The sequence below is a fragment of the Chlorocebus sabaeus genome, chromosome 25 (assembly GCF_047675955.1).
Source record: "Chlorocebus sabaeus isolate Y175 chromosome 25, mChlSab1.0.hap1, whole genome shotgun sequence".
Taxonomy (NCBI): Eukaryota; Metazoa; Chordata; class Mammalia; order Primates; family Cercopithecidae; genus Chlorocebus; species Chlorocebus sabaeus.
This window is the reverse complement of record NC_132928.1, coordinates 86,309,661-86,381,749: the sequence shown is the minus strand read 5'-3', so window position 1 is coordinate 86,381,749 and position 72,089 is coordinate 86,309,661. Positions and strand designations below refer to the sequence as shown.

The 72,089-nt window shown below is 37.7% G+C and overlaps 4 protein-coding genes across 4 annotated transcripts; 1 reads left to right on the top strand and 3 right to left on the bottom strand.

Moving 5' to 3' along the window:
* Window positions 1-14,245: 14,245 nt before the first annotated feature.
* On the bottom strand, window positions 14,246-15,650 carry OR2T6 (olfactory receptor family 2 subfamily T member 6). Its single transcript, XM_007990110.3, has one exon. It carries the CDS (start codon window positions 15,641-15,643, stop codon window positions 14,717-14,719), a length of 927 nt encoding a protein of 308 aa, XP_007988301.3. The 5' UTR covers window positions 15,644-15,650; the 3' UTR covers window positions 14,246-14,716.
* Window positions 15,651-44,108: 28,458 nt separating this feature from the next.
* On the bottom strand, window positions 44,109-45,193 carry LOC140710220 (olfactory receptor 2T5-like). The gene has a single exon (XM_073011442.1). It carries the CDS (start codon window positions 45,191-45,193, stop codon window positions 44,231-44,233), a length of 963 nt encoding a protein of 320 aa, XP_072867543.1. The 3' UTR covers window positions 44,109-44,230.
* An 8,637-nt stretch (window positions 45,194-53,830) lies between these two features.
* LOC103230971 (olfactory receptor 2M3-like) lies at window positions 53,831-54,769 on the bottom strand. The gene has a single exon (XM_007990112.3). The coding sequence runs from the start codon at window positions 54,767-54,769 to the stop codon at window positions 53,831-53,833; it is 939 nt and encodes a 312-aa protein (XP_007988303.3).
* A 16,097-nt stretch (window positions 54,770-70,866) lies between these two features.
* Window positions 70,867-71,885, top strand: LOC103230968 (olfactory receptor 2M3-like). Its single transcript, XM_007990109.3, has one exon. The coding sequence runs from the start codon at window positions 70,935-70,937 to the stop codon at window positions 71,883-71,885; it is 951 nt and encodes a 316-aa protein (XP_007988300.1). The 5' UTR covers window positions 70,867-70,934.
* The last annotated feature ends 204 nt before the right edge of the window (window positions 71,886-72,089 follow it).

The window sequence follows — 72,089 nt, the reverse complement described above, 5'->3', positions numbered from 1 at the left end:
CAGTGTATTACAATGATATACATTACAATGCCTAAGGGTGCATACCATGCTACACAGCAGTTAAACATACCATGGTCTGGTGTGTGTGTGTCTGTGTGTGTGTGTGTGTGTGTGTGTGTGTATGTTACCTTAGATGCATTTAAATTTGTATTATTATTTAATGCGTCTTTGTGTGGTCGGCATCACCACCATTTTAAAAACATTTTTGCTGGCTGTGAGTAGCTCATGTCTTCCATTTAGCTACAAGTATGGGTTATCTGCCGTTTGGATCACAAGTCACTGTCTACGTCAGGAGAGTATACTTGGTGTTAGTCTATCCATGTCCCAGACAAATTATAAGGGATGAAATAAAAAGGGCAACAGAAACTCAGTGGAAACTACTCTTGCAAATTTAGACATAAGAATTATTCTCAATACAAGAGGCATTCAGTGTTACTGAATTTTATTTATTTTCAATTTTAAAATGATGAGGAATTAACATTAGGATTATGAATAGCATGACCATTAGAAGCTAGTATTAGCAATTAATTTTCAGAGGAAATACCACAGGGACATAAACCTTGAGCTATAACTCACTGATTATTTTTAGAAATTATAATTTTTCATAGTTCTTCATAATTGAGAAAAACTGAGTATGTATTCTATAATTTCAGGTTACAATAAAGAAACAAATATCCACAACAAACTTCATGAAAGTAAAGGATAATTTTTCACGTGTTTTAAGGCTAAACGTGTTCCAAGACAGATATTTTACCAACATATTTGGGAGTAAAATTGATCAAACTAGTCTCATGCTCCTCTAAATATTCTAAAAGTATTAGCGTTTGAGTCCATTGCCCATAAAATGAAGTTACTATTGAGAATAATGATGATGACATCGTGGAGTTTACTTTTGCCAAGTGTCAGGCTAAGAAGTGCTTTGTTTCTATTGACTCCCTGATATTCACGATAGAACTAGGAAGTGAGGAGCTGTAAAACCCCGTTCACCAGCGACAGCATCGAGAGTGATGCGTTGTGGTCACGGGGTCTGTTCGTGCGAGGAGTGTCTGGACCAGAGAGTCTCAATTCGTTATATGTTCATACACATCCATTGTGTATATGGGAGGCTTTATATGGGAACAGCAGCTGGACAGTTCCTGTAATTAGCAAATAAAATGTACCAACCATGGGAACCTGCTAAATTGTTAACACTGTGTAATGATTAATGTGACTACTGAAAATCAGTCATACTTGAGAGTAGATCACATAAATTATTAGAATCAGGATTGCTGTTTTATGGGTGTAAACTATGTACACAGATATACACACATATATAAAAATGTACACACATCATATGTATATTATATATATTATGTATAGGTATATTTTGCCAATTCAGAATCTTTGGTGTCAGGTTTTATACATTTTTCTGATACTATGTACAATGTCAGCATTATTTACAACCTCCCTCATTTTACTTTTGCTTTTTTTAGGTTTCATTAATGGAGCCTATTAAAATATATTTCTAAAGGGAAACTGCCCTCCAGTTTATGTTGTAGCCTAAATATTAGCAGTATTTCAGCTACTTCCACACTTCCTGCATTTTGGGTTTGACTTCTATTATGTGATAAGACGGCAGAAATAGAGGGAAAATCGTGCTGCTTTGCGAAGTCAAATAGCAGCCTCTGCTCTCTGTTCATGCTCACTCCCATGTTACACACACACACGTATATGTAATAGTGGTTTCTGCTCTCTGTTCACGCTCACTCTCATTTTACACACACACACATATAATAGCACAGGGACATACATATTGAGCTGTAACTCACTGATTATTTTTGGAAATTGGAATTTTTCCATAGTTCTGGTAATTAAGAAAAACTGAGTGACTGTTTTATACAATTTCAGGTTACCATAAAATCCACAACAAACTTCAAGAACATAAAGGATGATCTTTTATCCATTTTATATATATATGTATATATATTCATAATCTCCTCCCATAGATTTATATATGTATATATGTAATTCTTCAGTGATTCTAGCTTTTTCTATGGCCAGCTAGCCCTGTAGACCTAGCAATACAAAGGGAAATTCTAAAGTCGACTCCATTTTGCAGCCAACTGGCCTGCCTTTTCCAATCTGCCAACAAAGGTCTAATTTGTCAGAGAACAAGCCCTCCTCAAAGTAAATTATGATTTTAAGTAAATGTTTTGTTAAATTTATTATCTGCTCTCTCACTAGAGCGAGCACAGTAAGGAATTATACTTGTTGAATTTCTCCTGCGCATAGATCACACAGCTTTGCTATGGTTTAGTACACGTAAAAATAATCAGAAAATGTTTGGAATGATTCTGTGACTTTATATAGGCATTTGTTTCTGAAATGATGAAGGCAACATACAGTAAAACAAAATCTAGAATTAAATGAATTGAGTTCTTCCTCTGGTCATGACATTAATTAATTCTGTTACCTTGGATTCTCTTCCTAAACACCCTGAGCCTCGGTATCTGCTTACATTAATTGAGATAATGAAACATTCAGGGTTACTTTAAGAATCAAATAAGAAATTTATAGTTACAGGTAAAGATATTTTATACAATACAAAGTATAACATAAGATATCTGCAAATTATTTCAAAATTATTGGTAAATGGGTGCAAATTCTCAATCTCTCATTTAAGCAATATACATATTCAACTAAAATCTATGAATTTAAATTGCAAATACCTCCTGATCTTCACAAAAGGTCTGTAAACCCAGGCGCTCCCAGTGAAGTTACATCAGCAGTTAAAGTCTATCTTTTCCCCCAGATATCCTTTGACTTGAAAGAAATGTTACTTAGTAGAAATTCTCAGAAAAAGGTGTGCATCGTAATTAAGCTTGCAGAAACTCTAAACTCCTTTGAAGAGCAGGAGTATGCTTGGCCTGCAAATTTTGAGAAAATTAGAAAAAAAATGTTAATGGATAAAATAGACATAATTTTATTGGATAAAATTTTATTTTAGGCTTACTTACACTATTTTTTATTGCATAATACCATACACCAAGAGATAAATCAACACATTTATGTTATCCTGACATTTGTAAATATTCTCTACTATTTTATAAGGGGTACATGGTGGTGGTAGGGATGGCTGCAAATATTTTCCTCCCACATCACTACAATTGGAGCATAGGACACAATGCTTGCCCAGGACTGTAATGATCACCCAGCCCATCCTTTAAATCAAGTGACAAGATAATCCCTAAGTTGTAAGTTGCAGCCTTTGCCTGCTTCCATGTGACCACTGGTGAAGATTTTGTCAAAGAAAAGAGCATGCTCCATGCTCCTTCAATGCAGCAGCCTGTTGTTAGGAAGCTCTGCGATAGCTTAGATTAAAGCTGCTTCATGCAGTTTCCTTCCTTGCCCTCTGAATCTGCTTGGAACTAGTTTTATCTCTTGGCAACATTCAACATTTCATAATGTGAATATGACTACAAGGTTATCTTTCCTCTTTCTCTATACCAGTCACACTTCTCCGGTTATTTTACACATTCATGTATTAATTTTCCAAAGTGCTCAACTTCCAGGTATTTACCTGGGGTAGCTTTTGCAAGGTCTATTTTAGAATATAATACCTCAATTTCAACAGATTACTCTAGGTGCAGTTTTTCCTGTACAGAATACACTGGCAACATTACTTTTCTGTTGTTATCCCAGACACTTTGACTCATATACACATTCAAACTTACAGTTATCTTTTCACATGAGAAGTTCTCAAGACAGGTCAATACAGTGCTGTGCAATTTTGAGACTAAATACAAAAATATATGTTCCTAATTTTTCTCTGTGTTCCTAAATTCTGTTTAGTATCTCAAAAAGTTGGAATCATTAAGAATGAACTCATATTGAAAGAATAATCATACAATTCTTAGATAATAAAGCACTAATGTACTCTGACAATTTTAGAGTAACTTAAAACCACATTCCTCAACTCACACGTACCTCCTGACAAGACCTGGAAAGAGACTACACACTAGAAACCCCTCAACTAGAGAGACCTGTTATTTCTGATGAGAGTTTATTTTATGCCTTGGTGTGGTGGACACTGAATAATTGCTTGTGAATCACTGGCAAAGTGGATCTGAGAAATCCAGGTGTCTGCAAATTCTTTGAAATCATTGTGGAAGAAAGGATTTTTAAGATGCTTGCACGTTTGACAGTCAGGCAGCGAGTCTATATTTGAGATTAGAATGCCTGTAGGAGTCTGCCTTATGTCAGCTCTGTGTCTTTAATGCAAGCATCTTCAACTCTCCAGTCATCAGTGTTCTCGTCTGTAAAATGAAGGCACGAAGACAAAGAAAATGCACCATTCAGAGATTCAGGGAGCCTGGTTCATAGTCTGTACTTTAGAAACTAAAAGTAAGTACAGGTTTTTCCTTTAGGACTTCGTGCCTTTCAAACAGTATTGTCCTTATCCTATCTAATTCATAAGACTAAGGTTTGCTTAAATTATCTTTTAAAAAACAAGCAGCAAACATTTAAGAAAAGATTCTTTGCACTGTTACACTCAATAGCATCCTCACACCTGAAATTTACAATACTCACTCCATGTAATTCCCACAGAAAATCAAACAGGCAATCTTCTTCTCAATACACTTGCATTTGGCATGGAGGGAATGGGACAGTCATTCCTTATTATACTTGTACCTGAGATTTCCAGTCCAGGAGTTGCAGACAACACTGCCTCAACTTTCTTAGATTCAGTTTACGTAAATCTTGTTTATATCATATAAAGAACATAAATTCAGTCAGACCACAATGAAATGTTCTGGAAACCCAGTCATTTGCATATGCACCAAATATTTAAAGTTCTACTATGAGGAGGAGTCAGTCTAGGTGCCCATCAGCATTTGGTTTCTCACTTGTGAAATTCCTGCATAATTCCAAAAGACCTGGATTTTCATTAAGGGAATAGGAAGAGTGGAACAAACAGTGAGTATAATTAGAGTAGAAACTCCTAGATGATCCATATTAATTGCCTAATTTTACTCAAGGATTTTGCATCGTTTAGACAAAACCTTAACTATTAAATCCAATTATTTAATTTTCAAAGAGCTTCATAAAATAATATATTCATGTGTTCTACATGATCTCACATTTCTCATATCTCCTCTCATCCATGTAATCTGAATGCCACCCACTCAAAACAGCACGTCACACACATCACTAAGTAGGAATCAAGGAATAGAATACACATAATTTTCATAAAAATTGTCCAAATATCTAATTTTATCCCAAACTATATTCCATCAAAAGACGATTATCTGTCACTCACAGAGAGCTGAATCTCTCAGGATAGCCAGAAGGTTCTGTATAATTTAGTAAATCAAAAACTTAGTGGTAAACTACAAGAACTTTATGTAACTAAACAAGCATGAAGAACTAAGACTTTTTAGAAGGTTGAAGGTGGTATTTTGCTAGAAGGAGAAATGATTAGATTTAGTAGACTTAAATTATCATCTAGCTTATACCAAGAAGAAAACACACAAAGCAATTCACAGGCATTGGTATCTACAACAGGAAAACCTTCAACACCTGGGCCATCTGGATGCCAAAGTGCTGTCAGCGTGTTACCCCTGAAGATCCAGTATGCGCAGATCTCTAACCTGGATTTATGAACTTGGCATGACTGAAGGTATCCTTAGCAACTGATGATAGAGTTAGGACAACGAGAGACATGCAACAAGTTTATTAGGGGCTATTTTTGTAATATAACTCTGCAGAAGGAAGTATTACTAAGCCAAACAAATAAATGCCATCTTAGAAATCCTTGAAACAATTTGCATTGCCAGGACAAATTGCATAAATTCTCCAGCCTTCTAGAAACATGTAGTACTGTCTGTTTTTTATTTTTACAGGGAAATATTTAGCAACTAAAGAGGGATAACAGGTCTGAAAAACTGAACATACAGGAAGAAAGCAGCAGACCAGTAAAGAATGCCGAATTATTCTGGGTGTTCCGCTTCTGAGATCCCTGGCGTCACGAGGGAGCGCCCAGATTGAGAAGAGGTATGAGTTTAAATAGTTTTCTTTGAGGGGAGGTGGAATGAAGTGCTCTGGGAAAGAGCAAGTTCCTTCCTTTTGGATCTCAGGAGACTTTAATGAGACTGACTTATTACAGCTAATGAGAAGTGTATTGATGGGGTGGAAAAGAGTGAACATTTAAGTGACAAGGGCTTTGAGAACGTGTTTCTACTCCTGTGCTTCAAAGTGTAAAACTGATTTCCTGAGTGTTTCATCAGAAAGTTCCGCCAGCAGCTCTTCCTCACAGAGAAATGTGGCAACAAATGTGGAAAGCCATTAAAAAGACTAAAAGTAGCTTTATTTCTATTATATTTTAGTAACAAAACATCTGTTATGTTTATTGGTAGCTTAATAATTATTTTATTTGAGCATGAAGGCAATGCATACACATCGGGAAAAACATAATACCAGAGAGGGTTATCGAAAACATACCATATAGACGATCATCCTTACAAAATTGCACTTATACTGTGTTGGTGTGTATGTATGTTCGTGGGTGTGTACGTACCAGCACACTACAAGAGCTTTATGTAACTAAACAAGAGGTAGAGAACCAACAGACATGCAGAAACTTAAACACTATAAATATATATGACATTTACACAACATGTGTGTGATGAGTGTCTGTGGGTTTACATGTAATTTCACAATTTGCATTGTTCACAAAATACACCATAAAAAGTGTCCCTGATGTGAAATATTCTCCCAAATGTAGCATGCAATAACCCCAAAGTATTACACCTTATGGACATGCTCATTATTATTTAATTAATGCTCCATTTTTATGACATGCATACAGTTTTAATTTGGGGGACTAAAAATAATGTGCTGATTAAATCCTTACATCTAATTTGAGTATAGATTTTGGACGGTTTCCTCCTTAACTTTTCCTCAGCCAATATTATTTAATTCATTTGTGTGAATATTTTTCAAGTTTTGATTTCATTAAGTTGCACCTCAAAAATATTATTGTGTCTGCAGTTGGCGGGTTCTTGGTCTCGCTGACTTTGAGAAAGAAGTAGCGGACCCTGGCGGTTACAGTTCCTAAAGACGGTGCATCTGGAGTAGTTCTTTCCCCGCAGGCGTTCGCGGTCTCGCTGGCCTCGCAGTGAAGCCCAGACCTTCAGGGCCAGGGCTACAGCTCTCAGGCCGGGCACGTCTGGAGTTGTTTAGTCCCCTCGGTGGGTTCACGGTCTCACCGGCTTCAGGAGCGAAGCCGCACACCTTCCCCGTGAGTGCTGCAGCTCTTAAAGGTAGCGTGGACCCAAAGTGAGCAGCAGCAAGATTCACTGCAAACGCCAAAGCAGAAGCTTCCACACTGGGACCACATGGGTTGCCGCTGCAGGAGGGCAGGCTGCTTTTATTCCCTTATCTGGCCCCACCCACATCCTGCTGATTGGTCCATTTTACAGAGAGCTGATTGGTCCGTTTTGACAGGGTGCTGATTGGTGTGTTTATAATCCTCTAGCTAGATATAAACGTTCTCCAAGTCGCCACCCCACTCAGGAGCCCAGTTGACTTAGACTAGTGGATCCCGAGCCAGGGATCCTAGAAAGGTTGATTAATTTTTTTAACTTCAAAATTATTATTATTATTATTATATTATTATTATTGAGACAAGAGTCTAGCTCTGTCTTGTCCAGGCTGGGGTGCAGTGGTACGAGCTTGGCTCACTGCAGCCTCCACTTCCCGGGTTCAAGTGATTCTCCTGTCACAGCCTCCTGAGTAGCTGGGACTACAGACATGTGCCACCAAACCCAGCTAATTTTGTATTTTTAGTAGTGATGGGGTTTCACCATGTTGGATAGGCTGGTTTCAAGCTCCTGACCTCGGGTGATCCATATGCCTTGGCCTCCCAAAGTGCGGGAATTACAGGCGTGCACCACTGCCCCCGGCCAACTTTTATTTTTACTATTCATTTATTTAACTTCTTTTTAAAAATTATTTTATTTATTCATTCCACTTTATTTGAAATTCATGGCATACATGTGCCTGAGTATATTGTGTGATGCTGAGGTTTGGATTATAAATGATCCCATCACCCAAGTATTGAGCATGGTACCCAGTAGTTTTTCAACACCTACCCCCCTCCCTTCTTCCCACCTCTGGGATCTAATAGTTGCCATCTTTGTGGCCAGCTCCCATTGATGAGTAAGAACATCCTGTATTTGGCTTTCTGTTCCTGTGTTAATTCACTTAAGATTATGGCCTCTGGCTCTATCGATATTGCAGCAAGGGACAGGATTTCATACTTTTTTAATGGCTTCATAGTATTTCATGGTGTATATGTGCTACATTTTCTTTTTTCTTTTTTGTGTTTGCCACATTTTCTTTATCCAGTCTACCACTGATGGACAACTAGGTTGATTCCATATCTTGCTATTGTGAATAACATGGTGTTTAACATATGAGTGCATGTGTCTTTTTGGTATAATGATCTACTTTCCTTTGGGTATATACCCAGTAATGGGATTACTGGGTCAAATGGTAGCTCTGTTTTAAGTTCTTTGAAAAACCTACAAACTGTTTTCTACATTGGCTGAACTAATTTACATTCCCCCCAACACTGTAAAGGTCTTCCTATTTCTCCACATCCTCTCCAGCATCTGTTGTTTCCTGACTTTTTGATGATTACCATTCTAACTGGTGTGAGATGGTATCTCATAGTGGTTTTGATTTGCATTTCTCTAATGACTAGTGATGATGAGCATTATATTATATGTTTGTTGGCCATATAAATGTCTTCTTTTGAAAAGTGTCTGTTCATATCGTTCACTCACTTTCTGATGGAGTTGTTTGTTTTTCTCTTGTAAATTTGTTTAAGTTCCTTATAGATTCTGGATATTAGCCCTTTTTCAGATGGATAGATTGCAAAAATTTTCTCCCATTTTATAGGTTGCCTGTTCACTCTGAGGATAGTTTCTTTTGCTGTGCAGAAGCTCTTTAATTTAATTAGATCCCATTTGTCAATTTTGGCTTTTGTTGCAATTGGTTTTGGTGGTTCAGTCATGAAGTGTTTGCCCATGACTATGTCCTAAATTGTATTGCCTAGGTTTTCTTCTAGGATTTTTATGGTTTTAGATCTTAAATTTAAATTGTAATTCATTTTGAGTTAATTTTTGTATAAGGTGTAAGGAAGGGATCCAGTTTCAATTTTCTTCATAAGGCTATCCAGTTTTCCTAACACCATTTATTAAATAGGAAATCCTTTCTCCGTTGTTTGTTTTTGTCAGATTTGTCAAAGATTAGATGGTTGAGCAACCCCAAGACACGTAATTGTCAGATTCTCTAAGGTGGAAATGAAGGAAAAAATGTTAAGGGAAGCTGGAGAGAAAGATTGGGTCACCCACAAAGGGAAGTCCTTAGACTAGGAGTGGCTCTCTCTGCAGAAACCCTACAAGCCAGAAGAGAGTGGGGGCCAATGTTCAACATTCTTAAAAAATAATTCAACCCAGAATTTCATATCCAGCCAAACTAAGCTTCATATGTGAAGGTGAAATAAAATCTTTTACAGACAAGCAAATGCTTGATTTTGTCACCACCAGGCCTGCCTTACAAGAGCTCCTGAAGGAAGCACTAAATATGAAAAGGAAAAACCGGTACCAGCCACTGCCAAAACAAACCAAATGTAAAGGCCATTGACACTATGAAGAAATGGCATCAACTAATGGGCAAAATAACCAGCTAGCATCATAATGACAGGATCAAATTCACACATAACAATATTAACCTTAGATGTAAATGGGCTAAATGCCCCCAATTAAAAGGCACAGACTGGCAAATTGGATAAAGAGTCAAGACCCATCAGTGTGCTATATTCAGGAGACCCATCTCACATGCAAAGACACACATATACTCAAAATAAAAGGATGGAGGAAGATTTACCAAGCAAGTGGAAAGCAAAAAAAAAAAAAAAAAAAAAAAAAAAAAAAAAAAAAAAAATGCAGGGGTTATAATCCTAGTCTCTGATAAAATAGATTTCAAACCAACAAAGATCAAAAAAGACAAAGACGGGCATTACACAATGGTAAAGGTATCAATGCAATAAGCAGAGCTAACTATCCTAAATATATATGCACCCAATACAGGAGCATTCCAATTCATAAAGCAAGTTCTTAGAGACCTACAAAGAGACTTAGACTCCCACACAATAATAGTGGGAGACTTTAACACCCCACTGTCAATATTAGACAGATCAATGAGATAGAAAATTAACAAGGATATTCAGGACTTGAACTTAGCTCTGGACCAAATGGACCTAATAGACATTTACAGAAATCTCCAACCCAAATCAACAAAATATACATTCTTCTCAGCACCACATAATGCTTATTCTAAAATCAACCACATAATTGGAAGTAAAACACTCCTCAGCAAATGCAAAAGAACGAAAATCATAACAAACAGTCTCTCAGACAACAGGGCAATCAAATTAGAACTCAGGATCAAGAAACTCACTAAAAACTGCACAGCTACATGGGAACTGAACAATCTGTGCCTGAATGACCACTGGGTAAATAATGAAATTAAGACAGAAGTAAATTATTTGAAACCAATGAGAACAAAGACACAATATACCAGAATCTCTGGGTCACAGCTAAAGCAGTGTTTAGAGGTAAATTTATAGCACTAAATTCCCACAGGATAAAGCAGGAAAGATGTAAAATTGACACCCTGCAAGAGCAAACAAATTCAAAAGCTAGCAAAAAACAAGAAATAACTAAGATCACGGCAGAATTGAAGGAGATAGAGACATCAAAAAACCCTTCAAAAATTCAATGAATCCAGAAGCTGGTTTTTTGAAAAGATAAACAAAATAGATAGAATGCTAGGCAGACTAATAAAGAAGAAAAGGGAGAAGAATCAAATAGACACAGTAAAATATGATAGAGGGGATATCACCACTGATCTCACAGAAGTACAGACTACCATCAGAGAATACTATAAACACCTCTATGCAAATAAACTAGAAAATCTATTTTATCCCTTTCTATAGGTTGTTTGCTTACCCAGTTGATAGTTTCTTTTGCTGTGCAAAAGCTCTTTAGTTTAATTAGGTTCCTCTTGTCAATTTTTGTTTTGGTTGCAATTGCCTTGGAGGATTTAGTCAGAAATTATTTCCCACAGCCAATGTTCAGAATGGGGTTTTGTAGGCTTCCTTCTAGGCTTCTTAGTTTGAGTTTTTTTACTTAATCAAATTCTTTATTTAAAAAATTCACTCACTCTAAAAAGGCCTTCTCCTGCAGCAGCATCCCTCTTTTAATAGGTTTTGGTTTTCTGGTGTGAGGTAATATAGACATTTTCCCCCCTCTTCCATATACAGATGATGCATTTCCAGTGTTTTCTTATATATGCAGAATGGGGAAGGAATGCTAACTTGGAATGAGGGGCTCCTACCATATGCCCCAAGCATAAAACTAATTAATATTTGGCCCATGTTCTTCTAACTTTCTAGGAAATATTAGCCTCACTGCTCCCATGTCTTCAAAACAACATATAACCAAACTCCCAAAACAAGACCAATTAGATTAACAAACTTTTATTATTTCATCCCCAACCCCCATCCTAACTTCTACAAACACCACAATTCTTTGATGGGAACCCCTAATGATTTATTGACTGAAATCCAGTCAAGAAATATAGTGTCAGAGAGTTATATAATTGTTAGAAAACTTTTAAAATGAAATTTTATGTTTTAGAACAATGAGGTTTACCAAAAAATTGACCTGATTGTTCAGAGAGTTTTTAATCCCCTCTCTTTTCCCTATTGTTAACATCTGGCATTAGTGTAGTACATTTGTTACAATGAATGAATCAATTTTGATACATTATTATTAGCAGTTCATATTTTACATAAGGATGAGTCTTTCTGTTCCAGAGTTGTATTTTTTCCACAAAAGCATAGTACTATGTAACATAATATTATGTAACATTAATTACTGTGTCATATAGAATAGTTTCACTACTCTAAACGTCCTCTGTGCTCTGTCTATCCATCTATCCCTCCCCTGACCCCTTGCAACACTTATCTTTTTCCTGTCTCCACAGTTTTGTTTTTTCCAAGATGTTATGCAGCTGGAATCACACAGTATGTAGCCTTTTCAGATTAGCTTCTTTCACTTCACAGTATGCATTTAAGTTTCCTCCATGTCTTCCAATGGCTTGATAAATCATTTATTTTTTATCACTAAATAATATTCCACTGTATGAATGTGCCACACTTTATCCTTTTAACTTCTGAAGGACATTCTGATTAACTCTATGTTTTGGAATGTATAAAAAATCTACTATGAACATAAGTTTCCAAATCAGCAGAGTTAATACCGAGAAACCCAATTGCCAGATCATATGGTAAGATTATGGTCAATATTGTAAGAAACTGTCAAACTGTATTGCAAAGTGGCTGTACAATAGAGTGTTTTTTTGTGTGTAATGGTGATAGAAATGAAAGAAATTGTAAAAACAATACAAAAGTCAATTACCTTTTCAAAGAATAGCTGAAATAATGACTAGCTATATATAAGGTTTTATTGCATTCATCATTTTACTTGATTTTAAAATCTTACAAGAAAAAAATGTAAGTATTAAATCAAATTTTATAAAAAGGAAAGTTGGTCCTCAGAAGCATTGAATGATTGGCAGAAATTCCCATGGTGTTTATGTGGAGCTGAAACTGATGACCAGTTCTTATGGGCTAGTCCCCTGCTTCTCTCTGACTTGTGGGTTTTGTACCTCAACATCTTTTTGGTTGGAAATGCTCCCTCATACTATCTGGCACATAGTGTTCTCCAAGACAGTCTGACAAGATTGAGGAGATGTCGAGCCTCCAGCTGAAGAGCCTCGGAAAAGCTGTTCCTGGATTTCAACTGAAAACCCTGCCCAGTCGGCAAGACCAGGTCTATTTTCTTGATTAAGTGCTCAGCCCAATGCCTAGCTGAGCTGTTCTATTTGGCTAAATATTTTGTCAAATACCCAGCAGCTTTTTTCAGTACAAAAGAAGGTGAGACGTTTCCTTCACCCACCATCTCCAGTGCCTGCAGAACATGCCTGAACCCAGCTTGGATTTTGTTAAACCAATGACAGTACAAAGCCTGGCACAGCAGCTGGTAGAGGTGGCCTGAGGTGTTTGGGGTGTGGTCCTGGTTTTACTACTGTGTCTACAGTTTAGGCCAAACATTTTCTCTCCAGTTCTTAGCCACTTAAATGAAATCATACTACATGTATAGAACACCCTTGACATAGCCAACTCCATCTTAGAAAAAGACTCTATTTTATATTTCATAGAGCACTTTTCCAACAAGGATAAGATGTGTTGTCTACCAAACAAATTAAAAAAGAAAGACTGTATCCAACCAGATAAGGACTCAAACAAGCACACTCTTCCATGATCAGTTCTCAGGGGAGGACTCTGTAACTGTCAGAGAGCAGGTCTTTAGCAGCTCAAAGTAGGATCAGTTCTCACCAGAGGACTCATTATGTATGATGTGCAATATTGACTGACTTGTGGAGTGGCTTGAGTCTGTGCCCGCGGCTCTGACTACCAAGTGAATGAGAAGTACTAAGGGGAGTTGCCCTCTTGGGAACTCCATGTAGCTCATGCTGGCTTTTGTGATTGAAATAGCATCAAGAAAATCCTGACATTGAGAAAGACACGAGCATTTGTGGTCCTGGTTATTTCTAACCTTGCACCGCTCATGACACTAAGTCATTTACAAGGGGTTTCCAGTTCTAATTTTCAGTTGAAGAGCTGGGTATTTCCTTCCCGCTTTGCAATGTTATCAAATGCAAAAGCCAGTGCTACAGAGAAGGAAAAATATGCGGTCCACTACTTTTTTAAAAGAGAAAAGTTGATAGAAACAGCTCCAACAACACTAACATCTACACAGGGATCCCCAGAGTCTAAAATTGCTAGTGAATTAAAGAAGCTGAAAAGTGATTACAGAAACTGCTAGTTAATAGGACTTTTTTTCTCAAGTACCTTTTGCTGTGTCTTCCAATGTAACAGTTAGTTGCCATATTAAAAAAATAACATCACAGACTCCCTCCCTCATAAAGGTTTAGTCTTGGCATTTCTACAAAACACAAGATTCATTTTTTTTAGTTCCAAATGTAGATAAAGGAGGAGTGTTTTCAGTTGTTACTCAAAGAAGAGATATTTGGATTTTCTAAATCTTGGTGTAAGTATGTAGATTTTTCTTTTACAGTTTTATGACAGTTTAATCTCTTTCGTATGTCTTTCGAACCTTGACATCGAACCTTATCTTTGATAAGCCAACTGATGGATTGTTTAAACAATATAATCAAAATCACCAGTTCTTATGGAGCCATTGAAGATGGGCAGAATATGTCATGTTAACTCAACATTTGGGGGCATTCATATACATGAACTGCAATCGGAGAACTGATATGAGAGAAGACTTGGAATCGGTAGAAACAAAAGAATAAACACGAGCAGTGTTTCTAGAACTCTGGCATTATTTGTGTGTGACTGTTACAGCATCTTCACATTTTGGATGGAAGTACTGTTGATACACCATTTAGCACAGCTGGTATTGGCAGTTCCTGTCAGCATTATCCATGGTATCCTTGATGCAAGCCCATATATGCTTAAACAGGATGAGGAGGTTTTAGACGATCAGAATTCTTTCCTCATCACACCACAGGTCCCTTAACCTCTTGCCACGACTCTCTTCAAGGCACCCATCACATCCCTGTTCCTCAGACTGTAGATGAGAGGGTTTAATAAGGGGGTGAGGATGGTGTAAAAGGCAGAGAAGACCTTATCTTTGATTGGGGTGTGGTAGGATTGGGGAAGCATATACGTATACAAGGCAGCCCCATAGAATAATGTCACCACAGTCATGTGTGAGGAGCAGGTGGCAAAGGCCTTCTTCCTCCCTTCAGCCGATGTCATCTGGTGCACTGTGATGAGAATCCTGGTGTAGGATGCAGTCACCACCGAGAAGGGGATCAGCAGCATTGCAACACAGCACACGTACATCACTGTTTCATAGGCGGTTTTGTCCCCACAGGCCAGCCTCAGCATGGTGGGTGCCTCACAGAAAAAGTGATTGATTTGGTGAGAGGCACAGAACGGGAGACTCATGGTGATGGGGGTGAGGAGAAAAGTGTCCAAAGCCCCGCCGAACCAAGAGCTGGCCAGGATCACGCAGCAGACCCGCTGGCTGATGAGGACAGGATAGCGCAGTGGGTTGCAGATGGCCACGTAGCGGTCATAGGCCATGAGCCCCAGCAGGAAGAATTCAGCCCCCATAAAGCCCATGTAGAGAAAGCACTGAGCAGTGCAGGCGATGAAAGAGATGGTCCCCTGGCCCACGAGGTAATCCACCAGCATCTTGGGCACAATGGTGGAGATGTATAATGTGTCAATGAGGGAGAGGTGGCTGAGCAGGAAGTACATGGGGGTGTGGAGATGAGGGTCTACGTTAATCAGGAAGACCATGACCCCATTAGCTATCACGGCCATGAAGAAGATGGCACAAATGACACTGAAAAAGAATCCTGAGCCTTTATCGTGAGTGAAGAGCCCCATGAGGGTAAAGCCACTGGACAAGGTTTCATTGTTTTCATTCATGGTAGTGAGTTTGACCTGGAGGCATAAGAAGAGAAGCAGGGTCAATGAAAATGACAAAAGATAAAATAAATCACTTAAATATGTCTGTGTAAACATTATTAGATGAAAATTTTTTATGTAGCTAATATAAAACTTTTTTTTTTTTTTTTGGTGTGGTAGATTTGTAGCTTCTTTTTTCTTGGCTATTTCTTTTTGATGAAGAATAATTTCTACATTAGGATCCCATGGGATGAAGATGAATGAATGTTTGCCCATTGATATTTGGCTTAAGGGAGTTTCATTATGATTGAAGAAAATCTGGGCCCTAGAAAGGATCCTTCATTTGGAGTTGGCTCCATTTATTTAAAATGTGGATACAACTGCAAGACAATTGATCCAATCTATTCAAACAACCCAAGAAAATAATTCAATAGGCTATTGGATCAAATTGGGAATTTCTGTGATAATTTTAAAACCTATTAGTCTCATCCAGAAATAACCATAAATTGTAGACATAGCTGAAAACTAAGTTGAACTGTAATAAATATGATTACATTATCTACCTGATCATTGGTCATTCTTATGTGTTCCTTCATCATTTGTCAATTTCTCATTCATTTGCACACCAAATCTTTATGGAGAGAGTCCTGTGCAGTGTTCTATGCTCTGGGGATACTGTAGTAAATGAAAAGAATATGAATCATGTGACTTACATTCTAGTTATGAAATAGGCACAGTAAATCACATGTGGGAACCATGGTTCCAGGTAATGCAAGTAAGTGCTTTGCGGAAAACTTCAACACAGACAATGAAAGATGAAAGAAAATTCATGTGAAGATTTAGGGTTAGGGTGTTCCTACAAAATAAACAGCAAATGTGATGTCCCTAAAGCAAAAAGGAGTTTGGGATAGTCAGGAAACAAAAGTCAGTTCAGGAAGAGAATTGCCAGTGATGAAGACAGTGAGATATTAGGGATCAGTTCTTCAAGGTACGCAGGCCGTGGTAAAGAGGACAGAATTATTTTCTAAGTATTATCAGTATAATTGAGTTGCAGTTTGTAACATATAACAGTTTAACATGTTCATTATGATCTTTTTGTTGTTTTCTTTTTGTCTCTTTGGTACATTCAAGCCATTTTTTTGTTTGTTTTTGCTTAGTGTTGTATTTTTGTGGGTCTTGAAGGCATCACAAGAGGGGAAACTCATCTGGTTTAGACTGGGATAGACTTTGTGCTTTCTGTCCTAATATCCCTCTCATTTCACTCAAAAGCTTCCTGATTTGGTCGGTCAGTTGTAAGCCTTGGAGATGGTGACTGAGTGAAATGCATAAAAGATCTTGTAGGCCAGAGGCAGGACACCATACACAATCTGAGAGAGCTGTGGGTGGTGCAGTCACATCTTGAATATACAATGAATATAAGAACATCTTTGAAAAGTTTCCTCATCATTTTAACACTCTTTAAAATCTGACTTGGTTTTTGAATTCTTGAGCACTTCTGTGTGCACTCAGGTGTTATACGAGACAGAGGCAGATGACGCAGCCGTAAGTGCACAGAGGTGGCAGCCAGTTTCTAGGACACCGTCGTGGAGTAGGGGGTTGCTCGATTCTGAAATACTTGCACTGAGAATGCTTGTTTGGGGTCCTGGCTTCATTATTTGCAATGTGCCCTAACGCATGTTACTTAAAATCTTAGAGCCCGTTTCCTGGTCTATAATTAGGATATCACACGAAACTTAAGGGATGTTGTGATGATCAAACATCATGTAACATATGCAAAGGAGCACGGCTGAGTAAATTCAAATGCTAATCTACGATAAGCTGTTGCGCTTGTGAGATGATGCTGATACTGAGGACACAATTTCTTGCTGAAGGCAATATTGCATTTCGTAGCTACTGTGTGTATACCATAGGCACAAACAATAGGAGACACACTATAAAAAACACGTGTTGCCTGTGAACACTAGGGGACACACTCCGAAAAGCACATGTCACCTGTGAACACTAGAGGACATACTCCGAAAAGCACGTGTCGCCTGTTGAACACTAGGGGGCGCACTTTAAAAAGCACATGTCGCCTGTGAACACTAGGGACACACTCTGAAAAGCACATGTCGCCTGTGAACACTAGGGGACACACTCCGAAAAGCACATGTCACCTGTGAACACTAGAGGACATACTCCGAAAAGCACGTGTCGCCTGTTGAACACTAGGGGGCGCACTTTAAAAAGCACATGTCGCCTGTGAACACTAGGGACACACTCTGAAAAGCACATGTCGCCTGTGAACACTAGGGGACACACTCCGAAAAGCACATGTCACCTGTGAACACTAGAGGACATACTCCGAAAAGCACGTGTCGCCTGTTGAACACTAGGGGGCGCACTTTAAAAAGCACATGTCGCCTGTGAACACTAGGGACACACTCTGAAAAGCACATGTCGCCTGTGAACACTAGGGGACATACTCCGAAAAGCACGTGTCGCCTGTTGAACACTAGGGGACACACTCCGAAAAGCACATGTCACCTGTGAACACTAGGGGACACACTCTGAAAAGCACATGTCACCTGTGAACACTAGGGGACACGCTCTGAAAAGCACGTGTCGCCTGTTGAACACTAGGGGACATACTCTGAAAAGCACATGTCACCTGTGAACACTAGGGGACACACTCCGAAAAGTACGTGTCGCCTGTTGAACACTAGGGGACATGTTCTGAAAAGCACATGTCACCTGTGAACACTAGGGGACACACTCCGAAAAGCACATGTCACCTGTGAACACTAGGGGACACACTCCGAAAAGCACGTGTCGCCTGTTGAACACTAGGGGACACACTCCGAAAAGCACATGTCACCTGTGAACACTAGGGGACACACTCTGAAAAGCACATGTCACCTGTGAACACTAGGGGACACACTCTGAAAAGCACGTGTTGCCTGTGAACACTAGGGGACATACTCCGAAAAGCACGTGTTGCCTGTGAACACTAGGGGACACACTCTGAAAAGCATGTGTTGCCTGTGAACACTAGAGGACATACTCCGAAAAGCACATGTCGCCTGTGAACACTAGGGGACACACTCCGAAAAGCACGTGTTGCCTGTGAACACTAGGGGACATACTCCGAAAAGCACGTGTTGCCTGTGAACACTAGGGGACATACTCCGAAAAGCACGTGTCGCCTGTTGAACACTAGGGGACATACTCCGAAAAGCACATGTCGCCTGTGAACACTAGGGGACATACTCTGAAAAGCACATGTCGCCTGTGAACACTAGGGGACACACTCTGAAAAGCACGTGTTGCCTGTGAACACTAGAGGACATACTCCGAAAAGCACATGTCACCTGTGAACACTAGGGGACATACTCTGAAAAGCACATGTCACCTGTGAACACTAGGGGGCGCACTCTGAAAAGCACATGTTGCCTGTGAACACTAGAGGAAATACTCCGAAAAGCACATGTCGCCTGTTGAACACTAGGGGACATACTCCGAAAAGCACGTGTCGCCTGTTGAACACTAGGGGACATACTCCGAAAAGCACGTGTCGCCTGTTGAACACTAGGGGACATACTCCGAAAAGCACATGTCGCCTGTGAACACTAGGGGACACACTCTGAAAAGCACGTGTCACCTGTGAACACTAGGGACACACTCTGAAAAGCACATGTCGCCTGTGAACACTAGGGGACATACTCTGAAAAGCACATGTCACCTGTGAACACTAGGGGACACACTCCGAAAAGCACGTGTTGCCTGTGAACACTAGGGGACACACTCCGAAAAGCACATGTCGCCTGTTGAACACTAGGGGACATACTCCGAAAAGCACGTGTCGCCTGTTGAACACTAGGGGACATACTCCGAAAAGCACATGTCGCCTGTGAACACTAGGGGACACACTCCGAAAAGCACATGTCACCTGTGAACACTAGGGGACACACTCTGAAAAGCATGTGTTGCCTGTGAACACTAGGGGACATACTCCGAAAAGCACATGTCACCTGTGAACACTAGAGGACACACTCCGAAAAGCACGTGTCACCTGTTGAACACTAGGGGACACACTCTGAAAAGAACGTGTCACCTGTGAACACTAGGGGACACACTCCGAAAAGCACATGTCACCTGTGAACACTAGAGGACACACTCCGAAAAGCACGTGTCACCTGTTGAACACTAGGGGACACACTCTGAAAAGAACGTGTCACCTGTGAACACTAGGGGACACACTCCGAAAAGCACATGTCACCTGTGAACACTAGGGGACACACTCTGAAAAGCATGTGTTGCCTGTGAACACTAGGGGACATACTCCGAAAAGCACATGTCGCCTGTGAACACTAGAGGACATACTCCGAAAAGCACATGTCACCTGTGAACACTAGGGGACATACTCCGAAAAGCACGTGTCACCTGTGAACACTAGGGGACACACTCTGAAAAGCACGTGTTACTAGGCAGGGTTCCAGGCTTGTGCACTGTCTTCTGAATTACTTAAAATAATAAAATCTCAGAACATTCTTCCTGATCATGCAAATAATTGCCATTAGCGGAATCTTTTAGCAAGAGATATGGACTTGTAAAAGACTAGTTTCTGGGAAAACTCCTTCCAGGAAGAAGACTGTCATTTCCCAAGTTCACTCTCAGCTTAAACAGTGAGGAACAATATGTTAGGTAACAGCATTACATGAATAACTAGGGCCTAAAAAATAATTTGCAAGTGTCTACACATTCTCCAGGGAGGCCTGTTTCAACTTCTGAGTACATGCTCACAAAACCACAGAAACGACTCAACTTTTTATCTACAATGAAAATTAAAAATCTTGGGTAACAGGAAAAGATGAACCCGGGTGACTCCTCAGTAGAGAAAAGCGTCTTCAGTTTTGGCCAGCACATGTACAGGGTCTCTCAGGGTGTGAACCACTCAGAGAAAGGATTGACTGTGCATCTCTGTGCCAGATTTTCTCTGCAGCAGGGTCTGTTTCTCTGCTTTCCTCATTCTTACCCTCCCCTAGCCAAGAAGTTGTGAAGAGCAAGGGTAGAGTTTTGCAAGTAGACCAACAAAGGAGGTTCTTGAAGGAGTGTTCTCAGCACAGTGAACAGGAAACTTCATTTAGGAAAGTGAGAAATACACAGACAGAAGGAAATATGCAAGCTAACAAGAAATTGAAACTTTTCCTTTCTAAGTTTTTCCTTCTCTTTCAACAAACCTTCAAACATAACTGCACAGTTTTGTTTACCAGTTTAGAAGAGGCTGAGTGGATTAGGTGGTGAGGGGAAAAGGGGTTGAAGATTTATTCTGCCCACTATCCATCCAAAATGCAGATCCTCCATCTAGTGGGTAGAATATCATCTAATGAGCTCCTTGTGACGACCTGATGAATTAGAAGGAGCTTCCTGCAATGTCAATGGGAGCAGAAACAGACGATAACATTAGGGAACACTTCAGGAGAGGGTGAACACACTCAGGCGAGTACAGTGCTTTACCCATAACGATAACACTAGGAAACACTTCAGGAGAGGATGAACACACTCAGGCTAGTGCAGTGCTTTACCCATGACAATTAAAAACAGTTCAAGGATGAGAAGTTACAAGAAAGGCTGCAAATAAGAGCACTGAAGACATAAAATTGTATTAGGGTTGTGGAGGATAAAACTTGAGTAGCTCTCCGGGGATGCAGAAAGGCAGATATTAAATTATAAGAAAGATAGACATGGGCTGGGCACAGCGGCTCACACCTGTAATCCCAGCACTTTGGGAGGCTGAAGCGGGTGGGTCACCTGAGGTCAGGAGTTCAAAACCAGCCTGGCCAACATGGTGAAACCCTGTCTCTACAAAAATTAGCCAGGCATGATGGTGGGTGCCTGTAATCCCAGCTACTCGGGAGGCTGAGGTGGGAGAATCGCTTGTACCAGGGAGGCAGAGGTTGCAGTGAGCTGAGATCGCGCCATTGCACTCCAACTTGTGCAACAAAGCAAGACTCCATCAAGAAAGAGAGAGAGAGAGAGAGAAAGAAAAAGAAAGAGAAAGAAAGAAAGAAAGAAAGAAAGAAAGAAAGAAAGAAAGAAAGAAAGAAAGAAAGACAGGCATGGAGTATTGGAACTACAAAAGCAAAATATAAATAATCAATGTTTTAAAAAGAGCGATTTCACAAATAGGAGAGAATTACTAATAAAAATTGAAAAGGAAACTTAGGAAAGGAACAAACAGACTCTGTATATGGATGTTTCATTTCATTAATACATACACTTGTGTGTGTCTGGGAAAGTGATTTGAAGTAAAAGCATCTGGCAGCATCTAATAAAAACACAGTACCATGCAAACAAAACACAAGAAAAGGAAAACACAGTCACCTACACAGGCTAAAATTCACACTGACCACAGGTGTCTTCCTGATTAATTCCAAATAAAAGTGAAAAAACATCTAAACTGAAGATACACAACGTTGCAGTAAAAGGAGAGCTCTGGAGCCAGAATTTCCTTGAGTTTGATCCTTTCACCACCACCAAATCCTGTGACCACAGGCACTTAAATTATTTTTGTATCCGTTTCCCCCATTTGCTCTGTAATAATACAAAGGGAACAAGTTTTAAAGATTACATCATTCACACACCTCAGTTTCTTAGACTAGTGTCTAGAATGTGCTGTCGGTTCAGTAAAACTTATTATCGATATCATTAGATACATTTTAGTTGAGAGTAATGTGTAGCTCAAACAGGAAGACATTCTGAGATAAATTGGGGGAATAAACACTAAGATACAGCTGAATATTTGTGTAGATGAAACAAAATTAAGAAAAAGGAAGAAACTGTAATACTACTAATAGTAAATGTTGAATCAGGTTAAATATATATATTTAAAAATAATATAAATATGATTTCCTCATTGCATAGAACTCAAAAGATTCTTATCAACAAAGATATATATATGTAGGAATAAATAGATACATATACATCTATGACATATAATATGTAGACACAGATAGATATTCCTATCTCTATCTCTACGGAAAACAGGGTCTGAAAATGGAATGCTAATACTATACATGCAAAACAAATTCTACTTAAATAGAATGTAAAATTAAGAAGTACCAGAAAGCAGCTTTCATTCATTCATGTATTTATTCATTCAACTATTTATTGTGATCCAGCTATTCACCAGACATTTTTCTAGGAGCAGAAGATACCATTAACAATATTCCCTCTTTCTTGAAACATACAGAGCAAAGGACTGATGATAAATAAAAACACATACAATTATGAAGAATCTAACATTTTTTCTCAGTAAATGAGCCAGAGAAAAATACATTTTTGCCTATGACTCCAACACAGAGGCAACTGTAAGAATAAGAACGACCTTGAAAAAGATTAACAAAATCAGTTACTAGTATTAAAATGAGTTAAAAGAATGTTTGTATGTGTGTACATGTGTGTTTGGGTATGTATTAAAATGGCTTAAAATAATGAAAGAAAAAAGGTATAACAGCGCAGGAAATTAAAACAAAGCATACAGTGAAATGAGATAGAAAACAACTATGTTAATCATGGCTACACCATCATTCAGAGTAAACATCCACTTTTAAAGTGTAGATTTACTCTTCAAAGAAAACAAAACAAAATGTACAAATGGAAACGAGAACTAAAAGATGCAAGAAGGAATGGCATAAGTATATATAAACTATGATATAAGGTGATATTATCAATGGAACAAAGAGAACAATCCTGTAATTTGAATTTTAAATGGAAATGCATTATGTGCTTAATATATTCAGTTAGCTTCCATAGGACAATCTCTTGTGTGTGTTTTTTTTTTTACTAAAATGTATTAGAATTCTAAAATCATAATATCAGGTTCACATCTAAATCAGAGAATTTGAAATACTTTAACATATGCCTAAAACACTACATAGGCCAAAGGAAGTTCAAACTTTCATTAAATTAACTATATTATATATGGAAGCCTACAGGATATAGCTCAAGATGTATCCAGACAAAATTTTATAACCTCTAATAATGTAATTCTTATAAAAAATATGGATGTTAATAAAGATTCAACCCAATACATTAGAAAAAATATCCACAGAGTACATTTAAATAAGAGAAAGAGCATTAAATACTTAAATAGATATTAATGGATTTTAAAATAAGCAGACTGAACATTTAAAGTTGATTCTTTAAAACTGAAATGAAATAGGCCTATTCTGGCCATGCTAATGACACTTGAGGGCAGAAAGGATGGCACAAAGCATCATTAAAAGTAAGAAAAATGATCCAACTGCAGATATGAGAAGAGTGATAAAATATTTATAGTATGGGAAGTTATTTTAACATTGTATTGATATAGTTTGAAATTTTAGTGAAGAAGATGATTTTAAAGTATGGTTTTGTATGAGTGTGTGCATACATATAATATGCATATATAGTTATAAGTAGATATAATGCATACACACATAGTCAAAATTCTTAATATGCATATATCATTATAAGTGGATATAATGCATACATACGGTCAAAATTCTTAATATGCATATATCATTATAAGTAGATATAATGCATACACACACTTATAGTCAAAATTCTAAGAGAATGCCAAAGAAGATCTCTAAATTTGGAACAATTTAAAAGTTTTAATGGAACTCTGCTTTCCCAAAATTCCTAGTTCAGAAAGCATCCCATAAAAATCTTCTAAGGACAGAAAATTTAAAAATCTTTGTATACAGAAAAATATGGAATTAATCATTTATTTTAGAAATATATAAAGCCTTCAAAAGACAGAAAACTCTCATAATTATAAACCAAGTTCACATATATATTTCCCAAATGAATATTAATTATTAAATTCAGAAGTACATTAATAATAACACATCTTCAAACCCGTTCATATAAACTCCCTCTTTTGCCATTCTAACACCCTTCAAAGATTTTTGGTTGTTTGTGAGCTGAAGATCAAGTTTTGATTGTGGTTCATATGTCCCTGAGTGACCTGGACACTCAGCTCTCTGCAGTGCTCTGTCAATTCCTGGCACCTCTCTCCCAGAACATAGCCTGACTCAGGAGCTCTCTCCGCCTAGAGCACAATTCTCTCTTCATCTGGTTACTGTAGCCCCAGGTCTCAGGTCACTTACACTTCTTGCAGGAATCCACTCTGGTTTTAATAAGAATGTCAAATGCCCCAGCATATATGAACGAGTAGTTACTCATAATATCAACAACATATCAACAAAATATTTCTTATTCTTTTCTTTTATGAGACAGGATCTTGCTCTGTTCCTCAGGCTGGAGCACAGTGGCATGACCACAGCTCATTGCAGCCTCAACCTTCTGGGTTCAAGCAATTCTCCTACCTCAGCCTCCTGTATAACTGGGGCTATAGGCACAGACCACCATATCCAGCTTATGTTTTTGTATTTTCTTTAGAGACAGGATCTTGCCATGTTGTCCAGGCTGGTCTTGAACTTCTGGCCTGAAGAAATCTTCCTGTCTTGGTGTCCCAAAGTGTTGGGATTACAGACATGTGCTAAATTATTCTAGAGGAATTTGTCAAAATGATTATAAATTTGATCTGAAAGGACAAGCACATATTAATTGTCCAGCACATTTAATGTTAAAAATTGACTTTGACCTCTGTAGGACCAATGTGAAATGTAAAGGATGAGTAACTGAACAGAAAAAAACAAGGCTCAACAACTAAGGGATATTAAACGGAAGAGTATCTAGAAATAAACACTGCCATCTCCCCCCAAAATACAAAAAACCCACATACATGCCAGTGTTTCATATAAGTAAGATGAGAATTCAGATAACTGGGAAAGGTAGTGTTTATATATATGAAGACAACAACATTGTAACTTAGAGGTAAAGAGTTAGACTTTAAAATGCACACTCCAGATCAAGTGGCTCAAAAAACTTAAGAAATAAATACATTTCTTTATGAAAACTTTTGTATGATGTTTGAGTCTCTTTAATGAAGAGGTATGTTATTTGTAGTCTGAAAAAAATGCTGAAGTAACGACAATAAATTAGGATTTTTATTGTGAAAAAGCGGGCAACATCACACACTGCTAGTGTGAGTACAAATTGAAACTATTTTTTTTCTGGAGGTGCCTGGCATTTAGCAAACTTAAAAAATCCATGTGTTAGCCATTTTCATCAGTTTATTCTGAGGAAATAAATAGTGTGAAGTAGGAGTCATATGTGAAGACCTTAAATAAATTATTGCTATTGATTGTGAAAATAAACTGGAAACAATCTTAATGATCAACATAAATAGGTTGAGTAAATCAAACATTGCTCAATTTACAGTATACACATTGATAATGATGTAGGTTAGCTGTCTTTTCATGTAAAGATATGCATAACATATTTTTAAGTAGGAAACATAGCACTGCTTGTTTACAAACATACATGTGCATAGATAAATTACAATCACTTGTAGTCGACCTGGAAAGTTTTGGATTGGGCTAGGAAAAAAATATGCCCAAAGACAGAAATAAAGCTCAAGGTAGAGCAATCAGGAGATTTTGCTGAATTCAATGGAGACTGAAGAATCAGGAATACACTTGACCAGAGCATCCTAGAACCTGATGATTTATTCCACTCATCACATACTATGAACTTTGTATTTTGTGCCTTTCCGAATAACATGGACCACACTTGGAGGGTTACCAGAGTTTAATGAAGACTTCTTGAGTCTTTCTGTGATGCGCTCTGACAGGGGCGAGCCCCATGCTGCCCTTGCCCTCATGACACCTCTTCAACTTGTTTCTACAACTCTCTTTGTTGTTTTTATTTGCTGCACACTTCTGCCTCCTCAAACATAATATGAGCTGTTTGAGGGTAGAGTCATTCTCTAAATAGTCCTTAAATCCACAGCCGTTGGCACAGCCTTGTATATATTCGGTGGTCTATACGTCAATTGATTACTCCTAGAACACTTTATCTTTTCCCATTCCAAACTCGTACTATTAATTTGAGAGCACAAATGGTACAAAGGTTTGCTTTGATATCTTCTATGATATTGCATTGTGACAAGTGGCTAACTTTGAAGACCACTCAAATGTGAATAAAACTGATCTTTGGAAAAGAAAGCCAGCTAATGACGCAGTCTGGAAGGCAATGGGAATACGTAGGCCACTTGGTCCCTTCTAACCTCACAGGAAGTGTTATGCCCGTGCCTTCAACAGAGCCTGACTGACGACATCTGACCCACCAACCACCACACGATAGCCAGAAAGTTCCTGTCAGAGACTGTCTCTTAGTGTGTCCAAAATGGATCATAAAAAGCAATCAATAAAATAAGTTCACAAAAGAGTGACTGAATCTATCAAAATGCGAGCAGGGTAGTTGACCACTGATAAGCATTTTTTCAAGAAAGTGATGTTTGTTTTAAGTGAGTGAGTGGCACTTACGAATGGGAGCTCAACATTTATATACTCATGGAATAAAGATGGCAGCAATAGAAAACAGAGACGGCTAGAAGAAGGAAGATAGAGGGGCAAGGATCAAAACTAACTACTGGGTATATGCTAGGTGCCTGGGTGACCGGACCATTCACACCCCAAACCTCGCCATCAAAAAATATTACCAGGTAACAAACCTGCACATGTACCACCAGAATCTAAAATAAACGTAGAAAAAAAAATTTTTTTTTAAATTAAATACATACATAAGTGGGTATTTTATAGATGAAACAACAGAAAATGGACAGCCTTCCTCAAGTGTTTCCATGGTTATTTATGCCAAACTGGTGACTCCATTTAATTGTAAAGGTTCCACTTTTCCCTGAAAAATGAATCTTTAAGTGTGCTAAATGAAGAGTTTGATGGTACTCAGGAATAGTTCAACAGTAACCTATGTTTTTAGGTTTGACAACTAGGTTTTTGTCTAGTTTTTCCTCCGTTAGTTCAGTTAAAAGTATTTGCCTCTGTACTCCTGGATTATGCTTAATTCATTTTCTTCAATCCAATCCTTTTAAAGCAAACATGCCAGTTACTCACACCTCTACCAAAATTTCTACTTTCCAATCCCATTCGATTTAATTATTTTGATCATCTTACCTAATTCCCTGTCACTTAGAAGATATCATGTTTGTGCGAACTGAACATGCACAAAATATCTGAATTATCTCACATGAGTGAATTTCCATGTTTTTCTCCTACTCACACACATTAAGAGAGCCAAATGGCTTTCTTCCCCTGAGAATGGAGATAGCAGTTAGTGATAGTGGATCACTTACAGGTATAATATATCCAGAGAGAGGAATATTAGGTAAAGACAAAATGGGTTACAAACAACTTCACAAGAGGTGAGACCTTAGAAACAAGAGATAAAATGGAACCTTCTTGATCTTCTTGTTTTCTGTCTTCATATTAGTGTCTTTCCTTGAAAACATGAGAGGAGATCCAGGTTAAACGGCACAAGCTTCCAAAAAAGAGAGTGCCAGTTAGAGGTATTTGAAGATGACCATTTAACTGAAGGCATGGATTTCACACTTCAGCACCATGCACACAGCTCCAGGAACCAAAGAGAGAAGAGTTTAAGTAATCTAGCATATGACATCATAAACATCCTGAGATTTCTCACGGAGAAAACTCCTTCTAATAATCCAGAAGGAATATCAATTAAACTGGTTCTGGTTGGTACTGAAAACTTTACTCAAAACATGTAAATGGCAAGCAGGGAATGTGTTCCAAAACCAAGGCTTGGGCTGCCTCCTCTGCAGTTTGTTTGTTTGTTTTGTTTTTAATTAACAGCTTCAGAACAGCTGTTTAATGCATGTTTCATCACCAAACTCTGTTGTTTCCCTAGAGGGCAAATGAGTAAAAAATACCCAAGGAAGAGAAGTTTTTCATGTGGTCATTTAATTTCTCACTTTTCCTAACAATAGTCATGATCTAATCCTTTCATTTTTCTCTTCCATTAAGCAGCTTCCCAATAAACATCACTCATTTACTAAATGTCACTAAGAAAAACTTTTTAATTGCCAATTCAGTAAAGGTACTAAACAATCTGTTAAGAACATTGTCAGGCAGGCTCTTGCAGAACAGTTTGGTGTAAAAGTCCAACTTACGGAAACTGTTGCTACAAAACCCTTTTGAACACATGATAGGAGATGAAGTTGATGAAAATCACTTTATACTTGATGGGTGGCTCTCATTCTCCTGAACTCAGGCGACTTGCCGGCCTCGGCCCCCGAAACTGCTGGCGTTACAGGCATCGGCCTCTGTGCCCGGCCTGGCTGCATTCTCTTGATCCATAAGGTGTACTGTTATGAATCATTTTTGTTTAGTCTTCTCATAGAAATATATATGAATGCAAATTATGTTGTATTACCTGATGTATCAACTTTAAATGGTAAATCTATACCTGGCTTAAAAGATGAAATTAACATGTGCAGATGTGTAGTTTTCCAACATTCTATTTCTTCGCCTGCTAAGTTTTGTCGGTTATATTTTGCTACTTACATTGTGACACAGCATAACATACATATTCAATTTTTAACTGTAAAGACATCAACTGGGCTCTAAATGCATTTAATCGTAATAACTAAAGAAAGCTACACAGTGTGTAAAATAGCTTGTGTAAATGTTAGTTCCAAGAAAAGGAAACAATGTGATTAAAGGTTTAATGGATTCTTGACTCTTTTCTATTTCATATTGCTTCTCTCTGCCCCTTTCACCACCCACCTCAGGTTTCTTTATTCATATACATGCCAACTTCTATCAGTTTTTTAATGGGATACTACTCATGCGAATCTTTTTTATGGGATACTACTCATGCCTACATCTTAGTTTTAGCACACATACACGTATATATGTAACACATTTTTATATGTACATCAGTGTATATTTGTGTGTGTGTATAGAGAGAAAGAGAGAATATGAGTTGTAAAGTAAAAATAAATACAAACATAGACAATGACAATTTTAGGTAGCCACGAACTGGAAATACTTTATATGTACAAAAGACAATCATTACAGGCATAATAAGCCCAGTTATGTTATTTTAGAGCAATCAAAATTTGGAAGGAGGAGGAAGAAGATGGTAGAATAGAAGGCTCCACCAATTGTTCCCACGGCAAGGACACCAATTTATTAACTACCCGCACACAACAAGCACCTTTATGCATACAAAAATCAGACGAGCACTCACTGTACCTGGCCTTAGCTTTATATTGCTGAGAGAAGCACTGACGAGATAGAAAAACAATTGTGAGTTGCAAATGCACCCTTGCCTCATCCCCAGCCACATCAGCATGGTGCAGAGAGCAGTTCTGTGCTCTAGGGAGAGGGAGAGCGCAGCAATTGTGAGGCATTGAACTCAGCGCTGCCTGCTAGAGCGGAAAACAAAGCTGGACCAAACTCAGCCGATGCCCATCCGTGGAGGGAGCAATTAGACTAGCCCTAGCCCAAGGGCAGTTGCCAATCCCAGCAGTTTGAACTTGACTTCCTGCCAACCTTTCCACCATGGACTAAAGTGCTCTGGGGCCTTAAAAGAAAACCGAGAAAAAGAAACCAGGCCACGGTGACCACAACTCCTGAGTGAGTCTGAGTGCTGACCTGGCCCAGAGCCTGTGGACTATGGGGGGACACGACCTACTGAGACACCAGCCAGGACAACTAAGTGACTGCTGGAACAACTGCCCTAGCCCCAGGCTGCACCGTTTGTGGCTCCAAAAAAACCCCTTCCCTCTGCTGGGAAGATAAGAAAGAGTGAGGACTTTTTCTTGCATCTTGGAATCAGCCCAGCCACAGCAGGAGAGGGCACCAATCAGAGTCATCAGAAATCGCTACAAGTAATCAGTACCGCTGTGCCAAGGCTTTGAGACTTTCATCATTGATCTAATCATTGCCCCAACCCCCAGTTCCAGGCCCTAGATTGTGGACATTTCTAGACACTCCTTGGGCCAGAAGGGAACCTGCTGTCATGAAGGGAAGGACCCAATCCTGGCAGCATTCATCACCTGCTAACTGAAAGGCCCTTGAGCCCTGAATAACCAGCAGTGATACCCAGGTACCACGCTGAGGACCTTAGGTGAGCCTGAGATTACTGGCTCACAGACGAGACTCAACACATTCCCAGATGTGGTAGCTATGGGGGTGAAACTCCTGCTTTAAAAAAAAAAAGGTGGAGAAAAGAGTAAAGGGGACTTTGTGGTGTGTGGTGTGTTAGTGTGGTGGTTGCCATGGGGGTGCTTGTGTAACTCCACTCTTAGCTCCAAGTGGCTGAGAACACAGACAAAGATTTTGTTTGTTTGGGAGAAAGTAAGGGAAGAAACCAAGAGTCTTTGTCTGGTAATCTGTATAATTCATCCAGATCTTGTTCAAGAGGAGGCTGAGGCAGGAGAATGGCATAAACCCGGGAGGCGGAGCTTGCAGTCAGCTGAGATCCGGCCACTGCAGTCCAGCCCGGGCTACAGAGCAAGACTCCGTCTCAAAAAAAAAAAAAAAAAAAAAAAGAATATCAAGGTGATACCTCAATGAGTCTACAAGAACTACAGCATTACTGGGCTTGGTGTGCCCCCTAAAGTAGACACAGCTTAGATCACAACACACATGTACTTTTGAATATCTTGAATGCTTTCCCAAGTAGGACATGTACAAAAAGCCCAGATAGTGAAGACTACGATAAATACGTAACTCTTCAATGCCCAGACACTAAACATCTACTAGCATCAATACCATTCAACAAAACACGACCTCACCAAATAAACTAAATAGCCAACAGGTAACAATCCTGGAGATACAGAGATATGTGACCTTTCAGACAGGGAATTCAAAGTAGCTGTTTTAGGAAACTCAGAGAAATCCAAGATAACACAGAGAGGGCATTCAGAATTAGATAAATTTAACAAAGAGACTGAAATCATTAAAAAGATTCAAGCAGAAATTCTAGAGCTGGAGAATACAATTGGCATGCAATACATTAGAAAGATCACTCATCATAATCAAGTGGGATTTATCCCTAAGATGCAAGAATGGTTCAACATATGCAAATTTATCAATGTGATGAATCATATTAACAGATGAAGGATAAAAGCCATATGATCGTTTAAATTGATGCTAAACAAAGCACTTGATAAAATTCAACATCCTTTCATGATAAAAACCACTAAAAAACTGAAGATAGAAGGAACATAACTCAACATAATAAAAACTATATATGACAGACACACAGCTAGTATACTGAATGGGGGAAAACTAAAGCCCTTTCCTCTAAGATATAGATCATGACAAAGATGCCCACTTTCTCTACTGTTATTCAATATAGCACTGGAAGTCCTAGCTGGAGCAATTAGACAAGAGAATGAAATAAAGGGCATCCAAATTGGAATGGAAGAAATAAAATTATTCTTGTTTGCCAATGATATCACCTTATATTTGGAAAAATCTAAAGACATCACCAAAACCTCTTGGAACTGATGAACAAATTCAGTAAAGTTGCAGGATGCAAAATTAACAATTAAAAATCAGAAGCATTTCTATATGTCAACAGTGAACAATATGAAAAAAAAATGTAGTCTCATTTATAGTAGCCATGAATAACATTAAATACCCAGGAATTAACGTCAGAAGAGAAAGATCTCTGTGATAAAAACTATAAAACACTGATAAAACCAATTGAAGAGGGAACAAAAAAATGGAAAGAAATTCCACGTTCATGAATGGGAGAAATGAATATTCTTAAAATGTCCATACTATCGAAAGCAGTATACAGAGTCAATGCAGTCCCTATCAATATCCCAATGCCTTTCTTTACAGGAATAGAAAAAACAACCCTAAATTTTATAAGGAACCATAAAATACCTTGAATAGACAAAGCTATCCTTAGTAAAAACCAGAACTGGAGGAATCACATTAATTGACTTCAAATTATACTACAGAGCTATGCAACCAAAATAGCAAGATACTGACACAAAAACAGACACATAGACCAATGGAACAGCATAAAGAACCCCAAAACTAATCCACACACCTACAGTGAGCTCATTTGCAACCAAAGGTGCCAAATCACACACTGGAGAAAAGAAGTCTCTATAAATTTTCTGGGAAAACTGGATATTCACATGCAGGAGAATGAAACCACACCCCTATCTCTTGCCATATACAAAAATCAAATCAAAATGGATTAAAGACTTAAATCTAACACCTTAAATTATGAAACTACTACAGAAAACATTGGGAAAAGTCTCCAGGACATTGGTCTGGGCAAAGATGTCTTAAGGAACACCCCACAAGCACAGACAACAGAGCAAAAACGAACAAATGGGATCACATCAAGTTGAAAAGCTGCACAGCAAAGGAAACAATCAATCAACGAAATGAATAGACAGTCCACAGAATGGGAGAAAATATTTGCAAACTACCCATCTGACAAGGATTAATAGCCAGAATATATAAGGAGCTCAAACAACTGTCTAGAAAAAAATTTAATAATATAATTATAAAATGGGCAAAAAATCTGAATATACATTTCTCCAAAGAAGACATACAAATTGCAAACACGCATAAAAAAGGGTGCTCGACATCATTGATTATAAAATAAATACAAATCAAAATTACAATGAGATATAATCTCACCCCAGTTAAAATGCCTTATATCCAAAAGACAACAACAAATGCTGGCAAGGATGTGGAGAAAAGAAAACCATGGTGCACTCTTGATGAAAATGTAAATTAGTACAACCACTATGAAGAATGGTTTGGAGGTTCCTTAAGAAACTAAAAACAGCCATCATATGATCCATCAGTCCCCCTGGATATACCCAAAATAAAGGAAAACAGTATCAAAGAGATATCTGCACTCCTATGTTTGTTGTGGACCCTTTCACAATGGCTGAGATTTTGAAGCAACCTAAGTGTCCATCAACAGATAAATGGATAAAGAAAATGTGGTGCTTATACACAATGGAGCACTATTCAGCTCTAAAAAGTAATGAGATCCTTTAATTTGCAGCAACATGGATGGAACTGGAGGTCACTACGTTAAGTGAAGTAAGTCAGGCACAGAAAGATAAACATTGCATGCTCTCACTTATTTGTGAGATCTAAAAGGAGAATTAATTTGTTTCGGAATGGAAGAGCAATTTCTTCTTCCGTTTAATAAACCTTGACATTGAGATGCACTCAAGGGCCTGGGGTAGAAGTGGAGAAATGACCCTCATGACTTCTGCCCCCACAAAGCCTGGAGCAGGCAGAGCAGGTCACTCTAGGTGCAAAGAACACTCAGGAGTGGATGGAGCAGGCAATGTGCCCTTTAAGAGGAGCATGACAGAAGGCTTCAAGGAATGATAAAATGATTGATCAAAAGTTATGAATTTCCTATACAATATAAAATGTTCTTAGCCACATAAGAAAACTCAAGAGAATTCTACAGAGTTTGAAATATGCAGCCCATATCCCTAAGCCATATTGAATTAAACCAAGAAAACAATTTAACAAAAATATATACATTAATGACCACAGTGATGATCAATAATTACAGCAATAGGCCAGACGCAGCGGCTCATGCCTGTAATCCTAACACTTTTGGAAGCCAAGGTGGGTGGATCATTTGAGACCAGGAATTCAAGACCAGACTGGCCAACACAGAAAAACCCTGTCTCTACTAAAAATACAAAAATTAGCTGGGTGCAGTGGCCCATGCCTGTAATCCCAGCTACTCTGAAAACTGATGGATGAGAATCCCTTGAAGCCAGGAGGTGGAGGTTACAGTGAGCTGAGACGCATCACTGCACTCCAGCCTAGGCAACAGAGCAAGACCCTGTTAAAAAAAAATTACAGCAATGTCCAGATGCACAGGTTCCTTGTACAGTCTCTCTAGTTCAAGAAAATTGTATTAGCATTCATGTATTCTGATTTGAAACTTTTATTTAAATTCATTTCACTTATGTTTTACAAATGATTTTCTTTTTTTTTTTTTCCTGAGACAGAGTCTTACTCTGTTGCCCAGGCTGGAATGTAGTGGTGTGATCATGGCTCACTACACCCTCAACCTTCTGGGCTCAACTGATCCTCCCATATCAGCCTCCCAAGTAGCTTGGACTATAGATACATGCTACTATGTGAGGATAATTTTTTTATTTTTTATAGAGATGGGGGTCTCAGTATGTTGCCCAGGTTAGTCTTGAACTCCTGGACTTAAGCAATACTTCCACCTCCGCCTCCCAGAGTGTTGGGATTACAGGTGAGATCCACCATGCCTGGCCCCAAATGATTCCGATTTCCCTTTTCTTCTATGTTAGTTTACCTCACTGTCTTATTCTTCCATGTAATTTTTATTCCACTAGCCATTCCCTAAATTTTTCTTTTCAATATTAAATAGTGTTTTCAAAATGTAAATTTCACTGTTAAGTATTTTGGACAAATCTTATCTGTATGACTTTATGGTAGACATTTACTTAATATAATTTTTCCTATTTCCCTCCCACCCCCATAAGGCAGGGAGTGATCCTTCACTTGGTGAGGACCCTACAAGACCAATTCTCATTTGTTTTAAAAGTACATTGTGGGGATTGGGTTCCAGTACACCTTGTAGGTACCAAAATCTGAGGATCCTTAAATGCCTTATATATAATGCTGTAGTATGTGCATGTAAGCTATGCACATCCTCTCACATACTTTAAATCATCTTTAGATTACTTATTATGCCTCATGCAAGGTCTATATATCACTTCATTGGAATTGATTCAACATAGTGCTCAGAACACGGCAAGTGTTGCTTTTTGGAACTTCGCAACATTTTTTTCTGAATATTTTTCATCTGCAGTTGATTGAATCCACAGATGCAGAACTTAGATAAAGAGGGCTGACTGTATTTACTAAAAGCTTTTGTAATTCATCTCTGCTTACTTTACCACTGAAGTAATCCATTCTCAACATATCTTATTGTGAAATTTGTTGATCAGTATCTGTGGAATGGGAATAGCCATAGCTATTAGAACGTGTACCTTCCACACCCAGGTAGCTCTGTTACCATCAGAGGAGTCATTTGTTTACTGGAGTTACATGTCTCCTGTAGCACTCGAATGATCATTGTTCTTTTTCCTTCCTTTACCGAAATATAATTGCAAAATTAAATAAATATGTTTTGAAGCAATTAAGCCTAAATTGAACAAGTATTCTGAAAAACAAAATAAGAGGTAAGTTTTACAAAAATTGAGTAAAATGCAGATGGTAACAACATTCTTAAAAATTATCATACAAGCTGGGCATGGTGGCTCATGCCTGTAATCCCAGCACTTTGGGAGGTCAAGGTGGGTGGATCACCTGAGGTCAGGTGTTCGAGACCAGCCTGGCCAACATGGTGAAGCCCCATCTCTACTAAAACTGCAAAAAATTATCCGGGCGTTGTGGTAGGCACCTAAAATCCCAGCTACTGAGGAGGCTGAGACAGGAGAATCGCTTGAACCCGGGAGGCGGAGGTTGCAATGAGCCGAGATTGTGCCATTGCACTCGAGCCTGGGCAACAAGAGTAAAACTCTCAAAAAATATATATATTTTTAAAAATTATCATGCAATTTTATTATAATAGGAACTCTAAATGATTTTTAAACATTTTTGAATTTACAGGTCACATTTTAAAACTGTAAATCCTTTGACTATTTATTTTAGTACATAAGAGAGCTAATGAAAATCTTCTATGAAAGGAAACCAACTCTAAATAAAATGTATGATTCTTTTTAACATACACACACACACACACACTGCCCTGTGGAAATATTTTGAAGCACATTTAAAATGTTATTTCATAAAAATAAAATTTAGAAATAAAGAGGACTTATAACTAATAAAATAAATTATACACTTACCCTATGAAAAATGAGCTAAAATTATTCTCAAATGAACATGCATGCTATTCAAAGCTTTTTTAAATCAACAATGCAAATATGTTGGAAACAGACAACTAAAATTTTTTTTAAGTCAAACAAAGACAATTTCATAAATTAGAAAGCAAGAGGCTGAAATACAGCTTTAGACAGGACATTTTCTCCCAGCCAAAAATGAAACTTAAATCATGTTTTAAAACAAGAAACACTGAAAGAGTCAAAGCATCAACCAAGAACTGACCAGGCTCATTATGTTACATGTTTTTAGAGAAGTTGTCTTCTTGGAATAAGTTGAAAAGTTACTGTGAATTATTTGGAAATACTATTTCTCAAGATTTTGCCTAGTTCCATGGGATAACCCTATGTTAAAATAAATGTATCTCATAGTCTGCCAGACAAAAAGTGCCGCTTAAAAATAATTTATTCAAGTGAACTTCATGAAACATAAAAGTAACCATTTTAAAGTGAACAATTCAATGGAATCTGATAAGTTCACAATATTGGGAAACAACAACCTCTAGTTACAAAACATTTCCATGATCCCAAGTTGTAAAACCTCTTACTCATTAAGCAGTAATAAGTGTTGGTAAGAAGATGGAGAAATTAAGCCTCATGCATTGCTGGTGGAAATGCAAAATGGTTCAGCCATAGTTGAAAACAGTTTGACAGCTTTTCAAAAAACAAAGTATAGAATTATTATATTACCCTGCTATTCCACTCCTAGTTATATATATAAAAAGTACCACTTTTAAATTAATACTCCAATATTCAACCCAATAGATATACATTTATAGAAATTTTCTTAATCCAGTCTGTCACTGATGGACATTTGGGTTGATTCCAAGTCTTTGCTATTTACAAGTTGATGGGTGCAGCACACCAACATGGCACAAGTATACATATGTAACAAACCTGCATGTTATGCACATGTACCCTAGAACTTAAAGTATAATAATAATTAAAAATAATAAGTAAATAAAAAAGTAAAAAAAATAAAAATAAAAAATAAAAAATTAAGAAATTATACATTCACAGCAGTTAGCAATTGTAACAGTAAGTTAAAATATGTACATGAATTATTTTCAGAGTAAATGCAAGTTAACATTTTGAAGTCCCCAGATAGAAAGAACCAGTTATATAAAACCAATTTTTTAAAAATCTGAGCAGTAACTGACTCATCAGCAAATTTATTGGAAGCTGAAAGACAAACATTTTTCAACTATTGACAAAGGAGTGTAACTCAAGAAGTTGATATGCAGCAAGGTGTCAAGAGAAATACAATTATAAGTGTGCAGGAAAGAATAAATCAATCAAATAAAGAAGAAAAGAAACTATAGAGAGCACACACCTTTGTCATGTCTGTTTACCATAGAGATGGTCTGTATATGTGTATGCTATTTCCAAAGAGCAAATGTCTTCAAGTTACAAGCAGAAAAGAACTTTGAGGTTTCATTCAAATACCTATTCAATTCTGTTCCATTGGTCTATATTTCTGTTTTGGTACCAGTACCATGCTGTTTTGGTTACTGTAGCTTTGTAGTATAGTTTGAAGTCAGGTAGCGTGATGCCTCCAGCTTTGTTCTTTTGACTTAGGATTGTCTTGGAGATGCGGGCTCTTTTTTGGTTCCATATGAACTTTAAAGCAGTTTTTTCCAATTCTGTGAAGAAACTCGTTGGTAGCTTGATGGGGATGGCATTGAATCTATAAATAACCTTGGGCAGTATGGCCATTTTCACGATATTGATTCTTCCTATCCATGAGCATGGTATGTTCTTCCATTTGTTTGTGTCCTCTTTGATTTCACCGAGCAGTGGTTTGTAGTTCTCCTTGAAGAGGTCCTTTACATCCCTTGTAAGTTGGATTCCTAGGTATTTTATTCTCTTTGAAGCAATTGTGAATGGAAGTTCATTCATGATTTGGCTCTCCGTTTGTCTGCTACTCGTGTATACGAATGCTTGTGATTTTTGCACATTAATTTTGTATCCTGAGAATTTGCTGAAGTTTCTTATCAGCTTAAGGAGATTTTGGGCTGAGACAATGGGATTTTCTAAATATACAATCATGTCATGTGCAAACAGGGACAATTTGACTTCTTCTTTTCCTAACTGAATACCCTTGATTTCTTTCTCTTGCCTGATTGCCCTAGCCAGAACTTCCAACACTATGTTGAATAGGAGTGGTGAGAGAGGGCATCCCTGTCTTGTGCCAGTTTTCAAAGGGAATTTTTCCAGTTTTTGTCCATTCAGTATGATATTGGCTGTGGGTTTGTCATAAATAGCTCTTATGATTTTGAGGTACGTTCCATCAATACCGAATTTATTGAGCGTTTTTAGCATGAAGGGCTGTTGAATTTTGTCAAAAGCCTTTTCTGCATCTATTGAGATAATCATGTGGTTCTTATCTTTGGTTCTGTTTATATGCTGGATTATGTTTATTGATTTGCAAATGTTGAACCAGCCTTGCATCCCAGGGATGAAGCCCACTTGATCATGGTGGATAAGCTTTTTGATGTGCTGCTGAATCTGGTTTGCCAGTATTTTATTGAGGATTTTTGCATCAATGTTCATCAGGGATATTGGTCTAAAATTCTTTTTTTGTTGTGTCTCTGCCAGGCTTTGGTATCAGGATGATGTTGGCCTCATAAAATGAGTTAGGGAGGATTCCCTCTTTTTCTATTGATTGGAATAGTTTCAGAAGGAATGGTACCAGCTCCTCCTTGTACCTCTGGTAGAATTCAGCTGTGAATCCATCTGGTCCTGGACTTTTTTTGGTTGGTAGGCTATTAATTATTGCCTCAATTTCACAGCCTGCTATTGGTCTATTCAGGGATTCAACTTCTTTCTGGTTTAGTCTTGGAAGAGTGTAAGTGTCCAGGAAATTATCCATTTCTTCTAGATTTTCTAGTTTATTTGTGTAGAGGTGTTTATAGTATCCTCTGATGGTACTTTGTATTTCTGTGGGGTCGGTGGTGATATCCCCTTTATCATTTTTTATTGCATCTATTTGATTCTTCTCTCTTTTCTTCTTTATTAGTCTTGCTAGCGGTCTGTCAATTTTGTTGATCTTTTCAAAAAACCAGCTCCTGGATTCATTGATTTTTTGGAGGGTTTTTTGTGTCTCTATCTCCTTCAGTTCTGCTCTGATCTTAGTTATTTCTTGCCTTCTGCTAGCTTTTGAATGTATTTGCTCTTGCTTCTCTAGTTCTTTTAATTGTGATGTCAGAGTCCTCAGAAATAATACCACACATCTACAGCCATCTGATCTTTGACAAACCTGAGAGAAACAAGAAATGGGGAAAGGATTCCCTATTTAATAAATGGTGCTGGGAAAATTGGCTAGCCATAAGTAGAAAGCTGAAACTGGATCCTTTCCTTACTCCTTATACGAAAATTAATTCAAGATGGATTAGAGACTTAAATGTTAGACCTAATACCATAAAAACCCTAGAGGAAAACCTAGGTAGTACCATTCAGGACATAGGCATGGGCAAAGACTTCATGTCTAAAACACCAAAAGCAACGGGAGCAAAAGCCAAAATTGACAAATGGGATCTCATTAAACTAAAGAGCTTCTGCACAGCAAAAGAAACTACCATCAGAGTGAACAGGCAACCTACAGAATGGGAGAAAATTTTTGCAATGTACTCATCTGACAAAGGGCTAATATCCAGAACCTACAAAGAACTCAAACAAATTTACAAGAAAAAAACAAACAACCCCATCAAAAAGTGGGCAAAGGATATGAACAGACATTTCTTAAAAGAAGACATTCATACAGCCAACAGACACATGAAAAAATGCTCATCATCACTGGCCATCAGAGAAATGCAAATCAAAACCACAATGAGATACCATCTCACACCAGTTAGAATGGCGATCATTCAAAAGTCAGGAAACAACAGGTGCTGGAGAGGATGTGGAGAAATAGGAACACTTTTATACTGTTGGTGGGATTGTAAACTAGTTCAACCATTATGGAAAACAGTATGGCGATTCCTCAAGGATCTAGAACTAGATGTACCATATGACCCAGCCATCGCATTACTGGGTATATACCCAAAGGATTCTAAATCATGCTGCTATAAAGACACATGCACACGTATGTTTATTGCAGCACTATTCACAATAGCAAAGACTTGGAATCAACCCAAATGTCCATCAGTGACAGACTGGATTAAGAAAATGTGGCACATATACACCATGGAATACTATGCAGCCATAAAAAAGGATGAGTTTGTGTCCTTTGTAGGGACATGGATGCAGCTGGAAACCATCATTCTTAGCAAACTATCACAAGAACAGAAAACCAAACACCGCATGTTCTCACTCATAGGTGGGAACTGAACAATGAGATCACTTGGACTCGGGAAGGGGAACATCACACACCGGGGCCTATCATGGGGAGGGGGCAGGGGGGAGGGATTGCATTGGGAGTTATACCTGATGTAAATGACGAGTTGATGGGTGCAGCACAGCAACATGGCACAAGTATACATATGTAACAAACCTGCACGTTGTGCACGTTATGCACATGTACCCTAGAACTTAAGGTATAATAATAATAATAAATTAATTAAAAAAATGGTTCAAATGGTAAAAAAACAACAACAACAACAACAACAACAAAAACAAATACCTATTCAAGCCATGAGGTTTTTTCAACCTTCCTAGACTTTCAAATGACCTCCCCGCACATTCAGTCCAGAATCAGTCATTACTAGCATGCCTAGATCCCACTCACAGCTAAAGCTCTCAATCAAGGTAAAGCTTCGTGGCCTCATCTGCTCTGCCTGTGTCAGGTCAAGGAGTCTGCCTGGAGAATGGGGAGTCAGGACCCAGTGTCCTCTGCCTCCACCAGCTCATGCATTCTTCAGTTCAGCCCATTGTACCCTCAAAGTTGGAGGTGGGAGGGAGGGAAGTTGTCTCCATGTCCTCATCAACACTTGTTATCTTTTGTGTCTTTGATAATAGCCATTCTAACAAGAGTAAAGTGATATCTCATTGTGGTTTTGTTTTGTGTTTCCCTGATGATTAGTGATAATAAGCATTATTTTTCATATACCTGTTGGCCATCTGTCTGTCTTCTTTCCAGAAATGTCTATTCAGGTCTTATGCCCATTTTTAAATTGTGTTATTTATTTTCTTACTATTGAGTTTTTTGAAGTCCTGATATATTTTTTCTATTAATCCCTTATCAGATATATATTTTGCAAATACTTTATCTGATTCTGTGGGTTGTCTCTTCACTCTATTGATTGTTTCCTTTACTGTGCAGAACCTTTTCAGTTTTGCATAATCTCATTTGTTTATTTGTGCTTTTGTTCCATGGGAGTTTGAGTTTATATCCAGAAAAACATTGCCCAAACCAATGTCATGGAGCTTTTCCCTATATTTTCTTCTAGTAGCTTTACAGTTTCAGGTCTTATATCCAAGTTTAATTCATTTTGAATTGATTTTTGTATATGGTGTGAGAAAAGGGTTCAATTTTGTTCTTTTGCATGTGAATATCCAATTTTTCCAATATCATTTATTGAAGGGACAGTCCTTTTCTCAGGTGTCTTTTTGGCACATTTGTCAAAAATCAATTGACTGTAAATGTGTGGGTTTATTTCTGGGCTCTAAATCCTATTCCACAGGTCAATGTGGCTTGTATAATGCCTGTACCATGCTGTTTTGAGTGTCAGAGCTTTGTAATATATTTAGAAAAAGGTAGTGTAAAGCTCCCCTTTTATTCTTACTGTTCATATAAATCATTTTATCTCTAGTTCTGTGAAAAATGACATTGAAATTTGACAGGAATGCATTAAATGTGTAAACCCCTTTGGCTAATATGAAAATTTTAACAATGTTAATTCTTCCAATCCATGAATATGGGATAGCTTTTCATTTATTGGTGTCTTCTTTAGTTTCCTACATCAATATTTTATGTTTTTCAGTGTAGATATTTAACCCTTTTGGTCAAATTTATTCCAAAGATTTGTTTGTTTGATTTGACACTGTTATAAATAAAATTATTTTTAAATTTCTTATTCAGGTAGTTAGTTGTTAGTGCATATAGAAATTACTGATGTATGTTGATTTTGATTTCTGTGACTTCACGTGAAGTCTTTCATTTGTTCTAACACAGTTTTTGTGGAGATTTTAGGTTTTACATGTTTAGGATCATATTGTCAACAGGAAAGCAGAATCTGTAAATTTGAAGCCACTTGATTCTTCACAAGTTGGACACAACCAATTGGAAAATGATACACCTGCAACCAGGTCTGCAATTATAATCCAACTGGTTTGACAAAGCCTCACATCCCTGCATACCCCAAACATTTCCTCTCCCTAAGTCTCTCCTGGTGGTAAGGTACACGTCATTCCACTTAGATCAACACCATGCCGTTCACCATCCTCACTTGTCTGGTCTCCTTGCCACCAGGTTTGCACTTCTCCAATCTATTTTCACCAAAGTAATATTTCTAAAATGCAAGACTGATCATTTTCTACTGTTTGTGAAAATCTGGGTCACAGAAAGCAAGGAATTATTCTACAAAATAAAACAGGAAACAAGACATGATTAGAATATTTACCACTCCTGCTTGGTCAATTGTCTGACCTTTGCTCTTACTGTGCTATTTCCCTGGCATCATCGCATCCCTGACAAAGTCTCTCTCCCTTTGCTAGCCACATGTAGTTATCTGAGGGTAACAGCTAGTCACCATTTAACACTGAGCTCCCGGGGCTGCTCTCAGCATCTTCTGCTTGATTCAATGTGCACAGTACAGGAAGAAGTGAGGTATCAAAATGAGCTATATCCTTTCCACATGTGCATCAAAGCATATCATACACTTTATAGCACCTATTTGCACATATAATTACTAGTTCAAATTCCTTGGGGAAAGCAGTGTGTAGTATTCATATTTGAATTTTATTTAGTGAATATTTTAGATGTAATATAGCATAACAAATATTCACTGGATAAATGAACAATTGAATATTTGATACTCTACCTCTTCTTATTTGTCTAATAAATTACATACTTCAAAACTCAGCTCAGATGTCACTTTGTGCTGGAAATTTTCCCTAAAACTTCTTTTCATCCCAGGCTAATATGTTTTCCACAGTCTATTATGGAATTCTGGATTCAAAACCTACCACTTGGTGGAGACTGTTAATCCTCAATAACAGACCTTAGTCTTTCAGGAACCAAACCATGTGGGCCAAGACAGCCTCCAATAAGTGTGGACAAATGGCTGGACTGTCTCAGCAGTGAATAGCTATGTTGAAATCAGCAAGTTTTCTAAGATATTATATCGTGTACTGCTCAAAAAAGGTGGGAGAGAGGGGACATATTTAATTATTTATTTAAAATTAATTTCAATTTTACAGAAAACTAGCATAAATAAAAGTAGTACGAAGAACGTCTATATCACTATCAACCTTTTTCTTACTCATTTCTCCGTCTCTCTCAATTTTATATCTTATACTATTTATCCTCTAAGTGGTATCATTATTTATTTCCAGAATATGAAAATCTCCTATAGAATTAGAAAGTAGTTATGAACTTCAGTAACTGTAACATCAATATAATATGACTGAATAATGCATTTTGAAGCGAGATGGAGTGTAAATTGAAAAACTTTCTAATACAGGGAAGCGGTTTCTAAAAGAGGTGTGAAAATGAGATCAAACACCATGGCAGTCTTGGAGTCTGGGAAAGAACACTGGTATAACATTCTCACATCTGATGAGCTAGGGAAGGAGGAGTAAATTACTCTCAAAATGGTCTACTCCATAGTTTTTTGAAAGGCAGGTCCCACTGTTAACATTTTCTTCAGAGCCCCCATGACATCCTTATTCCTAAGACTATAGATTAAAGGGTTCAGCACCGGAGTGAGGATGGTATAGAAGACAGATACCATCATGTCCTTCTCAGGGGTGTGGTAGGAGCTGGGGAGCATGTAGGTGTAGATGGCAGCCCCGTAGAAGAGGATGACCACAGTCAGGTGGGAGGAGCAGGTGGCAAAGGCCTTTTTCCGGCCCTCTGCTGAGTTCATCCTGTGGATGGTGAGGAGGATGAGTAAATAGGAGCTTGAAATGATCATCACAGGGATGAGGAGCATGAGGATACAGCATAGGTACATGAGGGTCTCATAGAGGGTGGTGTCTGAGCAGGAGAGTTTCAATACAGCAGGGACATCACAGAAGAAATGATGTATCTCCCGGGATCCGCAGAACGGGAAGCTCATGGTGATGGGAGTGAATATGAAACCATCCACCGAGCCCAGGAGCCAGCAGCCCGATGCCAGGAAGAGACACGCCCTACGGGTCATGAGGACAGGGTAACGGAGAGGATGGCAGATGGCCACGTAGCGGTCATAGGCCATGGAGGCTAGAAGGAAACATTCTGAACCTGCTAGTGTCAGATAGAGGAACATCTGCATCCCACACTCAGCGGCTGAGATCTGATTCACACCCATGACCTGGTCCAGGAGCATCTTGGGCACAGTGACAGAAATGTACACCACGTCCATGAGAGACAATTGATTGATGAAAAAGTACATGGGGGTGTGGAGGTGGGCATCGGAGTGTATCAGAAGGATCAGGACAGCATTTTCAGACAATGCCATCAGGAAAACCACAAAAATGACCACACACAGTACAGCTGGATGTTTGGATCGTCTGAAGAGTCCCATCAGGATGAAATCCGACCATCCAGTGTGGTTGGCCATCCAGGTGGTGTTGGCCATGAGGTTTCACCTAGGTCACCAAGGAAAGTTTGGGGTTAAAGTAATTTGACGTTTGAAACAAATTTGTGTGTGTGTGTGTGTGTGTGTGTATGTGTGTGTTCTAACCAAAGAAAGGCCCATGGGCCTGTAGATTTGAGGGTTATAAATTATCTGTAATTCAACAAATTTACCAGGAATTAAGAATTCACAACTGTGGATCAAAATGATGATTTGTACTGAAGTTGCCACAGTTCTGAGTCATGAGATTTCCTGATGACAGTGTCTGTTGTAAACAAGTCCTGGAAATTGGCAGTGCCACTGCCCAAGCAGACACGAATAGTGAATTATTGAAAACAAAGGAGAAGTTGGTCCCCCTGTTTTAGACTTTTTAAGAGAAGTCTAAAGTGAATTACATTCTCTGGTTTAAGGATCCATCTGGAATCTCAAAAACTCTCAGAGGTGTATTCTGTACAGGAATGATTTAGAAAGTGACTAAAATATCATTTGTGGAAAATCCATACCAAGAATTTGCACCCTTCTACCCACAGTATTGGACAAGGCTGTGAGGCTCCATGGCTTCGTGGAGCAAAACTCCACACATCCCCATGAGCAGGGCAGGGTCCTCCTGCTCACCAGACCCCTCAGAAACCAGAGACGCATGGGGCAAGGGGCCCAAGGTCAGTGGCTGGACTGCGGGGTGGTCCTGGCTCCCCTCCACCAGCTATTCCTCTGTTCACCGCATATAAAAATAGACAGTAAGAAAATGTTTGACCTCAGGGTTGATGAAGATTAAACGCAGAAAAGCAATGAAAGTGCTTAGAATATTACTAGTTACAGATGAATAAATACACATACTGTCAAATAGTTAATATCTACAGAAATTATTCTGCAGACTCTGTTACTATAATCATCTTACGATATGGGCTTCATTACTTCAGTTTGCTGATGTTATCATCTATTCAGACATGTGATAATTTGGATTTGATAATTTCTGCAGTCCTAGACAACTTGTATGTATACAGTTTACACTTATTTTATATAAATTTATAGATATGCATTTATATATGTATATATATGCAGATTTACAAATATAAGAATACATTTTATATGCATATTTACAAATAGAAATGAATATATTAATATAAGATATGTTTCTTATTTTCATCTTTGTTAAGCAGAGATTTATGGAGAATCCACCTTCTTTGTGACTAGTGCATACTTCTCCAAGCTTAACTCCTTAAAGCTCCTGTCATTCACATTAAATCTCAGGGGGGCATAACTAGGTTTCAGAAATTCCCTGCCATTTACCAGGCAAGGCTTTTGGTGTTTTTGCAAATATCTGCTTGATTGCCTGCTACAGTGAATTTTTTCATGGAAAGTGAGAGGCAGAGAAGAAAATAAAACACTAAGATGTCTCTCACTTCAATTCAATTCCCTCCACTATCGCTACTCACAGCCTGACTCTGTTAGCTAGTGCAGGAATCAAAGACAAATTAAATTTGCTTAAGCTTGAGGAGGTCACAGTCAGTCTATTCAGGAAAAACAAAACATATAAACATGACTTAAAGTACAACTTCAGATTAAAATGGCTATGAACTACATCAACAAGGCTAATTGAAGCAAAATACATTTAACCTTTCTGAAGAGAATCATTGATAACTCCTACATTTTCTCTTAAGAAGATTAAAACTTCGCAACTTTCCAATTTCTGACATATGTTAAATTTTAGCATTTATCAGTAAGAAGAAAACATAGGCAACTTTTTCTGGGAAGACTTTAGCAGTGGTTATCATACAGTCATATTTCAGGAAGAATTTCCAAGTTTCAAATACATTTTAAATTCTTTTAATAATTCTAATTAACTTATCAACATTTTCAAGTTTTGGGTGCTGATGCAGTAGACAACACTGCAAACAAATTTGATGTCTTAATTTAAATACTCGTGAAACCTGGGACATATTGCATTTAAAATTAGAACATTCCCTTATAATCCTACCCTCACTGGCAAATGGAAGTTAAGACCTGTGCAAAATTTATAAACAATCTGATAAACCATGTACCTGCTGACCTAGTCCGTGTTTGTGGTCAGAGTGAAGTAAGGAGCGGCGCAGTGACTGGGACACAAGGAGACTGGGCAGCTGTTTGCTGAGTGAATGGAGGGAGCACAAGAGGGCAGTGTGGGAGGGGAGGTGGATGCTGGGCAAATCTCTGCGGCACTTTCGTAAATGGGAGTCCCTGTCATGAAGCCATGCTGAACAGCTGACCCGGGACACCAGACAGATGAGGGAACACTGTGGCGGCAACATGCAGCACAACTGGACTTTTTCTTTCTTTTATTTTTCTTGATCACTTTGCTGGAGTTTCCATACAGCACAATGCATGTTTAACGCGGGGAATAATTAATAGAGGTGGTAGAGCAATATTGAGCATATATCTGAAGCTTACAGTATCCTAGCAATTGTTCTAAATGCCAGTTTACCACATTTAATTTTCCTCAAGAGCCTATGAGGTATGTAATCTTATCTCGCCATTTACAGATTTAAAAATTCAAGTTTTGGGGTATCTATCTAACATCACACAGCTAACCTGATGCGGTAAGCCCGTCGGTCCAGGTGTGGGACCCAGAGCATGTCACTTAACCTCAGTTCTCTTGGGGACACAGTCCTGCTTCCATAGTCTAAAATTTGGGTTTTAGATAACTCACTATCGGTTTCACCAGGGAAACATAAATATGATAGAAACATTTGTTGCTAGTGTTCTCTGAGACATAATTTCCATTCAAAGAAAAATTAGTTATTTTTCATCTGCAAAATTTTCATCTCACTAAAACAAACATTCAATAACAGGAAGAATATATGTTACTTTTTTCCGTAAATACTTGGAAATCAAAAACCCATTTACACAATATGTTGCAGTAAACAAGTGATATATAAAATGAGACTCAAAAGAAAAAGAAAACAGATCGGCTTTTCTCCATAAAAATAGATGATAGAGGAAAATGAGGAAATACAGTCAAGAACTAATAGAAGTGTTTCAAAAGCAGAACAAGTCAAGAACCGCGACCACCTTTTGCTCCTGCAATACTGTCTACCTGTCTGGTGTAACTCACCGTCAGATGATGTCTTGACCCTCATTTAGACAGTCTCATGGTGTGTGGCTGGCTTAAGTGTGCAAAGAAAAATAGAAGAGTGACATCATCCTCAGTTTCCCTGTGTCCATTAGGGGCGTAGACAAAAGTTTTCTGTGAATAAATCTTCTCTGGGGTTTTGAAGAAGAATGCAAATAAAGGAGCTAAAGAAGCTAACAAATATCTCTGTTGCCCTTTTCTGATTTTCTTCTCATTTTTTTTTTTTTTTTTTTTTTTTTTAGTGACAGAATCTTACTATGTTGCCCAGGCTGTAGTGCAGTAGTTTTTTACAGCTGTGATCACAGTGCACGAAGACCTCGAACTCCTGGCCTCAAGTGATTCCCCTCCACCTCAGTCTCGTGAATAGTTGGTTCTACAGACACACACCACTGTGCCCAGCTGTTTCGTTGTTGTTGTTGTTGTTACTTAATCTTCTTTTATTGTCAAACTGAAAATCTCAACAAATATTAACAATAATCTCAAATTTAGCCATTACTAATGAATTTTTACCTGTGATGTATGAGTTACTTATATATGGCCTTTCATGTTTGACACAATATTTTCATGTGTATGTGTCTCCTCCTTTAAACTTCAATAAATTTTTGCAAAATATTGCTATTTGTGTTCCAATCTTTCACAAATATAGGCTTTGAAACTCAGAGTTCAACTGATGTGTCAAAGACATTATCACTAATCAGTAATGAACTCCATACTAAAATTGCCGTCACAGTGTTCCCTCATCTGTCTGGTGTCCCAGATGTGTGACAACACATCTTCATTGCTGTCACTCTTCATTAGCTTATGTTCTTTCTGCTGTCACTCACCTGCAAGCTACGTCACTTCAGTGATGCATTTAATTTTAAAGTTTGTTTTTATTTTAAATATTGACATGACTAGAAAATCTAAAATCACAGGCTGGTACAAATAAAATTTAAAAATCAACCATAATGTAATAGTCCAGATAGAAACAAAACTTTAAAATTCATGTCTTGACTTCAAACTACAAGTGTTTATGAAGTGTACCGCGTGTAGCAGACAGCTGGAATAAAATGGGGAACTAAGTGGAAGCAACTCCACCCTCTTGGATCTTGCAGACAAGTATTTCCGAACCGTTTTCTGTGCGCGTGTTCTAGAATGATGTTGATCATGTTACCGTGTCATGGAGGCCTTTTCATGAAAACCTTTGTCCAGATAGTGTCTATCTTCTGTCTATTGGGCCCACGCTTTAGAGCTGGTGCCTCCGCTGACTTCTAGGGCTTCAGCCTGCAGAGAGCTTGTCCTGACTCCTGTGCTACCTGGTTTTCTGCAAGGCTATGAGAGTGCAGGCCCTGGGGGGACACTGGAGAGCAGGAGAAAGAAGGAAATTGTGTCTTATTTCCTGCTTCTGGTGATAATCTGTGGTGGCAGCAGCAGCAACTGCAGGCAGCCGGGGTCATGAGGGAGTTGTGGGCTTACAGTCAGTTTCAGCCACATTTGTGGGGATGCAAGCATCTGAGCTGCCGCATATCAGCCTGGGAAGGTCACACAAGCAGCCCTGGGCGTGCAGTCCCCACCACCTCAGCGCTGAGGAGCATATGCGGCACCACTGGTGACAACTCCTGGTCCTTGGGTGGTAACACTTGGCTCCTTGCTGCATCAGCCTTCCCTCCAGCCCTTTGTACCACCCCGTAACCACTTTTGTGCATTAAATCTGTTCTATTTAAAATGGGTTAAGCATCTAGATGTGACTAGACATTGATAGCCTATCAAATTAATTATACCACAATTACAATCCTAATAGTGATTTTTTAGGTTGTGTTCAAATTTCTAGGTGATAATTAGTTTGACATTTTTAATAGCTTATTTACAAAGGATTCTCTTTTTATTGTATATATTTAACGTATACCACATATTTTTATATACATAGTGAAATTATTACTACTTATTACTACAGTCAAGAAAATAAACATGCCCATCTTTACTTTGTGTGTGTGTATGTGTGTGTGTGTGTGTGTCTACATGTGCTAAGAGCACCTGAAACCTACTCTCTTGGCTACTTCCCAGTATACAATACAATATTATTAGCGATAGTCATTGTGCTATACATTAGATCTCTATACTTATTTATCCTACATGACTGCAGCTTTTAACTCTTTGACCAACATTTCCATGCTCTCCCCTGCCACCTTTCCCAGATAGCACTCTCTAAGTGTGCTTTTTCCTAAAGTGATTTGCAAGGAGATATAAAGTTTTTCAAGTTTCTTAATATCCAACAACTAAATTCCCTGTCCAAAAATGTTTTCAACTTGTGTTACATCACAAGCATTAAACTTTACATGTACCAGGACTGACTTCTATGCACTTTTCCATCTTAGTCAATTTGATAGCTACGTTATTGTTTATTTTGCCTTTTTGATTGCTAATGTTTATATGACTTTTGATGTGTTTATCTATTTAACTGTTGTTTTGTGAAATATCTGTTAAGTCCCATGCATGTTTTTCTATTTCCACATGTATATGTGCATATTTCATGTGTGTATATTAAGAATTTTTTCTATTTCATTAAATTTTTTTTTTTTTTTTTTTTTTTTGAGACGGAGTCTCGCTCTTTCACCCAGGCTGGAGTGCAGTGGCCGGATCTCAGCTCACTGCAAGCTACGCCTCCTGAGTTTACGCCATTCTCCTGCCTCAGTCATTAAATTTTATTTTAAGTTCTGGAATATATGTGCAGGACATGCAGATTTGTTGCATAGGTGAAAGTGTGCCATGGTGGTTTGCTGCACCTATCAACCCATCACCTAGGTATCAAGTCCCTCATGCATTAGCTATTTATCCTGATTCTGTTGCTCCCCACAACCCTCTGAGGTGCCCTAGTGTGTGTTGTTCCCCTCCCTGTGTGCATGTGTTCTCATTGTTCTGCTCCCACTTATAAGTGAGAATATATGGTATTTGGTTTTCTGTTCCTGCAATAGTTTGCTGAGGATAAGGGCTTCCAGCTCCATCCATATCGCTGCAAAGGACATGATATTCCATTTTATGGCTGCATAGTAATCCATGTTGTATACGTACCATGTTTTCTTTATCCAGTCTATCATAGATGAGCATCTGTGTTGATTCCATGTCTTTGCTATTGTGAGTAGTGCTGCAATGAACATATACTTGTATGTATCTTTATAACAGAGTGATTTATATTCCTTTGGGTATCTACCCAGTAATAGGATTGGTGAGTCAAATGGTACTTCTGATTCTAGGTCTTTGAGAAATCACCACATTGTTCTCCACAATAGTTGAGCTAATTTACATTCCCACCAACAGTGTAAAAGTGTTCCTATTTCTAGGCTGGGTGCAGTGGCTCATGCCTGTAATCCCAGCACTTTGGGTGGCTGATGTGGGCGGATCACAAGGTCAGGAGATGGAGACTATCCTGGCTAACATGGTGAAACCCCGTCTCTACTAAAAATACAAAAAATTAGCCGGGTGTGGTGGTGGGTGCCTGTAGTCCCAGCTGCTCGGGAGGCTGAGGCAGGAGAATGGCGTGAACCCAGGAGACGGAGCTTGCAGTGAGCCAAGATTGTGCCACTGCAGTCCAGCCTGGGCGACAGAGCAATACTCCATCTCAAAAGAAAAAAAAAACCACACAAGTGTTCATATTTCTCTGCAGCCCACCAATGTCTGTTGTTTTTTTACTTGTTAATGATCACCATTCTGACTGACATGAGATAGTATCTCATCGTGGTTTTGATTTGCATTTCTCTAATGATCAGCTTTTTTTCATGTTTGTTGGTCACATAAATGTCTTTTGAAAAGTGTCTTTTCATGTCCTTTGCCCACTTTTTAATAGTGTCGTTTGTTTTTTCTTGTAAACTTTTTTAAGTTCCTTGTAGATTCTGGATATTAGACCTTTGTCAGATAAATAGATTACAAAAAATTTTCTCCTATTCTGTAGGTTGTCTGTTCACAATGATGATAATTTCTTTTGCTGTGCAGAGGCTCTTTAATTAGATCCCATTGTCAATTTTTGGTTTTGTTGCAATTGCTTTTGCTTTCTTTGTCATAGAATCTTTGCCTTTGCCTATGTCCTGAATGATATTGCCTAGATTTTCTTTTAAGGTGTTTATAGGAAGGGATCTAACTATGAAGCTGGTCAGAACTGGTCCAAACTGACTGTGACCAGCTGAAACTGATCTAAACTGGTTAAAACTTGACGTAGCCCATCAGGACTGGCATTAATCAATTGCAGCTTGATTTCGACTGTTGGAATACCTTTAAAAGAGGACTGAGGCTTTCCCTGAGATGAGAAAAGCTCTCCTGCGGACCTTGAAAAAGCAAGGTACCAGGAGTCATTCAGCTGAAAAAAAATGAAAGATTTCAACCAGTACTTTAGCTTGGAATATGACTCTTAGCTTTATATGACACTGCAGCCCAAGCCAACAATTGGATTGCAATCTTAAAATACCTTAAGCAGAATACCCTGCCAAGACATGTAGAGACTTCTGATCCATATAAGTTGTGACAAAATGAATAGTTGCAATTTACAGCTGCTAAGTTTGCAGTACTTGTCATGCAGAAGAAGAAAGCTAATATGGTGGGAATGTTACCATAGATTTTTTAACACATCAGTTAATATTCATATTAGGGAATAGCAGTTTTTTCTCATGAAAGATACAAGAATGTCCATAATTACATTTATTATCATATAAATATCATTACAACAATATCTATGGTAATGCCATACATCAAATTACGGAAAACATGAAGACTTCAGAAAATAAAGACTTCTTTATTAAATTCAATAAAATTACTAATAAATCCATCAAAAAGTAATGTTATGCGATTGCAGTACACTACTCTTATAAAGATTAGCATGTCTAAGAATGTAAAATTCACACTGAGAGAATTTTTATTCTCAGCTTAGTCTCTTGTGCATAATTTAATGCCTGTGGAAGAAGGAAATAAATGAGATCTTCTCAATTCTCCAACACCCTGGAGGAAGACAGTGTCCATTACAAGACATGCACAATATGCCCAAACCTCAGCCTTATATATCTTTTTTCTCCATCTAAGTTACATTTCAGTTTTATAATGATTCTAAAGACATACTTTTAAGTTAGTAGATAAATAATTTGTGATTCATACTAACACAATGATTAGTCCAAAGTGTGGTATTGACCTTAGTAGAATTCTTTGTTTTTCAAGGATAAATCTAAGTATGTTAAAAGACACCAGATTTAATACATGCAGTCAAACAATGAGGCACTATGACAATGTCTCTCATTTGTTAGACAATATTAAAAAGACAAAATATATGGAGGTACATTTTCAATTGGAACAAATATATACTTGTAGCCATATACTGAACTAATCACAACCAAAATATGAAATATTTGAATGAACAAGAATGCAAACAATTTTTGCAGTTTATTAATCTTATGCTGCTACCTGTACATATATACAAATGAGTACATATTAGGTTCTGGATTACTTTGATTCAATACATAAATTTAAGCATGAAGCAAAGTATGTAAGAAAAAAGCAAAATATAGTTAGGCAATTTACTCTTCAGACTTGCCCTTCCCAAATACCTTCATGAACCCTCTGGCCACTTCTTTGTTCCGGAGGCTGTAGATGAGGGGATTCAGCATGGGAGTGAGGATGGTGTAGAATACGGACACCATCTCGTCCTGGGTGGGTGAACGTTCAGATGTGGGTCGCATGTACATAAACATGGCCGCTCCATAGTACATTCCCACCACCATGAGGTGGGAGGAACAGGTAGCAAAAGCTTTACGGCGGCCCTCCCCAGATCCCATGTGAATGACAGCCAGAATAACTCGAGCATAGGAAGCAATGATAATTGCTACAGGGAAGAGAAGCATAATTACACAGCAGATGAATATCATCCTTTCAAACATCAAGGTGTCATTGCATGAGAGAGTAAGAAGGGCAGGAACGTCACAGAAAAAATGGGGTATTTCCCGGGCACCACAGTATGAGAAGGACAGTGCAACGGCAACTTCAATTATACCATCAAGGCAGCCGAGAATCCAAGAAGCAGCAGCCATGAGACCACAGATTTTTTGGCTCATGAGGACTGGGTATCTTAATGGGTAGCAAATGGCTACATACCGGTCATAGGCCATTGCAGCCAAAAGGAAACATTCAGCTCCAAGTAGGGACACATAGAAGAATATCTGAGTTCCACAACCTGCTAGAGAGATAAATTTTTTTCCAGACAAGTAGTTGAAGGCCATCTTGGGTACAGTGGTGCAGATGAGCATGAGGTCCATGAGGGACAGCTGGCTGAGGAGGAAGTACATAGGGGTGTGGAGCTGGGTGTCCAAACAGATGAGGAGAACCATGGCAGAGTTCCCCATGACGGCCATTGAGAAGATGCCCAAGACCAGAGTGAAGAGAAAAGTGTGAGTGGGGCTGTGATTAAAGATTCCCAGGAGGATGAAGTCAGAGTTGAAGGTCTGATTCCCCCATGCCATGATCAATATGTTCACTATGGAGAATACAACGTGTGCAAAATAACCAGAATTATGTCACAGAAATATCAAGGACTTCCCTCGGAGAACAACACACCTACCAAATGTAAACATGGGGAAATTATTTCTCTGGGCATCAAATTTTTTATTTGTAGACTAGGAAATTTAAGAATTATTTTTAGCTCGATGTGAATTTTTTAATGCACAGTACATAGCTAACGCATATGATAGGTTTCACAGTAAAAACATGGGATTTTTCTCGAGTTCTATAATCTAGTGGAGCAAAAAGTCAACTAAAAAATGTAATGTAGATTATCCCTTTATAATTACACTAAAATCATGAGAAGACTCATGAATTTGGGGGAATTTCATTACATTACTATTATATCTCCCACAGAAACTAATCACATCACCTTATGATGCTAACAAAATTCCATCTGGGAAAGTGTAGATGGAAACAAATACTAAAATGATACATGATTCATTGAATGCCAGGTAATGAGAACAAATTAAAATACCAGCATGAGGAGTATGTTACTTGATCCTTATTGCAAATAATGGTAAGTTTCAGCAGAAGATCCTCACCAATATGCCCTGGTCCCTAAAAATTAAATGTGTCCATAAGACAGTCAGGTACAGTGTATCTTCCTGAAGAACCAGGTTACACGAGAGTGTCAGAGCATATTTCAAACTCTTTCAGCTGTGTGATGTTAGATGGTTATTTTCTCTAATCCCTGTTTTCTACTCCATAAATTTTGATATTTACAATATCTATATTATAAGGTGTTATAAAGACTAAACAAAATTAGATTTTAAAGTATTTAGAACATTACATGGGATATGGTTCGTACAATACAAACATTTGAAATTAAATACTTTTGGAGGGAGTACAGTCTATTCCTAGTTTAAGAAAAAAAATCTTCATTGTCTTTAGAAAGACCCTTTTAAGAGCAACCTTGTGGCTAGAAAGTAGCATCTTTTTAATTTTCTATTTTTACATTCATTTTGTTTCATTCTTGTGCCCTTTCTCCATGGATTAAGGAATTGGCTTCCTTTATTTCTCTCCTGATACCCTCTGAACAAATTGTTCACACTGTCTTATTAATTTTCTAATACTTTTGATCTATGTAGTAATCACCGGTCCTGTGACTATAACGATATTCTAATTATAACTCTAGTGTTCACCACATCCAAATTCCTAATCAGTTCTAAATTCTCTAAAATGCTTTTCACACTTACAGTGCTATTAAAAAACTCAACCCATATTGTGTAAACTAACACATGCTACTTAATTTTTTCAGATATTTTCACTTTTCCCACTTTTCTTAAAACAATTACTAATTATATTTTCTAAAACATTCTATCATTCATCCTAGTGCAAACCTTTCAATATACATCCCACAGAAAACTCTGACACATTTTTAAATACCCATAATTTTTAATGTTTCTTAATTAACACTTATTGCCCAGTGAAAATTACCACATTGCTTGACTCAATTGCAGTCCTTCTAATAAACAAAATGTATTTTTTATTTCAAGTTCATCCATGTTGTTATACTTGTGTGAAATTATCTCTCTCCGCATGTTTGAAACATAAATACTAAAAGTTTATGGAAAATCAACATTTAACGTATCAGCTCCTAACAATGCTGCTTTTTCCATTTTGTACAAAACAATATTTCAATCCAATGTGCTGCATCCTTGAAAGATAATAAGAACCTTAAACATCAATTCTTTCAAGTTGTATCTAAATTACGTAATTAATTAGTCCACAAATTAGATTAGTAATTGAAGGAAGCTGTGCACCTTGAGGAACTCCATAGAACATGTACCTTCTGACCTGTATTTGTCTTCTTATTTACCTTTTTGCCTAGCCAGGGACTTGTTCTTCTGTTTAACCACAACCCTACACCCATAGCTTGAATCACAGAGGGAACTAAAATGTCCTGGTCCCCATTATTAATCAATGACAGGACCTGACTCTAATTAGGTTTAATTTTACATCTTTTTTTTTTCTCACAAATGTTTTCCATGCCTCCTGTATTAACAACAAACTGTGGCATATTTTAAATCTATACCTTGTCACATTCTGTCCACTTATGTAAAATCATCTGCTCACTTTACCCCATATTAGGCCCCACCTGAAGAACAGCAGCGTGGGATAGTAGAACCGATCAAGACGAGCTGTTCTCTTATTAATTGAGAAACATTTTTCAGTTGTTAGTTCCTAGCAAAGAAATACAATATCTACAGTATAGCAGATAGAGAGATGCAGCCTATATATTCCTCTAATATTTTCATAGTTCAAATATTTTCAAGGTTAGTTTGCATAGAATATATTTATATTGTGTTACATTGTATTACCTCACTTTTTGCCAAAGCCAGTCTTACCAGTTATCCTTTTCTTTACTTTCCTATCAGAGGAGACTAAAGCAAATAGTATTTCTTGGTTGTCAAGGCACTTATTTCTGAGCACTCAGCTGTCTCCTTCACTTCAGTCTCACATAAGCAACGTCTTAGTGAAAGCCAGTTAAGTGATATTAGGAAGAACACATTTATTTAGAGCTATATTAGCATGAAGGGTTAGTGTAGACATTGGAGTTGCACGCTTAAATCATAATGTGTAATACAACATTGTTTATAAATTTTGTGAAAATTTAATCACAAGTTTATATCCAATTCTTGTGAAATCTCTTGTCATATGGAATTAATAACCTTTGTCTCAAATATCTTTAAAACATAACATTTTGAATCTAAGATTCAACTTTAAACAGTTTGGGTTTTTAATAATTATAACTATAGGCTGAAGGGGTTTTACAAAGATACTCTGAGGAAAGGGGAATTTGAGATAGTAAAGTGAGAAGAAGAGAGAAAAGAAGAAATGTTGACTAAGTAAAGACAGAGTATCAAAGGCAATTCACATTGAAAGAAGAAATGTTGGTGCTGCAGGGAAACTGAGCGGAATGGCGAGGAAAGGAGAGGAAAATGAGGCAAGAAGCAGTCCTTCAATGTTGGTGACTAAACTCAGTGTCTGCCCTAGATGTGCTGCATCGTGCCAATAGACAAATCACTCTCCCACTTTCAAACGTAGATGCAAAAACCAGGTACTACATTCTAGACAAAAATGGCATGCAAAAACTCTCCTTGCTGAAATTTAGAAATTATTCATCACATACACCCCGCTGCCTACAGACAGAAACTTCAAACCATATCTCACAAAAAGGATTGCTGGTGTCTTTTAAAAAGGTTCATAAGTACTTCTGAAAAAAAAATCTTTGCATCTGTACCCCTGGAGATTACGGATAAAATTAATCTTATATTCTTCAGTATATCACAATACATTATTTTTAAATGTTTCCAAAGCACCCTTTGATGCTACTAATAGCACTCTCCTTAAAGGCATTCAATGTCTCCATTTTGTTACAGAACATACTACTTTCCTTATTGATCTTGTTTGTGAGGAATTTCAGAAAATTGTTCAAGCCTCTATTTCAAGTCATCTGTTCTCTTTTTCTAGTACAAACCCTTTGCATTTCTACTTAGAGATCTCTATGATACAAAAATGTGAGCTTAGGTCTTTCTCAGGTTTGTCTTGCTTGAAATTATCTTTCTTCTCCATAATCCTTTACCTCTGTAAATCATATGTCTTCTTCCAGTTACAGCACACATGCATTTTTCTCCATGCTTGTTTCATCATTTTATAGACAGCAAGCTCTGACTTACTCAACTCACAGAACACATGTGGCCACTGTCTGTTTTACACAAACTGCAAATGTCAAAAACCTTCAAATTAGATAAACCTGGGCTTACCTTTCTGCTGTAAAACCAACAATCTTGCTACCAGGCAAGTCAAATAATATCTCTGAGATTTAAAAAAAATTCCCATCAATCACAGAATTGCTATAAAGAATAATGAGTTATTTCTTTAAAATTTTTTCCTTAAAATAACTGTATTGCAGTAGGCATTCATCAGATGACTGTTACCACCGTTGTATACATCTTGTCACACATTTTTTGGTAATCTTCCAATAAGCTTCACTGTTACTCAACAGAAAATATTTTTGAAAATATACTGTTTTTCTTACTAGATTGTTGGTAGGCTATATGCTTATGTCTTATGTACTCTTAAACAAGTGAGGTTTACACAGCGATGGAGTCCATACATCCTCCATAATTAATTGAAAGTATGAACAAATAGACAAGATCCACTGGAGAATCTTACAATGATTCTTAACTTATGATGTTTTCTATTGCTGTAAATAATACCTTACATTGACTTAGCAGGTTCACAGGTATTATTTCATTTAATATTTTTCAAAAACTGTGACAAATATAGAAACATACTGCTTTAATTTCACAGAGACTATAAAGAGATGTGTTGCAGATTAACATGAAGCATTTACTTCCCTATTTGGAGGACTTTAAAACAGAGTAATTTTTGATATAGAACCTTTGCACAAAATGCAATTTCATTAACTGTGGTTGAACTCCAGAATGCCTTAGATATTTTGGACTATACTCCATCCCTAAACCTTACCTTCCGATGTCTTCAACACAATATGTTGCTTCAAAATGGCTGAAAATGTTTAAATTTCTAGAGATAACCCTTGCAACACAATTATGCTGAGTCCTCTGTGATTTAATTTTTCAATTCCTCCAGGATATTTGGTACCTTGACTTTAATTACAGTACTTTAAGTTATCATTCACTTTTTCTTGTAAAGCCTCATGTAATTTAGTTTCCAACTTGAAAATACGATTTACTGATGCTTAAAAAAGAAAGTTCTGTCACTTTTTTGATGAATAATATGAACTTCCAAGCAAGATGGCAGCATAGGAGGTCACCCACTTGTATCCCACCACGACCACATAAACTTTGCACGCATCTGCAAATCCAGGTCTCTTTTGTGAGGAGGTGGTTTTGAGAGTGAAGACCCACACCTCGGTGGCAGACACACCAATTAGGTTCCCAGGTACAAATCTGGAAATTGCCCCATTCCCCCAAAGGACTTGGTTATAGCCCTGTTCAGCCTTGTGTCTATTACCAAAACCATCTGCCAAGGGGTCCAGGAGGAATCATGCCCAGCAGTGCCTCAGCAGACAGACTCATCTGCGTGCCTGCGTCAGTCTCGGCAGTGGGCCTTAAAGTTTTCCTGTAACTTGCCTCCAGCTACTCTTGGCTTTAGTCCCAGCTTTGTACTGTTCACAAGAGGACTAAAAGGGAGACTCACTCCTCTGTGCAACCAGGACAGGCTTGTTGGCCTCTGTCCCAGAGCAGACTCTGAACAGACACCGTCTTAACTCCAGCCCCACCCTGCTGCAGCCCAGGGAGTTTGCCCACCTGTGTAGCAAATTACTGGGAGACTCACCCATCCAAGCCCCTGAAACAGGCTTGCTGGTCTCTGACCCCAAGAAGATCCTGACAAAGGCCCTGTCATGACTCCAGCCACTGTTTGCCATAGTCAGGGAACTCTCCCACTTATGCAGAAAACTGCAGAGAAATGTACGATTCTCATCCGCTGGAACAGGCTTGCCAGCCTTCATCCCACAGCAGATTCTAAAGGGGCCTAATCTCAGATCCAGCTCCTCTCGCTGCAGTTGGGAAGCTATCCCAAAGGCATGAGCATTTGTTTGGAGACTCACTCATCTGAACTACTGGGGAGGATTTCTGGCTTTTCAAAAACAGCAGTTCTAGAAAGGGCCCTGAATATCAGAGTTAGCCTCTTTCAGCTGCAGTCTACATGCAATCCTGCCTACATAGGGAACTTCTTGGATTCTTGCCTGCTGGTGCAGCCATGTCGAGCTTGCCAACATAGAACCCATAGCAGATTCTGAATTAGTCCGGAAGCTTGGTTTTAGCACCTCCCAGCTATGGTCTGGGAGCATTTACATACAGCCAGAGTCCTGGAGGGAGAGGCAACAATCAGAGTCCCTGTGGCAGGCTTGCCAACCTCTGTTTCCCACCAGGTTCTCAAATACAATTGACTTTGCTTCTAGTGCCTCATGTTTGCAGACTGAGACCACCTCTGCCTGCCTGGGGACTCAGAGGGAGGCACATCCAGTAGTGCCTCTGAAGGATAATGCCCAAATTTTGTTCACATTGTGGACCTTGAAGTGGCCATATGAGTTGACTCCAGGTCTTCTCAACTGCACCTGAGATCAGAGCTACTCACCCAAGAACCCACTGGGAGACACCTATCCTCAACCCAAGAGACAGGATGGAAGATCTCCGTTGTTTCTGTGTACCTAAAACATCTCTGTGTCTCAGCTCCAGCATGTCTCAGCATATACTGAAGCAGTGCAACCAGCTCAGGGGCCCATCCGGTGATTCAGTGGGACTCTTCCCAGAGATCTAGGGAAAGTCACCTTTATCAGCATACCTAATAAAATCCAGCCATCTGTGAACCCTGAAGCAGACCACCAGCCCCACAGACCAAGGTCCTGGAGAGTTCAGTACGTTCAGCATCCAGATACAACATATGCTCAGTCTAGTTCATGGGAATAACCCCACCAACTGTGGCCTCCACTGCGGAACTAGTATCAACCACAATACCCAGATCCAGTCCCACTCAGCTGCAATCTCAGAAACAATTTCAACAGTCAGGAGACCTAGTTGGAAAAGACTTAACTTGTTGCCAGCCTGTAACACTAAAACAGGAGTGTGCTTCTTCATGTGCTCAGGGGCCAATACAAGGCTACATGTTAACAAAGAATGAGGCAAACATGATACCACCAAAGGAAGCTCATGAACTCAAATAATAAATCCCAAGGAAATGGCATTATATAAATTGCTTGGAAAAGAATTCTAGATGATAATCTTAACAAAGCTCACTAAGATACAAGAAAATAAAACTCTGAATGATACACTTCTTATTGCTGGTGAAACTAACACAGACACTCCTTGGCTAAGTCATAAGTTAGTTACTTGTTGTAATCGTACCAAGGGTATATTTGCAATTCATTGCACACATCAGAGAAACCAGCAATATTGCCCAAGAATAAAAGAAAATACAGATAAACAACTATATAAAATTAGAAAACCAATGCAAGAAGCAAATGAGATTCTAAAACGAGAGAGAACATTTTTAAAAAATAACTAAAAGAATTACTGGAGCTGAAGAACACAACTACAGAACTGAAAATTTCAATAAAGTTCCCACATGAAACACAATCATGCAGACAAAAGTATTAGTGAATTCAAAAACCGGGTCATCTAGAGAAACAAAAAATTTTCAAGAGTTAACAAAAATAAGGAACATATGGGACACCATTAAATGTACAAATATACAAATTATGGGAGTATCTGAAAGAGAGGAGAGAGACAGAGACAAAAAGTTTATGAAAAAAATACTATTTGAATACTTTCTGAAGTTAGGAAAGAATATGGACATAAAGATTCAGAAAATTCAAAAGATGAAAGCAAGATGAATTTAAAAAAGAATACTAAGAGGCACATTATAATCAAATTGTTAAATCAAAGACAAAGTGAGACTCTCAAAAGCAGCTAGAGAGAAGAAACTTGTCACATATAAAGAATCTCTCATAAGGCTATAAGTGAACTTCTAAACAAAAATGTTGCAATCAGAGGAAGTGGAGAGACATATTCAAAATATACAAGCAAAAGAAATTGCAAACCAAACATGCTGTACCCTGCAAATCTGTTCTGCAAGTGGCAGATAAAAACAAACAAATGCTAAGGGAGTTCATCACAAGGAATAAATAAATTTGACCAAAAGGTCACTACAATAGCAACTATAAAACCCTGATGAAAGAAACCGAAGATACAACTAAATGAAAAGATATCTCATGTTCATGGATTGGAAGAATTCATATTATTAAAATGTTCATACTACTTAAAGCAATCTACAGATTCAATAAAATCCTTATCAAAATTCTAATGCATTCTTTATAAAAATAGAAACAAATCTAAATTTCATGTGAAACCACAAAGAACTTGACTAGCCAAAGCAATCTTGAGGGAAAAAAACAAAGCTAAAGGCATTACACTACTTGGCTTTAAAATATACTGTAAAGATATAAATAACGAAAACAGTATACTACTAACACAAAAACAGACTGATAAACGATTGGAACAAAATAGAGAGCCCAGAAATATATCTAAATATTTATTACCAACTGATTTTCAACAAAGATGCCCACAGCATACATTGGGGAAAGGACAGTCTCTCCAATAAATGCTTTTGTGTAAAGCTGGATATCCACATGCAGAAGAATGAAATTACAGGTTTTTTCTTTTGTCATACACAAAAATTAACTCTAAGTGGCTTAATGACTTAAATGGAAAACTTAAATTAATGAAACTACTTGAAGAAAATATAAGGGAAATGTTTGATGATGTTGATATGGGGATTTTTTTATAAAACCTCAAAGCACAGGCAAGAAAAACAAAGACTGAGAGATAGGATTACATTACACTGCAAAAGGAACAATCAACACAGTGAAGAGACAGCTTATAGAATGGGAGAAAATATTTGCCAAATATACATATGATAAGGAGTTAATATCCAAAATACGTAAGAAACAATAGCCATAAATAAATAAATAAATAAATAAATAAATAAATAAATAAATGAAAATAAAGGAAGAAACCCAATTAAAAATGGTCAAAAGGCTTAAATAGACATTTTTCAAAAGAAAGCAAACAAGTGTCCAACAGGTAAAAACAAGTGGTCTGCATCTAATGATCAGGAAAATACAAATCAAAAACAGAAGAGATATCACTTCAGAGTTAGAATGACTATTAAAACACACACCGGGGCCTATCATGGGGAGGGGGTAGGGGGGAGGGATTGCATTGGGAGTTATACCTGATGTAAATGACGAGTTGATGGGTGCAGCACACCAACATGGCACAAGTATACATATGTAACAAACCTGCACATTATGCACATGTACCCTACAACTTAAAGTATAATAATAATAAATAAATTAAAAAAAAAAAGACAAAAGATAACCAGTGTGGGTAAGAATGTGGAGACAGGAAAACCTTATTCACTGTTGTTGGAGATGTAAATTAGTACAGCCATTATGGAAAACAGTATGGCGGTTTCTCAAAAAATTAAAAATAGAACTACTATATGATCCAGCAATGCTACTACTGGATATATATCTAAGGAAAATGAAATTGGGATGTTGAAGACATACTTGCGCTCCCATGTTTTTTGAAGCATCTTAAAATTACTCAAAATATGAAATCAACCTACATATCCATCAATGGATAAAGAGATAAATGAAACGTGATATATATACACAATGGATTTCCATTCACTCATAAACCGGAATGAAATTTTGCCATTTACAACAACATAGATGAACCTGGAAGACATTGTATTACGTAAACTAAATCAGAAATAGAATTTCAGATACCATATGCTCTCACTCATATGTGGAATCTAAAAAAGTTGATCTCATGGAAGTCAAGAGCAAAATAGTGATTACCAGAGGCTGCAATGAGAGAAACACAGAGACATGTTTGTCAGTAAATGCATAGTTACAGCTAGATAGGAGGAGTAAATTACAGAAGATACATTGTACAACAAGTAACTATAGTAAATGATATTATATTGTACAGTCATAAACTGCATAAGGATATTTTGGTCAAGATCAGACTGTATATATGATGGTGATCCCATAGGATTATAATGCGGCATATGTAGCACTTGACATTGGCATTGCAGATCAAGTAAGAGAAATAATTGATAGTAATGATGCCAGGACATTTAATGTGTGTGTGTGTGTACATATTTAGGTTTGTGAAAGTACACTTTAGGATTCCTGGACAATGATAAACTGGCCTACCAATGTATTTCTTAGTATCCCTGTCATAAGTGATGCATGATTGTATTCTTTGAAAACGTAAAGAAAGTGGATATGTTATGTGTCCTCACCACAAAAATAATACATATACTTCAAAACTGACCACACAGAAATATGAATAACTATCACAGAATATTATGGACACCTCTATGCACATAAACGAGAAAATCTAGAAGAAATGGATAAATTTCTAAGTACTTACACCCTCCCAAGACAGAACCAGGAAGAAACTGAGTCCCTGAAGAGACTAGGAATGAATTCTGAAATTTAGGCATTATCCAAAAAATAAAAATAAAAAAAAAATGCCCAGGACCAGAGAGATTCACAGCTGAATTCTACAAGCGGTATAAAGAACAGCTGGTACCATTCATACTGAAATTATCCCAAAAAATTAGAGATAAGGGGCTCCTCCTTAACTCACTCTATGAAGCCAGCATTATCTTGATTTAAAAAACCTGGGGGAGGTATAACTAAAAACTTTAGGCCAGTGTCTTTGATGATCATCAATGTAAATATCCTCAACAAAATACTGGCAAACTGAATCCAACAGCACATCAAAAAGCTTATCCACCATGATCAGGTATGCTTTATCCCTGAGATGCAAGGCTGGCTCAAAAATGAGAAGATAATTAAAGATAATATATAATAATATATTCAGGTGTCTAATAAGGGTATCTGACATACACAATGGTTGTAGGTGTTACGTGAGTTTACAAACCTTTTTTTTTTTTTTTTTTTTTTTTTTTTTTTTACCACAGTACCAGTTGCACAGAAAGCACTTGGTATTTTTTACCTCATCATGTGAGAGAGAGGCAGGAGAAGTTTCAGAACGTTTACACTAATCTGCAAGGAAGGAGTCATCACTATCTTTGTAGGATTTTCAAGAAAAGGAAGCTAATTCTGCTTCACAACCTAGGAGAGGAGATAGAAGGTAATATAAACTTTTATAATTAAAGACAAGGGAATGGATTCCCCAAGGGCTAAAAATTTAAGCTTTTGTCTCTTCATTGATTTGTCAATAACAATAAAGATACCCATTGTATGTGAGGTGCTTTTCTTCTGATGATGGAAATATAAAAACATGTAAGATATTTATATATTTTTGCCTTCCCAGGAACCTACAGTCTCATTGGAAATACACGCTATTCAGATCAGTACTAAGAGGTAAGCTAACCAAGCCCAAGCAAGACTGGTTGGAAGCTAGTGACAAAATTTCTGCTGAACATGGTGATGATTGATTTCATTTCTCACGTCATTTGTGTGCTAAGAATTTTATAAACATTGTTCTACTTTATTCGTGCAATATTACTTTGAGAAATGTGGTACAACTTAAGGCAGAAGGAAGTGGTTACCTGTCTCAGCTTATCAATGTGAAAGACTGGATAAAATTCAATATTTTCATATTGTGGTATTGTAGATTTGAGAAAGAAATTGACAGTGAATGGGAGTCAGAGGATGGAAGTAGCAGATGAGAACAGGACATGACTTGAATGTTTTGGCCACATTCTCTTTTCTTTTAATAATTGTAGCTCATAGAGGATGAGAATCCCTAAACCAAAAATCGAATATGCAAACTACTCCAAAACCTGAATCTTTTTCAGTGCTGACATGAGATTGTGACACTCTTGCTTTCTGATGGTTTGGTGTACACAAATTTTCTCCCATACACAAAATTATTCTAAAATATGGCATAAAATTACCCTCAGACTATGTGTATAAGGTATACTTTGAACATAAATGAATTTTGTCTCTACACTTGGAGTCCATTCCAAGGATATCTCTTTATCTACATGCAGATATTCCAAAGTCTGAAAAAGTCTGAAATCTGCAACACATCTGGTCCCAAGCATTTTGGATACGAAATCCTCAACCTGTATTAATGAAGGCTTTACATTTGTCATGTGCTCCTCTAAGACATTTACACATATGTTTACATATTTTATTAAAGTTCAAGTATACAAAAATGTTTATTTATAAAATATGTTAGATATACATTTTGTAAAATGCCTTAAAATATTACCAGTGCTTTTGAAAAACACTTCAACTCTCTCTCATCTTTTAACCTTTCAAGTCTATTTTGTAGGCAATCATTATTCCAGGACTGTTGCACTTAATGAATGATTTTTATATGTATGTTTAAATTACTATAATAGGATTCATGAAGTCATTCCCCATGATCTACTTTGTTCATTCAACATTCTATTTGCGAGACTCATCAATGCTACTTCCTGTAGTTATGGTTATAAATTCCATTGCCAGTGCACATGCAGGTTGCATTTTCATATTACAAATAAAATCACTATGCCCATTTTTGCTAATATGAGAGATTTTTTTGTTTTGTTTTGTATCCTGATCATTCCGATTACAAAAGGGTAAAGTCATTTTAGCAACCTCAGTGGATTACACACGCTGTCTGACATTATTTCACGTAATGCTTTACTTCTTTCTTTGTGATCAAGTTTCGGCCTCTCGATGTCTCTTTTTCATCATTTCACTCAGCGCCTTCTCAATTTCTCACCCAGATTTTCATGGTTTCTGTGTTGCTCTGGCCCGTGCACAGTATCACACTGTCGTAAAATCTGACCATGATTTTCATGAACTTTGTGTTACAATACATTGCTCTGGGCATGTGCACAGTATCACAGTGTAATGAAATCTGATGACTCCTCTTGTGGACATGATCATGTTAACACGTAAAAAATACATTTAAAAAAACTGAATGTATGCACCATCTTTTTACAAAATGATGGAGTTTATTACAACAGAAACAATGCAGATTAGATAAAATAAATAAAATTAAAAGCATAAAGTTTCAATTAAGGGAAAAATAGTTGGTAGGCAATGTCTAATGCAGAGTTCAAAGTGTTGTACCTCATTACATGGCAACCTTTGAAATATCAATAGGTATTCTAAAAAAAAATAAAAAACAAGATGTCATAATTTCAGATCCATTCTGAAAAAGCTGCTTTAAATATTCCTTCTAGTAAAGTGCTCAAACTCAAAATGTTCTGCTTTTCTTGGCAGTGAATAGTCCTGAATAACTTGGAGTTGCTAATATATTTCACCACAGATCCATTTTTATAGGAACATATACTAATATCTCTTGGAATCCCAATGTTATATTCACTGCATTTTTGGATTGTTTATATCCTGGATAACTTACACTTAGCTTCAGGATTGGGTCTCATATTCCTAGTGCCTAAAGGTAAGCACAATTTCTCATCTGTATCTTACTAACTTAGAAAGAATGTCAAATTTCTCACTAGAAACATTATTTTTCTTTATAGAATCGTATTGAATGAATGTTCATATGGATCTTAATATAGAAGGCATAGGGCAATCTAGTGCTCTGTATTTTCAATTTTATCACTTATGAACTGTTATGTGTTTGTGATATATCTTGCCACATTCTCTGTGACAGGACAAAATCAATGAAGGTAATGTTAGCACGTGGGTATGAAGGGAATTTTGAGGCAATGAAGGGAGGTGCAAAAATACAACACAAATAAGAGTGCATTTATATAAATTCAGCCTAAACTAATGTAACTGAGAAAATTCAGAGGGATATGTAGATTTACATTTGTTAATCAATTTTGTTTTAATGCTGCATCATTCAATTGAATGTAAAACATACAGTAGAAATGTCTAAATGATCAAGTAGAATTAATCAACATTTCATTTCAACTTAGTGACTTGGAAGTAGTGTTTCCCAAATGTAAAGAACACTTTGCCAAGTTAAAAAGAAGCATAGGGAGAAGCTAACTTGATGACATAGCTTCCTTCTTGGAGTAATATTTCAGGCTGAATTAAAGACAAATTATGGTGGAGATTTGAGATAATATAGTTTTATTTGCATAAATTGTGTATTACAACAGTTGACAAGATCAAGATAACTGGGAAAGCTATGGTATGATGGTCAAAACAGGTGGTTCCATAAAGTAAGTTGAGATGAGTTATTTTCTTGAAGTGAATTCAGCTCATAAGCACTGGAAATTATTGAGGCAATACAAAGTCTTTTCCACTGATTGACCTTAAAAGCCCACCTCCTCCTGAGGACAACACAAGGGAACCCAGTGGTAGGAAACCTGCAACACTAAAGATCCCAGAGATGCCCATTTCTCATTCTCAAGACATTGAGTGAACCTAGATCTGAGATACCAACAATCAGGTTTATCCAAGTTCTTGATAACCATTTGTTTTAAAACCAGAAAGGGAGGAGGTTGAGACCTGTTTCTCTCTTCACGCTCATTGACAAAAATGATTTGTTTTTCTTTTAGAGATTGACATTCTAATCTCCCGAGAGTCCCATAAGGAGGTTCCTTCTGTGTCTTCCCAGCACTGAAGAGGCATTTCTTGGTAGGTTAGTATTCCCAGGTCACAGTTGTTCTTGAATTAAAATGTGAAACTAAGTTTCAGTAATTTTTTCATTCTTACCCACAATATTATTCAAAATTTATGTAAATAAATATAACTCAAAAAGATATACTTTACTACCTCCCTATTTTAAAAATTGTATTTCAACCCATGAGGACAAATTCCAGATTCCATCTCCTCTGCAAATTTCTTCTAACTCTCTTGCTGCTCCTGGTTTATTAAGCTTTCATTGTTGTGTTATTTTTAGTCTCATTAAAATGTGATGCATGAATTTTTAAAAAGTACATTTCTGTCTAATCAGTCTACTCACCAGGCTTATCTTTCTGTTCATGGCATCATTTTTTATTGCCGGGAATAATCATTCTTCACATACTGACTTTGCTCATGCGTTTATAATTATCTCATACAATTCAATCTAAATGCCACAACATACAAGAAACATAACTTTGAGTTAGAAAATCCTCTGGTTTCCCAAAATCTTCTACACATTTCTATTTTCTCTGCGTATTTTCTATTTATTGCATTTCATTTTGTGGAATTCACTTATGTGCAACCCTTTCTTGTGGTCTGGTCTCTTTCTCACTTCAGTCTTTGCCAGAAGCTGTTAGATGTGTGGGGTTTCCCTTGACTGCTTTATTCAAAGTTGAACACAATATTAACAGCCTTCTTTGACTTACTTTTCTCCAAAACATTTATCCTCTTATGAAATCCCAAAGTGTTTTATAGTAAGCATCTAATCACACTCACTATGACCTGAATGGACAGGGGCTTTGTTTGTTCTGATTACTGGGTAGCCCCAGTGAGGAACACATAGCCAGGCTTCGTAAGTGTTCTTGAAAGGGTGAATCTCATGCTTTTCTGAATTTCTGTTTTTATATGTGCTTATTCTCTAGAGAGATATTGTGTGTGTTAGTTTCCTAGGAATGCCAATACAGAGTATCTCAAACTGTTTATCTTGAAACAACATAATTTTACCTCACAGTTCTGGAGGCTAGAAATCTGAAATCAAGATGGATGTCAGCAGGGATAGTTATTTCTGAGGGCTCTAAGAGGACGAATGTGTCCCATTCCTCTCTCCTAAGCTCTTGTGATAACAGTTTTTGGCATTTCTTGGTTTGTAGATGCATCACTCCAATCCCTACTTTTCCTATCACCTCGTATTCCCCAGTGTGTCAGTATTCACATGGCCACCCTCTAATCAGAACATAAGTCATATTGGATTAGAGAGGTGTGCTCTACTCCAATATGACCACACCTTAACTAATTATACCCTTTATGTATTTCTAAACAAGCACACGTGCTGAGTATTTTTGGGGAAGAAATATAATTTAATTTGTAAATCTGAGCTATAGAAAAAAGGGCATAGGTCTTTGATTTGTACAATTGAAAGTCTTTTCAGTTTATCCACTTACTGTATAAAAAACTTACTATAAAGTATAGATCAAATACTCTAAACTATAAAGTAATAGGTAAATATACAGATTTTCTTAACACTGGTAGTAAAAATGCCTACCATCATGTGAGCAAAGACACAAATTTATTCTCCATTTCTAGTATTGTGTTGGTCACATGTAGAATGCAGCTGAATTTCTCTATCAATTTATCTGTAAAAGACTTCTCATGTTATAGGAACAATCTGTTAGCTTTGGAGATATATTCTTTTGGAAAAATTCGATTACATATTAGATATCATTTTTCTAATTTTTAATGGAGAAAAAGGATGCTCAGAAGAAAAACTTAGGACAACCTCCATAATTTTATAAGTGAGACAGTGCTGAAAGAACATATTTCTTTATGATTCTATAATTCTTAATCTTTGAGTTTCCTACTTCTGGTCATGCTGTATTGATCAACAAACTACAGAATTTACCACAATCACATGATTTATAAGGCACTGAGTAAAGTTTTACCAAATTAATGACCTGGTTTTGTGGTGCTAGGTAAAAAGCATATTCATCATGGCATGGGAGAATCAGACCTTCAACTCCGGCTTCATCCTCCTGGGAATCTTCAATCACAGCCCCACCCACACCTTCCTCTTCTTTCTGGTCCTGGCCATCTTTTCAGTGGCCTTCATGGGAAACTCTGCCATGGTTCTCCTCATCTACTTGGACACTCAGTTACACACCCCCATGTACTTCCTCCTCAGCCAACTGTCCCTCATGGACTTCATGCTCATCTGCACCACTGTACCCAAGATGGCCTTCAACTACTTGTCTGGCAGCAAATTCATATCTATGGCTGGCTGTGCCACACAAATTTTCTTCTATGTATCACTGCTTGGCTCTGAATGCTTTCTGTTGGCTGTTATGGCTTATGACCGCTATATTGCCATTTGCCACCCTCTGAGATACACCAATTTCATGAGACCCCAAATTTGTGGACTTATGGCTGCCTTCTCCTGGATCCTGGGCTCTACCGATGGAATTATCAATGTTGTAGCTACATTTTCCTTCTCCTATTGTGGGTCTCGGGAAATAGCCCACTTCTTCTGTGAGTTCCCTTCCCTACTAATTCTCTCATGCAGTGACACATCAATATTTGAAAAGGTTCTTTTCATCTGCTGTATAGTAATGATTGTTTTCCCTGTTGCAATCATCATTGCTTCTTATGCTCAAGTTATTCTGGCTGTCATTCACATGGGATCTGGAGAGGGTCGTCACAAAGCTTTTACTACCTGTTCCTCTCACCTCATGGTGGTGGGAATGTACTATGGAGCAGGTTTGTTCATGTACATACGGCCCACGTCTGATCGCTCCCCTGTGCAGGACAAGATGGTGTCTGTATTCTACACCATCCTCATTCCCATGCTGAATCCCCTCATCTATAGCCTCCGCAACAAGGAAGTGAACAGAGCATTCAAGAAGATGTTAGGAAAGGGAAAGTCTGGAGAGAGAGTTACCTCATAAACTTTATGTTTTGATGTCTGCTAAATTATTCTTTTTAATATCCTCCTTTTTCTATTAAGTCCTAAAAGTATCATTGATTGTGTGCATTGCTCAACATATTTATGGGCACCTATATTATTTATTTCGATAAACTATTTTAGATATCTTTACATTCAATTCAGTTGTGACTACAATGTAAATCATTTTAAATAAAGACATTAAATT

Excerpts from the sequence above, each read along its gene's own strand:
- OR2T6 (XM_007990110.3), bottom strand. The coding sequence starts at position 15,643 with ATGAATGAAAACAATGAAACCTTGTCCAGTGGCTTTACCCTCATGGGG.
- LOC140710220 (XM_073011442.1), bottom strand. The coding sequence starts at position 45,193 with ATGGCCAACACCACCTGGATGGCCAACCACACTGGATGGTCGGATTTC.
- LOC103230971 (XM_007990112.3), bottom strand. The coding sequence starts at position 54,769 with ATGGCATGGGGGAATCAGACCTTCAACTCTGACTTCATCCTCCTGGGA.
- LOC103230968 (XM_007990109.3), top strand. The coding sequence starts at position 70,935 with ATGGCATGGGAGAATCAGACCTTCAACTCCGGCTTCATCCTCCTGGGA.